General features: G+C 38.4%; 5 protein-coding genes and 2 long non-coding RNA genes across 11 annotated transcripts; 3 read left to right on the forward strand and 4 right to left on the reverse strand.

Moving 5' to 3' along the window:
* Positions 1 to 1013: 1013 nt before the first annotated feature.
* LOC110802686 (40S ribosomal protein S17) lies at positions 1014 to 1699 on the forward strand. The gene has a single exon (XM_022008132.1). The coding sequence runs from the start codon at positions 1112 to 1114 to the stop codon at positions 1544 to 1546; it is 435 nt and encodes a 144-aa protein (XP_021863824.1). The 5' UTR covers positions 1014 to 1111; the 3' UTR covers positions 1547 to 1699.
* A 10050-nt stretch (positions 1700 to 11749) lies between these two features.
* On the reverse strand, positions 11750 to 22624 carry LOC110802685 (uncharacterized). Its single transcript, XM_022008131.2, has 8 exons — positions 22467 to 22624; positions 22262 to 22364; positions 22059 to 22163; positions 21885 to 21970; positions 20951 to 21192; positions 13241 to 13427; positions 12665 to 12848; positions 11750 to 12234 (listed from the first exon to the last, which is right to left on the reverse strand). Exons 1-8 carry the CDS (start codon positions 22517 to 22519, stop codon positions 11929 to 11931), a joined length of 1266 nt encoding a protein of 421 aa, XP_021863823.1. The 5' UTR covers positions 22520 to 22624; the 3' UTR covers positions 11750 to 11928.
* Positions 22625 to 29847: 7223 nt separating this feature from the next.
* LOC110802696 (uncharacterized) lies at positions 29848 to 32293 on the forward strand. Its single transcript, XM_022008148.2, has 2 exons — positions 29848 to 31342; positions 31469 to 32293. Exons 1-2 carry the CDS (start codon positions 31151 to 31153, stop codon positions 31904 to 31906), a joined length of 630 nt encoding a protein of 209 aa, XP_021863840.2. The 5' UTR covers positions 29848 to 31150; the 3' UTR covers positions 31907 to 32293.
* Positions 32294 to 37680: 5387 nt separating this feature from the next.
* On the reverse strand, positions 37681 to 44265 carry LOC110802704 (uncharacterized). Of its 5 annotated transcripts, none has more exons than XR_008922232.1 (4): positions 44105 to 44265; positions 40108 to 42646; positions 38948 to 39025; positions 37681 to 38357 (listed from the first exon to the last, which is right to left on the reverse strand). XR_008922232.1 is itself a non-coding variant. In XM_056830454.1 (2 exons), exon 2 carries the CDS (start codon positions 42644 to 42646, stop codon positions 40232 to 40234), a length of 2415 nt encoding a protein of 804 aa, XP_056686432.1. In that variant the 5' UTR covers positions 44105 to 44265; the 3' UTR covers positions 39850 to 40231. The 5 variants fall into 5 exon arrangements, 1 of the variants encoding a protein (XP_056686432.1); XR_008922233.1 differs by lacking the exon at positions 37681 to 38357 and having other exon boundaries at positions 38380 to 39025; positions 40108 to 41273; positions 41304 to 42646; XR_008922231.1 differs by lacking the exon at positions 37681 to 38357 and adding an exon at positions 38380 to 38596.
* Positions 44266 to 45068: 803 nt separating this feature from the next.
* Positions 45069 to 49583, reverse strand: LOC130462097 (uncharacterized). Its single transcript, XR_008922234.1, has 3 exons — positions 49443 to 49583; positions 45353 to 45631; positions 45069 to 45221 (listed from the first exon to the last, which is right to left on the reverse strand). It is a non-coding gene; the product is annotated as an uncharacterized lncRNA (long non-coding RNA).
* A 761-nt stretch (positions 49584 to 50344) lies between these two features.
* On the reverse strand, positions 50345 to 51126 carry LOC130460760 (uncharacterized). The gene is made up of 3 exons (XR_008920882.1): positions 51014 to 51126; positions 50623 to 50894; positions 50345 to 50446 (listed from the first exon to the last, which is right to left on the reverse strand). It is a non-coding gene; the product is annotated as an uncharacterized lncRNA (long non-coding RNA).
* An 8109-nt stretch (positions 51127 to 59235) lies between these two features.
* LOC130461361 (uncharacterized) lies at positions 59236 to 62610 on the forward strand. Its single transcript, XM_056829440.1, has 4 exons — positions 59236 to 59243; positions 60711 to 60800; positions 60949 to 61642; positions 62596 to 62610. The coding sequence occupies exons 1-4, from the start codon at positions 59236 to 59238 to the stop codon at positions 62608 to 62610; spliced, it is 807 nt and encodes a 268-aa protein (XP_056685418.1).
* Positions 62611 to 72089: the final 9479 nt, after the last annotated feature.

The following is a 72089-nucleotide window of genomic DNA, read 5'->3' on the forward strand; positions in this document are numbered from 1 at the left end:
TTTATATACTAACTATGTGAAACACTAACCATAATTTCAATAAAACAACAAACATTTCAAATCACTCAACAAAATAATAACTATTGTACACATATAGTAACCATTAAAATTACATAGTACCTCTTTAAACCATATAGTTACTGTATTACTCATATAGTTCCTATTTAAAATCGTGAATTCACTTATCGAATTCGCGAAGTGAAAACGATATTTCGGCAAAACACAAACATTAATTTCTCCAAAACAACAAATATTTTCAATTTTAAATAAAAATATACTTAAAATTATTTAAAAAACAACAAACCGAGATGTGATCTCTAAAAATTCTAGCGAAGATTTGTAGACGAGCGCAAATTCTTCGATTCGGTTTTGGCAACGACGAACCTCCTTCTTGATCTACTACTTCCTCCAATTTTTCCTCATATAATAGATCCAATTATAAGAATTATAAGATAATTACGAATAAAATCGAACAAAATCTAGAAATTTGGGCTAAATTTTGAAAAGCATAGAGAGAAAATGAAGAGAGAGAAATGAACAGAATGTAGATCTGAAATGTTGAAAAAATAAAAAAGTTTAAAACGTATATAAAGTGGGCTAGACACAAATCGCATTAAAACTCTACAAAACACATAGTAACTATTTAAAACACATACGGAGTAGTTACTATAATACGCATATAATTACTATTTAAAATCACAAAATAACTGTCACGTGACAGTTACACATGTTGCCCATACAAATTACTCCGTTGCCCTGGTCCACGTAAGTTAGCGTGGACCAAGTTTATATTAGTGTAAATACTTTATTTTAAGGCGTGATCCACAATAAATTTAGTGTGGACCAAGTCCATTTAAGAATTGGTGGTAAAGTATTAGAAGTCGTGATTAGAAGTCGTGTTTTTTGAGTTCGCGACAAGTAAATGGATCGATTTGGGCCTGTATTTTAATCACTACCAAACTCCGATGTTCGGCCCAATTTAACGAAGAACAAAAGGCTAAAACCCTAATAATCTCTACACATTCATATCTCACCCGCAGCAGCTTTCACTCTCTCTCCTTCGTCTCCTTCATCTTCCTCCTCTGTGCGCTCTTTCTCACTCTGAGGAAAAATGGGTCGAGTTCGCACAAAAACTGTGAAGAAATCCTCACGCCAAGTGATCGAGAAGTACTACTCAAAGATGACATTGGATTTCCACACCAACAAGAAGGTTCTAGAAGAGGTGGCCATTATCCCATCAAAGAGGCTGCGCAACAAGATCGCAGGATTCTCCACCCATCTCATGAAACGAATCCAGAAGGGCCCAGTTCGTGGGATCTCGCTGAAGTTGCAGGAAGAAGAGAGAGAAAGACGCATGGACTTCGTACCTGATGAATCCGCCATTAAAATCGATCACATTGAGGTTGATAAGGAAACCATTGATATGCTTGCTTCTCTTGGCATGGCTGATTTGCCCGGTGTTGTTCAGATGGTTGCTGAGCCTGCCCCTGTTGTTGCTGCCGCTGGTGGTTTCGGACGTGGTGCTGGTGGTGCCAGGAGGTACTGATTATTTCGGATTTAGGGTTTTAAATTTGCGAACAATGTCTTTTAATATGTAAGTTTGATAATTTTGAAATTACGGAAATTTTGGGCTTAATTTGTTGATGAAATTATGTCGTACTTTGAGGATTTTCTTTATGATATGCAATTTCTTATCTGACTTTTGTTCCTGTTTATGTCGATGCATTGATGATTGATAGCTTGTTTTGGTTATAGATATGTTGAATTAGGTTTTTTTGTTCGATTGATTTCGAAATCGCTATTCTAGGAAGTATTTAGGTGAGCATACTGGTAGATTAAAAGTGAGAAGAACTGATTTTTGTAGGCAGTATGCAGAAAAATACATACTCGTACAGTCGTATGCCCGGTACTGACTTATAGTGTTTTAAATGCTCTTTTTTTAGTGTCACTGATTGATGATCAAACTAGTTTGTGGGTATGGAATTTCATCAAATGGTTGGGGTAATATTACAAATTTACAACAGAGAGTGCTCGCCTGTTCCTCCATTTGTTTGTTCTAATTTGGAAAATTGTGAATTTGTCACTTTAATGTATGGTTAGGTTAACATACTATTACAATTTTATGGAGAAGTTATGTAGTAGTGTTTAATCTCCCTTGTTTACGATTTACGATCAGTGTGGGATTTGAGTCTTCAATTGATCAGTGTGGGATTTGAGTCTTCAATTGCTGCCCGAGCTGAGTTGGCTTAACTAATTTTCTGTAATTTGACCAGTTTAAATGACCAACTTTCTGTGAAATTACCTACTAATTCCAGGGTTTCAAAAACCTATAAACTCATTGAAGCTTTTGCTGTTGACATGCCTTGTAATTTGGGGGAAGCTTTGATTTGCCAACATAATATTGGTGTAGTTTGTTGGTGTTCTAAAGTTTAATCCTGAAGTTGAATGGTAAAGGTAAGGTTTTGCTTTGCTTAGAGTAGATTTAGGGGTATACTTGTAGGGCTAATGCTTTTCAAGAAGAATTGTTGTTGGTTTGGTACTTTGTTAGTGACTGAATTAGAATTTCATGATTCGCTTAAGCATTGCTGGTCCCTCCTGAACAAAGTGATGTTGGTTATCTTCTTTGCAGCTTACGTATGGCTCAAGAATGAGTTGTTTTTGTGGTGTTTAAGCTGTGTTTCTAAATGATATATGTGTTTCTATAGGATATATGCAGCTCTGTTGAATATTTCATCACCCTTGTTTCACCACTTATGTAGATACCATCTTTATTTAATATATCTAATAATGTGGGCAAAGGTGCGAGCATATGAAGTGTTCACTAACTTTTGAGATGAGAAGTGTAAAGTATTTATTCATAGTGATCTGTGAGTAGGGTTAACAATTTCTTCAGGGTGTTTGTCTTCTTTTAGTCTTTCATATTAGGTGATCCTATGCATATTTCATTGCTTGGAAGAAATTTCAACTTTCGAATGTTAGGATATTTTCCATGAAAATTGGAGCACTTTGATAAGGATTTTCATGGTTCAAGCTTGTCTCGAGCTTTAACCGAGCTTTGCAAATTGTTGTTTGAGCTTTGTTCGCTAAGCATTAGGATTGAGATCAACTCGAGGTTGAACCCGAGAGTTCGAGCTAACGAGCTTTATTCAAATTTCACAAAATATGTATGAATGGAATATTATATGGGATATTATTACATGATAGATTCGTTTCCGTTTTATACATTTCTTGACAAGTGTCATATATTTTTTTTAAAAACTTATATTTTATTTCATTAAATTATTTTTTCGAGCTAGAGCGAATTATAAACGGTCTTATAAACGAGTAATTAATGAGCGATAATCGAGTGCTCGTGAACATTAACGAGCCGAAGTGAAACGTATTGGGTCATTTGCAATCCGTAGGTTCTAGTTTAGTTAGCCAGCGATTTCAATTTTGGTCTAGTGTTTTGGGTCTTCAACAGAGCTTATCCCTAACCCTGCCGCGCCGGGGAATGATTTTAGGGTTGATTAGCTTAGTGTTAAAGTTAGGGTTAGCGTTTCCAATTTTTTGGATTTCGTTTGTATTTCTACATTTTCCATTCACCTTCTCGTTCTCACCCAAAGTCCAGTATTTCTGAATGATCGTTCGAATGATCCATGTTCGAATAACCCGATCTTGTCAAATAATACCAACGCCTAAACAAATCCTAAAACTTTTCAAGTTGATCCGAATACTGTATCTCATCCCAATTGCAAATGTTAATGCAATATTATCGAAATAACCATCAGTTTTCACCCCAATCTTCCAAATTTCCAACTTTCTCAACAAGTTCCTAATATATGTAATAAGGGTGAGTTTCTCCTCAGACTCACTTCTAATCTTTAGATTCTGTCACATCAGCTTTCCACCAACTCACATAAAACTCACCTTATTTTTACACATTATCCCCAGACTCACTTAACTCATAAAATAATATTTTATATATATTTTTTTTGGGGTACATTTTCTAAATAATATTGAAACAATGTTTTCTTATATACAAACAAAGTAGACTTGTTCAACATGTGGGTCGGGCTTGGTTCGGTTCGGGCTGAGGGCATAAAAATCTGTCCATTATGTCGGGCGGGCGGGCGGGCCAAGCTTCGGGCCAATTTTGTATGCCCAAAACTCGATATTTCGGGCCAAAAATAGCGGGCTTTTAGGACCAATTTCGGGCCAGGCCAAATTTATAACTAAAATTTTTGTTTTGCGTTGTCCAAGCTCGCAAAGTTTTTTTTAAAAATCGGGACGGGATCTTCTGCCCAAAACTCGGTAATTTTCAGACAGGGTTGGGCCGGGCTCATGTTGATCAACTCTAAAACAAAGTAATTTATAATTCGAGGAAAAAAATGAAAAAAAAGCAGAAAATGTTATTTTCGAAATTGACATATATTCCGTACAAATTAGAAACAATAATACAACATATTAAATTCAAAAGATCTAGAACATAAATTTAAAGGCAAATGAAACAAAATAAGTAAATAACACATAAACCATCAATAATTTAATTGGGTGAAATAAGATAAATTAAGTTAGATGATGTGGCATGATTTGATTGGAGGAAGAAAAAAGTGGAGTCTTAAGTGAGTATTGAGTGAGTCTTGGATTTTCAAACTCACTTCAAGACTTGGTGTAGTCTTTTACCACATTATCCCAATATTTAGGCTTGAGACTCACCTCAAGACTCACTTCAAGACTAGGGATAAACTCACCCTAAGGGTGAGTTTATCCCCAAACTCACCTCCAATCTTCAGACTCTGCCACATCAGTTTTTCACTAATTTTTTCATTATCCAGACTCACAAAAAACTCACCCTATTTTTACACATTATCCCCAGACTCATCTCAGACTCACATAACTCTTAAAATTATATTTTATGTATATATCTTTTTTTTTTGTACATTTTCTAAATAATATTGAAAATATGTTTTCTTATATACAAACAAAGTAGACCTGATCAACATGCGGCCCGGGCCGGGTTCGGGTCGGCCTGAGGACATAAAAATCCGTCCATTATGTCGGCCGAGGCGGGACGGGCCAAGCTTCGGGCCAATTTTGTATGCCCAAAACCCGCTATTTCGGGCCAAAATAGGGGCTTTTCGGACTAATTTCAGGCCAGGCCAAATTTATAATTAAAATTTTTGTTTTGCATTGTCCAAAGCCCGCAATTTTTTTTTAAAAAAATCGGGTCGAGCTCGAGAATCGGGCCGGAATCTTCTGCCCAAAACTCGGTAATTTTCGGATCGGGTCGGGCCGGGCCCATGTTGAACCGCTCTAAAACAAAGTAATTTATAATTCGAGAAAAAAAAATGAAAAAAACCAGAAAATGTTAATTTCGAAATTGACATATATTTCGTACAAATTAGAAACAATAATACAACATACTAAATTCAAAAGATCTAGAACATAAATTTAAAGGCAAATGAAACAAAATAATACATAAACCATCAATAATTTAGTTGGGTGAAATAAGATAAATTAAGTTTGATGATGTGGCATGATTTGATTGGAGGAAGAAAAAAGTGGAGTCTTAAGTGAGTCTTGAGTGAGTCTTGGATTTTCAAACTCACTTCAAGACTTGGGGTAATCTTTTACCACATTATCCCAAGATTTAGGCTTGAGACTCACCTCAAGACTCACTTCAAGACTAGGGATAAACTCACCCTAATAATACTCCTATTCCTTCATCTCAAAGTGAGGATGGGTGCAATTTCGAAACATCCAACTAAGAATCCGTTGAATTTTAAAACATTATTGGAACAAATCCTATTCCCTCTGTTCCATATTAGTTACAATTTCTTTTTCGTCTGTCCTAAATTACTCGTTATACTTCTAAATTAGGAATATCCCTCAATTATTATATTGTCTTTCTCTTCCCACTAATTTTCTTTTTTTTTTGTTCTCACAACCTCTCATTCAATTAAAAAATATCCCACTAACTCCTATCATATCTACTTTTTCAATAAAAGAACAATTGATAACCAAACAACCACTTATCACCTAAAACTTTGTACAAAGGTAAGTGTAACGAGTAATGTGGGACGGAAAGAGTAACATCAGCCATAAAAGTTAAAAACATGGAAACTGTTAACACTCGTCGGAAGAAAATGAAAGTGTGAAAAATGGGCTGACGTGTATGCATCAGCAGAGAAACATAAAGGGAGTAGCTCAAGTGAAGTTGATATCTAAGTCGAATGTCACGTGCTGACATTTTTCCCTCGTCTAACACTGCCTAGTGCCTACTAGCGTCACATTCCCGTTGGACTAACTAGTCAAGGCACTTCGATACTCGACTAATGCTAAGTGATGCTACTAAAGCTTAAGTGTGAAAAATGCTAAGGCACAAGTGTTTGGCTTTTAAAGAATGCTTTGTATTGGTTGAGAGAGAGAGAGAGAGTTGTACAAGTGTTTGATGGCTGGCTGGCTGTACAAATGAATGTGGTAGCCTATTTAAAAGGCACCCAAGTCCCTAGAGCCTTCTAATCTAGAACACTGGTATTTTATGCACGCGATGCGTGCGGAATTTTACAAATATTAGGCACTAAAAATCATTTGCAAAGTCTATATTTTGCGATATTGAGGTCATACAATACTCGTAGCCTTACATGACGAATGATCGAATCTTATGACCAATTAAAGCTATTAAAAAAGTTAACATTATTTTGTTACAACTAACATATCCCATCGAAAAACCAAAATTGAAGTACTGAAGTAAAGTTATTAAACATACAAATTAGTAATTAAGTATCACTTTCTTCTTTTGCTCGCAATATACTTATTTAACCACATGCACTCCTCCGCCCAATCGATATGCAACACATTACCAACCATATACGAATGTTCAGGATTAAAATCACCAGTTGGTGGATGTAGCACCCATGAAAAATCTCTGTTTCCGAAACATGCAAATACTTTTTCAATCACTCGATTACGTCCATTAGGCTGCATGAACATTAAAAAATATATTAAGATGTAAAAACAACATGAGTTAATTAATTAAAGAAATTATGTTGTCAGAGTATTAGATTGAAACCTGTTGAAGTACTGATTTTATTTCAGTAGCTAAACAACCTAAAAGGTGTTGTGCAAGAACGTGTAATATTGTGACTTTCAAATTACCACTTTTATCAAATATGGTAAGTCGAAGCAGCAACCTATAAAACGAAATTAAAAATAATAATATTAATATAAATATTTACCAATATATAGATATTTGCATACATTGATCTTCGTTCTCGTCCATTACAAAACTCTAAAACTACACGTATCAATTTAGTTTTTATAAGTTAATTATACTATATATTGTTGTAATATTGATATTGCTAATTTTTATGGTAATTAAATTGAAACGATAATGTTTCCAATCACCTGTTCCAATTTGTCTCACTTTCAATATCCTTTTTAAAAATCAGTAACAAACTTGTAAATTAAAAATCACGTGTTGTACGAAGTATATTGGAGAGTGAATAATGTAAGTTATTTACTAAATAATTTGTTTTGGAAAAAAAAAAAAACTTTTAAGTTTTATATAGATTATAATCAAGTTTTCTTTTATGCTAATACAAAGTTTTAATTTAAAATATAATATAAAATAAATTTATTATTTTGATGCCTTTTGTTTTTCTTTTCTACTTAAAAAAATGTTTTAATTTAAATTGAAATATATATTTTATATTGTTTCCTTTTGTTTTTTCTTTTATGCTAAAACAAAAATTTCAATTTAAAATAAAATAAAATATTTTGGTTTGATGCTTTTTAATGTTTTTATTTTCCGAGAAAATGAAAGTCTATTCATTTGCGTTTTAATAAAGTTCGGATAACGGATCTATAATCGAACACAACTTGTCAAGTTAATAAGAGATATATATTCATTTCGTTTTAAGCTTATTTCGGAGAATGGGCCGGCCCATTTCGTTCTCAAAGATTGATAATAGATTAATTGGGTCATTTCTTTCCAAAGTCTAGCCCTATTTCATTTTGTTGCTCTCTTTCTCTCTCCTTAAACCTATTTTTTTTTGTTTTACTTTCTCTCTCCTTCTCACCGCCGCTCACTCCTCTCATCTCTTTTCTTAGAGATTTTTTAGTTTGTTTTCCTTTCTCTCTCTTTTCTCACCACCGCCGATCTCACATCAGCTCTCTTCTATCTTTTCTTCATTCCTCCTCTCTTTAACCCGGTTCTTCTTTTATCTCCTCAAAAAATGGCGAAAATACATATTGTTTCTCTCTCTCTTTTGAAAATCTTTTCAAAAAATGGCGAAAACACTCTGGAATCTGAACATCAGGAAGATCTTTGCAAAAAACGGCGGTAACACTATGAAATCTAAACATCAGGAAGATCTCTCCCCTTTCACAGGTATATTACCCTTCTTTTTCGTTTAAAATTTTCCTTATTTGAACTCGATTTAGAATTTTAGTGTTTTGATTACTTCGTGTTTTTGGGTTTATAATCGAAATTTAATTCATGCAGAATATCGATTTGTAGAATAGATAGGTTACTTTCGGGTTTGCTTAACTAATTTCAGTTGGGGTTCGTTTTCGTAATTATTGCTTAACTGATTTTTTTGGCAATTTTGATTTGCATGTCGTTTTGGAGAGAAAGGCGGAGAGGCGCCGGTCGAGGCCGTTTGCTGGACGAGGTGATGGGCGGCGCATCAAAGTTTCTGGTGAGTTCTTATGATTTTTTTGTTTTGTTTCCTTCTAAATTTCTCGATCTTGTTGTTTTGGTTTTGATTTTTTGTATTTCTGTTGTTTTTGTTTAATCACTAATTATTTATGAAATTTTTGGTTTACTCCTAAAATTATACTGATTGAAGAGGAAGATGCAAAGGCGGCTGGCGAGGCGCTGGTGAGGTTTGCTCTCTTTCTCTCTTCTAATATTCTTTAGTTTCAAATCTTGTATTTTAACCTTTTTTTTTGTTTTTAATCAATTTTGTTCTGCTCCTGCTTGCGTTGATTAAGATTTTAATTAATCAATGTTGTTCAGCTACTGTTTGCTTTGGTTTACTATATGTTTAAACTTTTGGTTGATTTTGTTGTAGATTCGTTTGATGTTCTGGACCTTGATTGATTTTGTGTAATTTTTGTATGATGTATTGTTGAATTTTATCCTGGTTTATTCTGCATGTTTTTGACTTGTGAATTTGAAAGTTTCTTTTTCTGTTGAATTAATCAATTTTGTTGAGAGTTAATAAGATTGGGAGTAGCTCAAGTGAAGTTGATATCTAAGTCGAATGTCACGTGCTGATATTTTTCCCTCGTCTAACACACTGCCTAGTGCCTACTAGCGTCACACTCCCGTCGGACTAACTAGTCAAGACACTTCGATGCTCTGCTAATGCTAAGTGATGCTACGAAAGCTTAAGTGTGAAAAATGCTAAGGCACAAGTGTTTGGCTTTTAAAGAATGTTTTGTATTGGTTGAGAGAGAGAGAGAGAGCTGTACAAGTGTTTGATGACTGGCTGGCTGTACAAATGAATGTGGCAACCTATTTAAAAGGCACCCAAGTCCCTAGAGCCTTCTAATTTAGAATATTATATACTACTCTTTACATACAAGAGCCTTCAAGCATCTAGATTGTTCCCACCTCCAAGGGAACTACCTATACAAGGAGGTATCTAGAAACATCTTCCCTAATATGTACATTAAGGTTCTAAATTCACCCTAGCTAGAACTTTCAAGAAACAACCAAGCTAGAATGCTCAAGACCCATCCGGAGCACTCTAGAACTTTCCGGTGCACAACCGGATTGATCTGCTAGTGCACAACTGGACTGACCTGCTACACAACCAGACCTTTTGGGCCTGAAACCCAAAATCTAGTCCGACCATCATCTTTATTCCAAAATACGTGGGACCTCCAAGTTTCAGCTCATTTGAATATTGTTTGGTCCCAAAACAATCCATTATTACATTACTCTCATGCGGGTGTTCACTAGGAATTTTCCCCCTATTCAAAATAAACCTCTATAGGGGGTTGGTGCTCCACTTGCTGCCAGCGCCCAGGCACACCCACATGGCCCATGATGCTGCCTATGCCCCTAGTGCCAGTGCCCATGACCGTGCACTCAATACACTCCGTTGCCTTGATGACCCACACGACCCAATTTCTGATGGAACACCACGTTGCCCGGTGGTGCCCAACGACCTTGCCTTAACTCTTAGCGGTGCACCGTGATGCCTCGCGATGCTTGATGTTTCGCATCTTGCTACATGCGATGGTGTGGGAGACCATCCGTGACACGAAGCCCACATGTTGTATCAAGGATCATCTGAAAGATGTTAAGGTTAAACGAAAAGGAAAGAAATAGCAAGTTGTTCGCAATCAATTAATAACTTGATTTCTGCGATAGCAGATTTGAAAAATACTCAGGAGAAAGAAGAAGAAGGTGATGTAGAATGTTTGGGAATACAAAGAAACATAGAGCCATCCAAAACTGACCCGATCCAAAAACCCGTCCTGAACCGACTAAACCCGTAACCGACCATGACCCGAAATTTTGGTTAAACAAGTAACCCGAAACCCGACTTGTACCCGACCCAAAAAAAATCGATAGCCGATTTTAACTCGATGTTGTATGACCCGAACACGAACCCGAGACCTGACCAAAAGATGACCGATAACCAAACTGACCCGACCGAACAATGATCCGAACCCGGTACGATACCCGACCCGACAATGACTTTAACCCGATTTTTACCACATAACTTGTTAGTGACTCGACCTGTGTAGTAAATATTTTACGCTTGAATATTTTGAGATGACCAAATCCGTTATTTACTCGATCTTAACCCATGTCCAAGAGTGAACCTTGACTTGAATTTTAACCGACTTGAAAATTATCCGATCCGAATGTTGACCCCAAACCCGAGATTAACTGCTATAGACCCAACTATATAAGACCCATACACGAAATTAAACCCGACTCGAACATGACTCGATCCGAACCCGACTTGTAACCGAAATGGAAAAAAAAACCCCACACGACCTGACCAAAAACCAACCGGATCGACACCTGAGTAATAAAGTGACCCGATCTGATTATGACCCGAAACCTGAAAGGACCCTACCCAATAACATGTTTTGACAGCTCTAAAGAAACATGCTCAATTACATGAAGATGTGAGATGAGAGAAAGGAACAAGATGCAGAAAAGAATAAGAGATTCAACAAGTTTCTAACGGTAATGGGTAAAACATCTAGAACTGCGTGCCGAAGAAACGGAAGTGTATCATAAAATGTGTGATATATGAAAATGTAAGATGCTAATTAATTTTGTGCTGCAATGCAATCTTGGTTTTGAATTAATATCTTCTTGTCAGTAGTACGTGAATTAATATCTTCTTGTCAGTAGTACGTTTTAGCTTGGCTGAGGATGTTCCTTCCACCTCTGGTTAGTGATTGATTGATTTCATTAGGTCAAAGTAACACCTTTACAAGGATTAAAAATAACATTCATCATTATCATTATCATTACCCCATTGCCTCAAAAAGGCTCCCGCAAGAAGCGGAGTAAGAGGGGGTCGGACGTACGCAACCTTAACCCTGCAATTGCAGAGAGGTTGTTTCCAATTGACCCAAAAGCGATAACGGGACAATAACGGGACGACCATCTTCTACTTCATGGAAAGGAAGCGAAGAGGTATTAAGAGTCATTTTGATTTAGTCCATCACATCCCACAGCCAAACGAACAAATGAATCTTTGGCTCCATCGGAAATGGACAATAAGGATTAAAAATAACATTATGCGAACATATATAGTTTCTAGCAAACCAATAAGTTATTCAGCATATTTTATCATACAAAGCAAATAAGCAAATATCATACATTCATACAAGCATTGTCATTCAACACTTTACAGAAATCAAACCCCCAAAAGTAGACATTTTTGTCAAAAAATGCCTGGAATGTTACTGACTGGAATTTGCAAGGCCGATTAAGTTGAGCATATTTCGGTCTTCCTTAAACCTATCGAGTACAGTACCTTGGAGTGCATTGCTCCCTTTTTGTTGCACTTCTTTAGGGAACACACTCCAACATTCTATTACTTCTGGGCATATCCTGTTGGATTTCGACAGGTAAGGACTCCCAAATGTACTACACTCGAAGGTTTGACCAGCGTCAAAATTTGCCGTCAGAAAGAGACCAAAGTGATTAGCCCGCCCTCCAAAGCCAACTCCATTCGGGATAGACTCTGAACTGTAATTAACACCACACTGCAAATGTGCAAGTCCATCAGCTACAGATAGATATCATAGGACACAATACTATCTAAATATCTAATTTAAAGAATTCTCAATAAAATTGAGAGTACATCAGATACTGATAAATGATAATCTACATAAAGGTTTCCAGAAACCGGACTGAAATTCTAAAAAGTTGGCAAAACTACCATATAATGTACTGAGATTACAAAAGGACTCTCAATTACACTTTCGTAATGGGTTCTTAGAGGCCAGGGGATTTCAGGAAAGGGTAAACTAATAATTTCAGGTGTAAAAGTGAGTGGTAGAAACTAGAAAGCAATCCTCATTTAATCATGGGTAGAAAATAGAAAGTGAGGGGAAAAGCAAATGAATCGTTGCAGTAACACCAGTCATGCCCAATAAATCGTGATTTCATAAACATTAAGGTCTCATCTCTTACCCACTGCAAATTGTTATTTGCTCCAGTTGGCCGATAAATAGACACCTTTGGATGCAGCTGAAACAGAAAACACTTTAGATCACCGTAATAATCACTGTGCTTTTGCCATGGCTGGGAAGCATAACCTCCATATATGTAGCCTTCTGCATCCTTAATAATCAACAGGGTTGGCCCTTCATCATTTCTGCACTCAAATTGCAATACCCATTACTACAATTGAATGTTTTAGGCTGTCCCTATCGAACGTGCATTGGCAAACAACGCAACATTTTTTTTCATCAAACCACAGAATTTTCAAATATTGCAGCAGCCATTAGCACTTCTGAATATTTGGTGAAAGGCATGAAGAGTAAAAAAACATAAACTGAAAACTGGGTAAAGCTGATTTGCCCAATCTCAGCCAGACACACAAAAAGACAAGACAATAAGGGACAAGAACTAACCAAAGAGAAGTATCCCTTCCTACAGAAAACATGAGAAACGTGACATTGAAATCTTCTATCATCAAGCATGTTTTAAGCTTCCAAAGACTAGGACAATTTAACACTCATTAGAGGAAGTAGATAGTAAACTCACGCGACATTTCCCAGGAACGTGTTAAAACTCTGGCCATGATATGAACTGTGGTATAGAAGTTTCCACTCCACTAGCTCTAGCTGAGTGAGAAGGCCACCTATCAGCCAAGCATATTCCTTCCTCATTATTAGGTTGGAATCATAAGTTTCAGAGTACAGCAGACGAGGAACTTGACAACCTGCCCTCCCTACATTGTAAAAGGAATCATGCTGTTCATTATAATATCAAGAAACTCCAGCAACAAAAGTTTGCCCATTAACAAAATGGGCTCAAATTGCGGATAACATGCAGCAAGTAGGTTATATAGCTTGTAATCGGGAACAGAAAATTAAATATACTTTACAAAGGTTTAGAATAAATTATAAATTACTGAAATTAGGACTAGAAACCACATAGCATTCAGAAGAAAAAAAATGCATGAAAGGCCTTAAACACTTACTTAATCCTTGCTGGATAAAAAAACTATTGAGCAACTAAGCTAGCGAAGAGGCCAGCGCGCGGCGGCGCCTCCTAATTCGAGGTTTTGGAAAGTACAACCTCTGTAATTGGTTCTCTTTCATCTTATTCAGAATAGTTACAACTCCAACGAACTCCTCGTTTCCTCTCAGCATACACAATATAAACTGCTTCTTATCGTGCTGTCAAGGAAGTGAAAGCTCCAAAGAAAGAAAACCCACCAAAGAAGGCAACTGAAGGTAATGCCTAGTAACTACCAGTACTAGCAAAAGGTTTAAAGCATTGAGAGATGGTAATGGCCTGAGCATGATGAAGAATTCTTAAATTTTAATGATAATAATGATGAAATGGTGGTGAGGCTCCCGGATAACCATGGATAACATTTTATCTTGGAATGTAGGGGGATTGGATAGCAAAGGTAAACAATTTGAAGTGAAGAAATTTCCTTACTCTCATAAAGGTGGGCTATTCTGTGGGTCTGATTCTTACAGTCAAAGGTTAATGCTGCTAAAATGGGAGCCTTGTATCTAATATATGTCCTGGGTGGTGTTTTTCTAATAATAACCCCAGTATTTACTGGATGAATAGTGTTAGTTTGGAAGCCTGTGTGTTTACTGTTTCTTTGTTATACTCAACTGATTTCGAGGTGTTCAACAAGGAGGAGTTCGGTGATATGAAGGTTAAAGACACTCAACCTTTCCAGGCTTTGATTGCTAGTCAGAATGCTTAACAACTTGACTCTAGGAACTCTGATCTGGAAAATGCTGAGAGAAGTATACGCTTAACACTCTAGATATTTGTCCAACTTTAGACAGAAAATTAAGCTGAACAGTCGAAAGAGGGGAGTGAGAATGCTAACAGCTTTCACCAAAGATTAAAGATGAGAAGAGCAGTCAAAAGAAATTCCAAAGCACTGTATTCTCTGACTAATTCCTTGATCTTACAAATTCCTATCTTATTCCAAAGTACCATATTCTCAGAATGCTGATAAGTTTTGGAGTAGTATGTGACTATATGTAGACAATAGCCTATAAACAAGACAATTTGTAGGGTTAAATGGCTACACGCTGTGTGCATTAAAAACCAGAATTGGTGGGACCATGGGATTATCCCCCTGCTGAGATTGCTAGCTGCGTGGAAAATTCCTAACATCAAGAAAACATTGAAAATGAGTTTCATGAGTATGCAGCCCTTTTTCTCAGTAAATAAAGCATAGAAGTGGATGGCTAGGTTGGATCCTGTGCAGGCATTTATGGGCTGTGGATCAGATATGGGCTGCCTAAGCACAAGTTTATTTTGTGGAATTCAGTTAATGGAACTTCAGACTAAGGAAAGACTACATAAGCCGGGGATTCGTGAACAAGAGGATTGCATGATCTATGGCTCTAGCATTGAAATCCCCGATCATCTATTTTTGGCTGCTGCTACAGTCAAGCCTGTCTTATTGCTGTGCTTCAGTGGCTAGGTGCGGGTATTCCTGGAGGTAACCTTATTCACTTGTGCATCTGGTGCAGGAAGAGATTTAAGGGACTAAGGGGTCTCAGTTCAGAACAGGTGATAGCAGATAATAAATGTAACCTTGTGGAATAGCAAAGTGGATGGAGCCGAAAAAGTTGTGCAGCAAATTCACTAGTCAGTGAGAAATAGAGTTACTAGTAATTCTTATCAGTATTTTCATGCCACCAACCTGTAATGGACCAACCCAGCCAACCCACACCTGACACACCTTTTCAGGTCTACAACAGACACAACAGAAATAGGGGGGCCAACAACTACCAACAACACTGCAACTGCACAGGAGGGGGGAGCATTTCACAAGGCCATTGGCACTATCTGACAAAGAAAAGCAGCAGCAGCAGCAATTAATGGTTGTACTTGCAAGAAGGAGAGAGAACAGTAGTATAAGTAAAGAAGGAGAGAAAAGAGAAAGGATGTTGAGAAATTAGTAAAGCTTGGGCTTTGGAGAGTAGTGACCTCAAGTCACTAAATCTGGAGATTTGTGGCCTCAAGTCACTACCTTTTGTATCCCTTTTGTGTTCATCATCTATCAAGCAACTTAATATAATTTCTGCCGTTATTTTTAAGCTCAAAAATATCAGTTCATCTCACAACCTCATTAAATGATTTAAATGTCCCCTGCAACGACAATCAGTAATTCGATATCCTTTAATAAAAAACTTCACTTCCGTATGTTTGTGGTGATGATGATGATGATGATGATGATGATGATGATGATGATGATAGGAACTTGTGATAATTTTTTTTTCTGGAACTAGTATGTTCAAAGTAAAATTTTCCTTCCTTTTTAATACTTTAAGATCCAACATCTTGTAGTCGGACTTTTCGCCGTTGAGGATGGTTTTACTATTTGAAGATGATGATTATGTCTAATGGAAGATTGTAGAGTCTTGGCAAATTTAAACAATACTATTTCACTTATAGTTACAAATTCACCGTTCTTTAGTAAGGTCTTTTTCGGTTTTGTTGTGCTGATTGGTTTTGGACAGAGTAGGTTTTGAAAAGAAAAAAACAGTAGAAGAAGAAATCATCCCAAATTATGGATTATAATGCAGATGCAAGCCTCAAAGTGGAAGGGTAGGGAAGCAAAAGAATGCAATGAAGGATAGAAAGATAACATCAAAAAAATAAAAATCCTAACTTAGGGTCATTTAAAGAAATCTTGAAAAACACCGGGTTCTTTTGAGAAACAGTGCTAAAGCTGAGTGTTACCTTAGATAATTTCCCCTAACGCTATGCAGCTTGGTGCGCTTTGTTAATGATAGGAATAGAAGATCCCTCTTCTGAATTCCTGAAATGCCCTTCTTTAGACGGGTTTACATCTGCCTTTTTCGAAAACTGCTTGAGATGTTTGAGCATTAACACGCGCAAGGCAACTGAGAACAAATTGGTTAATGGCATGTTTTCTGAGGAAATAAATCCCACACTTAGCCTTATCCCTAAAAGAATACTCCCCAAATGTAAGGGTGATTTGAAGCCCATTTCTAGCCCAGTCCTTGCCGGCTAAAACAAAAAGTACAGGTGAGTGTACTGGAGCAAAATGCAGGGCTATTCGGCTGTAGCTTATTAGTTTCCCCTGCACAAAAAAATTCATGAAGCGAAAGCTCTTGCATGCATAGGGGCGCACATTGTTGATCTAGTGGTCTAGCCAAAGAGCTCTATCATTAGAGGCATGTATCTCTCCCTCAATTATCACGAAACTTTAACAGACATTAGAAAAACTTATGATTAAGGAAAGTGGGCTTCAGTGAAAACATTATAGAGTGCATTGTGGATCAAAAGTTCATTATAACTGAGGCTATCTAGGAAATGGTAACTTGCAATAGGGATATTTGCTTACCCCCTACTTTATGTTGTGTATGGAGCTCTTCAGAAGATATCTTAAGATGATGCCTTTCTTCCCCAGAAAAGCCCACAAATGGAAGGGTATTGCCAACGGTAGAGTGCGGGACAACTTCGTCAACCTTTACAGAAAATGTGACCTCATATTAACACAATCAAATGCCACAAGGGATCAGACTGGTTTCATGAGGGATGTTTAATAATTTTCCTGTTACTCAAAAAACAAAAACCAGTTGTCTTTTTTAGAGGGTCCAGAACTTCAGATTCTTAAAAGCTTTCCACTATTCGAGCAATCATATTTCTTGGGGCACATTCAGGTATTTGGTTACTCAGACTCATTATTGGACATCAGTGTTCAAGTGTCAACAGGATAATGCCTGGGTACGCTGTAATTGGGTACAACTTGATACAGGCCTACAGAAGAACCATCCCCAAAAGATCCCAAGGGAAGAGAGCCATATACCTAAGTAAGCCCCACATGGCCACATCAGTGATCAGACGCCCCCCCCCCCCCCTCCCAACCTTGCAATGATTGTATCAGCCCACCACCCTCCGCAGTCCATGTGCTCTCACACGGACGTAGAGGGGCGGTGGTATGCATGTCAGCTATCAGGCCGCAGTCTGCGGACGCAAATACGGGCGGTCTGGCTTTGATACAGTTGATACAGGAGAGCCCATACACCTATTAACCTATATAAGCCCCACATCTTCCTCTCTTATGACCACGCGGGACTCAAGTTGCATACCTTGCAATGGGATTGTATAATAACTCCAATACAACATGCAATGACTAGCATGGAAAGGATTTACAGAGGAGGATATACTATGATTCAAAGTATTACCATAGCCCTAGCCGAAATTATACGAGACGAATAAGGGTTTTGACTTACTAGATCAGTTAACAAACATTTAAAAGAAAGAAGGAGAAAGAGGCAGATTGAGACAAGCATATTGATACCAAGTACGCAGTATGCTCCAGTAAGGGTATGCAATTCGCTACCTAATTATGTTAAAAATTTGTCCAAAGTGTTCCACAATAGTCAATACTAATATGCAGTACGTAATACCGGTGTACTCAGTACATAGTACGCAGAGTAAATGAGCGTATTAGGTAACAGTGTAACACACATGCAATTAGATAAAAATCATAAAACTTATTTACTTGTTTTATTCTTCCCCTAGCAACTGTATACTTCACATAATCACACGAAATAAGCCATTTACCTACTCTTATCTTATTGATCTATCTTCATTTTACCCCTCGTTTTCTTCGATAAAGATAACGAAGTCTCCATCCCAATTTTATCCTTCACAACTAAATTGAAATGTCCCAAATTTATCTTCCAGTTTCAGTTACCTGTAATAGAAAACAACGCCAACCCCCAAATGAAGCGAATCCCACTTTCTCTTACTACTTGTTCTCTCTACATCACATCAATCCTTTTGTCGCACACATCAAATTCCTAAACTTTCTCTTTGTGCTTTTCTCTTTATCCACTTTCAACTTTTAATCACACTTAAAATCTTTTTGGCCAACACCTACCTATTTCCTTTATATGGAAGCCTAAGTGGGACAGAGGGAGAATGTACTCTTTTTTTCTTGATATTAATTTAATTACGGGAATTAAAGAAAAAAGTAGATTACATTTCATTTCATTTCCTCTCAACCAAAAAAAAAAACGTAGGTAACACTTTCTCGAGATATTGCAGGCCACCGTAACGGTGTCTAGAAAAAAGGCCAGGAAATTCGTTCAACTTTATCTTAGTGCATCTAAGTTTAAACTCAAGTGTTTAATCCTCATATTCCTAGTGATGCCTAGGATGGCAGGTGGGTATAGATTTGCGGATTCCGCACCACACCCGGACTAGTTGGGGAGGGTATGGGTACGACTTTGGCGGGTACTAGGCGGGTACGGGTATGAAAAGTCGTACCCGCTATGGGTAGTGGGTACATGGTGGATTTGAAGTCATACCCGTCTGTCCAGCCTGCCCCGCCCCATATCCACCCGCCCACCAGCATTATTTTGCAATCTATTTTATAATTTACTAAGCTTGAATTTTGGCATCTCAATCTCACTTTCAGGCAGCCCAAGCCCATCTTTAGTTGCCAATTACCTAACTCTTAACTTTTCACTGACCCACCTACTCACTTTCACGCACGCCTCCCCTTCTCTCCCAATTCCCAAAGCATTGCGTCAATAAAAGTAAAAACAGAATCATAAATCCAGCGACCACCGCTAGGTTCAACCACCACCCTCACACTCTCCTTACTCTCTCTCGAATTATCTTCAACAACATCCATTAAATTCAAGTAATGTTATGGATTTGTAATTGTTTTATGATTTTGTATTAAATTTGTAAATTAGCGTATTCTTCAAAGGAGACTCTTGGGAATTTAATGAATCTGCATCACTAGATATTTCTAATATGCTTCACTATTTCTTAATTGACTTAGTAATTTAGGGAGGTAGGTTTGTAGGTACATGAATTTCTTGTGTTAATTTTTTTTTTTGTTTTTTTTCCATGTAAAAAGTACGAAGTATACTGTAATTGAATGCCCATGGGATCATAATAGTTCATGTTAATTTATTTTTTTATATTCTTATGTATTAGGAGGTTGAAAAACGTTTATATCGCATAAAAGCCTGGCGGGTATAGGCGTTCAAATGAGGGTATTGGCGGTTAGTGGATATCCACTTACGTGGTGGAGCGGGTGTGGATATAAGAATATACCCGTCACGGGTGGCGAGTAGGTGGCCGGGTACGGGTGCGACGGAGGGGGTACCCGCACCCGCCCTGCCCAATTTCAATCCCCAGTCTGACACTCTTTTAAGTGTGTGCCTAACCATTTTTTGGACTGCTGTATCCTCCACTATAGTAAAAACTATAACTTCCAGCACTTAATGCAACACTAGAGCGAAGAGAAGATCCAATTCTAGTGTGCTAGACTCCTCTCATTACTGGTACACTCAGACATGGAAATTGGTTGATTATGTTTTATTAGGACTCCCTCCGTCCCAGATTAGTTGTTACACTTTCTTTTTTCGTCCGTCCCAGATTAGTTGTTACACTTCTAAATTAGGAATGACGCCACTAATTATTATATTTGTCTCTCTCTTCCCACTAAATATTTTTTTGTCCTCACACCCTCCCTCATTCAATTAAAAAAATACTCCACTAACTCCTATCACATCTACTTTTTCAATAAAATAACAATTGATATCCAAACAACCACTTATCACCTAAACCTTTGTGCAAAGGTAAGTGTAACAACTAATCTGGGACGGAGGGAGTATTGTTTTTCCTCTTCCTAAGAAAGTGATACAAGAAGCAGGTAGGAATGAAAATTTTGTTCCAGCAAAAAGGTATGTGAATTGGGATTATGTGTGCGCAATTGCTTGGGAAGGAGATTTGGGGTTTATAATCCTTAAAGTCAATGAGAAACAACTCAACAAGGTCCCAAATGACCCTATTTAACAAAAAGTCAATCCCTTTAGAAGCTGCAATTTTCAAGTCTTGCATATGCATATTGTAAATACAAGCCAAAAACAAAGAGAAGGTAGTTGACAGCTGAAGTACACCAATCATATGCATATTGTAAATACAAATTCATAGGTAAGACCGTCTTATAGGTTTAATCATCTATTACAACTCTATTGTCTTTGCATCATAATAATAATTTGTCACAACTCTCTGCTTTCTGTTAACTCGATGGAAATTATTTTGCATTCAAAAGTATATAAAACAATGCAAAACATAGCATTATAGCATCCATAGCAGGAGGAGAATCAAACTATCAAAGAGTAATCTAGAGAGCACATAGAAAATTTTATACTATGAATTTCTTTATAGCCTGTATAATGGTAGAAGAAAAAAGTCTAAAAGGTGAGGTACCTGGATCAGGTGGAGACAACAAACTTCCAAGGTACTTCCTAAGAGATGGAATACGGCCACACAGGTCTTTGAAGTCCTCAAATGACATACTTTCCGTGCCACCTTCTCCGTCATCTTTTAAGAATGTTGCAGCACCTAGGATAGCGTCTACAATGCACTGATGTGATCTCATCCCAGATTCATTATCCTTCAGAGGAAACAAGTCATCCAGAATAGCATCTATAACAGCTTGCAGATCAGACCTGTAAACTGAGAGTTGAATCTGAAGGTCATAAAGACACCACACAGTAAAGAAACTAACTAATACATACAGTATTTCTGATAAATCTGATTATCTGAACAATACATGCATACAACATATACACATTACTCTGACCCGGAGGAACCCAATCTCGCTTCATAATTATCACATTGATCTACTCCAACAAAAGGTAAGCATTTAAATATAATGGTGAGCAGAACACCCTTCAAGGCCTTCACAAAGTCTAATTTCTCATGTCAGGTGCCGTAAATTAAACCTACTACATGCATCATGAAAACTAGAGACCAATAATTATCTGACTGTATCAAGCAAGAAACATCTAAGCAGGCAGTGAGCTCTCATTTCTTGTATGTCAAGCTATCATTTGTTGCTTACCAAATTAAAAAGCTAGCAGAAGAACTGAGTAAGCTAAATCAACGCAAGGCACAGGCCACCACTATATTCAAACCCGTCACAAAAGATGTTTCCGGGTTTCAATAGTTATCTCAGGTAAGTGAAAATTTCCCCCAGGACCCAGCAAAATATTACTTAAGAGACAATATTTTAAGTTTCAGATAACTGGAGTAATATCCAATCATTTTCACATGGATTATTTATACAGGAAATTGCAAGAACAAGTCTAAATGGGATAAAAAGTTGTCAAATTTACGAACAAAGATCAGACAACAATACCTGTCAACTTTGCCATCATCATTAACATCTAATAACTGGAAAATAAATTCTTCAATCTCATCTTTGGTCCCTTTCTCGTAAGCTGCCTATAAAAGGGAAATCCGTAGGTCATTTTAATGGAATTTAAGACTACCCCATAGCATTTTGTTAATAACCCAACAACAAAATTATCACCTTTGCAATAACAAGATCTTCAAATGTAAGCTTTTGATCATGGCGTTTCTGGGTGATCAAATCGAACATCCGATCTCCAAGAGAAGCAGGAATTTTGAAATAATCCTAATCAATTAAAATAACAAGGCATTAACTAAATATCATTAAGACCACCAATCGACGCGTGATTTTATCATAACGCGATTAAATAGTAAAAATCTGACCTTAAAAACAGAAGGGGTGATGAATTGGCCATTGCTGTGAGATTGAGTAGCAAGTGACTCAAATAAATATTGAAGCTCTTCCAATTTGTGTTGTGTGAATGATCTATGATTAAAATGAAGAAGAAATCATTAAAATTAATTTATGATAAAATAAAATTAAAAGAATACTGTACGAAAAAAAGTAGTGCGATTGAAGAAAGAGAACCTGGAAGCAGAAGCGAAACGAGGGTTAGTGGAAGATGATTGAGAGTTGCCCATATCTTTGTTCTTGATATTATTTCCAGTTCCAACTCAACCTTCTCTTGGGAATACAGATTGAGCTACAGAGTGGCTTCTCAACAAGGTATAATAACGAATTTACAAAAAAAAAAAATTAAATGCCGCGCTATTTGACGTCCGCATGACACCCTTTTTTAATGGTAAAAATTCGATACTATCCTTATAAATTCACCCCACCCCCCTACCCCCAAACCCACCCAACTCATACATCACTTTCTCTCTCCATAATATCTCCACCCCCTTCCCATCGGCTCCACCCAATGCGGGAACCCACCACCACCACCCACTACCTCCAACTACAACAACCACCCACCACCGACATCCACCACCACCCACCATCTCCAATTACCACAGCCACCTACCACCGTCATCCACCAGCCCATGTAACTAAGCTGTTTTTCGCCACCCATAGCCGGAGAAATCTCCTCATTCACCTCATTACCGTCGGTGTACCACCGTTCACGAAGGATCTAGATGTTCTTTTCCCATCACCAACGTCGGCGCACCACCATGGACGAGTTTGAAAAGGGTCCCAAGAAGAAGTCAAAGGCTAGCTCGTCGGGTCAAGTAGAAGGGATTCCGCCTCCACCATCGTCGACGTCCGGGTTACAGGTTTGATTTTTTTTTTTTTAACGGAATAGGGCCAGAAATCCTATTTTTACCTAGGTATGGAATAGGAATTTCAACCTTATTCCATGTAAATACAGAATAGGGATCTTGACCTTACTCCGTGTTTTACATGGAATAGGGCTAAGAACCCTATTCCATTCCTAGGTAAGAATAGGAATATTGGCCTTATTTCAGCCTAAGAATGGATAGGAATTATGGCCTTATTCCATATTTCTGTTTATTTTTTTGTTTAGCTGGCATCCAACATTTATTTTCTTTGCATCCAACACGCTAACTCATTATTGTTTTGCATGCTTCGTTGCTCTCCATGACATCCAATATTTTACTTGTTTTTCATTTTTTAGTAATGAATAATTAGTAATAATAAACAAATAAATAATAAATAAATAATAAATAATAAATAATAAATAATGAGTAATGAATAATAAATAATAAATAAATAATAATTAATAATGCAAATTTATGAATTAATAACTAGTAATAATTAATACAAAAAATTAGTAATTAATAATGAATAATAAATAATTAAATCATATATAACAAAAAATAAGTAATTAATAATTAGTAATAATAAATATAAATAATAAATAATGTGTTATGAATAATAAATAATTAATAAAGAAAATTTAGTAATTAATAACTAGTGATAATAAATAATGAAAATAAGTAATAAATAATAAAAAAATCAGTAATGAATAATAAATTATTAAATGATATATAACAAAAAAAATAAAGGAATTAATAATTAGTAATATGGTCAGCATTCCTATTCTTATTCCTACCTAGTAATAGGGTCAGTATTCCTATATGTAATAGGGTCAGTAATAAGTTATTTTTAATTTATTTTTTAAGGGAATAGGGTCAGTACTCCTATTACATGTAAAACACGAAATAGGGATCTTGACCTTATTCCGTGTTTTACATGGAATAGGGATATGAATCCTACTCCAACCCCTAGGTGGAAATAGGAATACTATCCCTATTCCAACCTAGGGATGGAATAGGGATCTCAATCCTATTCCATGTATAGGTTGCATGCCCCACAATACGTCGGTTTGTTGTCCGTGATTTTGGGTGAGTGTTATCCATTACTTACTTTTATTTATTTTATTTTAATTTTCTTTAATTGCTTTCCTTCATTATAGCTGGCGTGTGGTTTTGTTTAACAAATTTGTCCATTTGTTGTTTGTATATATTGCATGTTCCATGAGTGGGTCATATATATGACAATTGCTTATTCAACACTTGTTTATCCTATCAGTTTTTAATTTTCCATTTGCTTTTATTATTTGTTTGCCCCACTCTCCCCGTTAGTTGGAACAGTTTAATAATGGCATAATAAATAGACATTTAGTAATCATAAACACCTACTAATTTGTTTTAATTAAGACATGGCAAATGGAACAAATATATACGGAGTACTTGAAATGAATTTATGTCGCCTAATAAGGAAACGAGTATGTCGCCATTTGGATTAGAGTACGATTCTAAACAATTATCTCCTAATAATTAATGATTATTCTATAGTACGATTCGAAACAATTATTGGAGTTTTGAACATAAGTAAACTTAATAATAAATAACTAATAACATAAGTAATAAAAAATAAAAAATAAAACTAGCAATTAATAATGAATAATAAATAATATATAACAAAAAATAAGTAATAATAAATTAGGAAAATAATTAATAATTAACAAATAATGAGTTATGAATTATAAAAAATTAATAAATATATATAACTAATTAACAATAAACAATGAAAACAAGTAATGAATAATAAAAAAAAATAAGTAATTAATAATTAATAATAAATAATATATAACAAAAAAAATTAGAAATTAATAAATTAGTAATAATAAAGATGGTAATTAGAATAAATGATTAAATCGGTTAATGTTCAATAATGCACTACTTATTAAATACCTTTTCAATATTAGATGGCGGGCTTTCGTTATCTAAACGTTGAAGTTATAAAACGTAAACATGTCCCTGACTCTAGACAACGACATACGAGATCGAGAAACGTGACACTTCGCGTAGGCGGGAAAGACAACCTTCGGATGGCAATGTGGAGGCGACCGATGGAGGGAGGGTGTTTATTCCTCTACATAATACTGTGGCGTCGCAGTTTTTGTCCTTTCCTCAGCAGCAGTAGCAGTCTGTGTTTTTCCCTGAGCAGCTACAACATTTTGTGTTATTTCCTCAGCAGTAGCGTCATGTGTCCTTCCTTCAACAGCAACAGTCTGTGTCTTTCCCTCAGCAGCATCAGTTCGATACTACCTCACAGGTTTCACAAACGTTAGGTGTTATACCCTATACATGGGAGAGTGTGAGACAGATGCCCGGATTTACGTTGTCACAGGTTACTCAGCATGTAGATATCCCATATGACCCAGCACATGTCACGCAGTCCTTCAATTCGTCATAGTCCTTGCATTCGTCACATTCGTACCATTCTTCAAAGCGCGTATCTTCGTCTCATCGGTCGGGTGAAGAGGAGGAGGGTGCAGATGATACGTATGATGATCAGTACGACGATCCATTGAACATACTTGTGCTCTTTCGCCAGGTGCAAGAACTGTTGAGCGGGATTTCTTCCTTCATTAGCAACCCGTCTAAGTTTATTTTTGTAGTTGTAAATGTGCCTAACATTAGGATGATCATCTGGATATTTTGTTTGCATGGCGGACATAATCACTTGTGGCTTGGCGTGCGCATTGTTCATCTGACGAATGAGATTCTTAGCTCCTGGACTTAGACCACTATAACTCAATGACCCTCTCAATACACAACCAAACTATGATTGTGCGTGCCATGCCCAAATTTTGCGAGAAATGACCTTACATAAATTTCAACAGTCAGAAGACAAGTTACTCAGAACCTTAGATTGCGCGACTGCACGAGCTCCTCTACCAGTCAACATGGCGGGGACTCGGGGAGAGTGCAGTGGCTACCACCTTAGGACATCGGCACGACTAAACTGGAAAGGTCTGAGCTGTTCGGGTTTGATCAAGATCAAAGGTATGGCTATGGAAAGGTTTGATTGTCTGGTCATAATGACCATCATTGTGAACAATTTTCCACGCAAAATCCATGCGTTGTACACATTTCACTTCAAATTTACAACTGCACGCCTTAGTTTTTCTGTCTAGTCGTTCCGCCGCCTCCATATCTCGAGCACCTTTTCTCCTTCCTCGGTCGCATTTCAAATAACGGTATCCTCGACCTAGGTAAGAATAGGATTTCTGGTCCTATTCCGTGAAAAAAAAAATCAAAAAAAAAACAAAATCAAATCTGTAACTCGAACATCGACGATGGTAGAGGCGACATCCCTTCTACTTGACCCGACGAGTTAGACTTTCACTTCTTCTTGGGACCCTTTTCAAACACGTCCATGGTGGTGCGCCGACGTTGGTGATGGGAAAAGAACAACTAGAGCCTTCGTGGATGGTGGTGCACCGGCGGTAATGAGGTGAATGGGAATGAGTTCTCCGGTTATGGGTAGTACATGGGCTGGTGGATGACGGTGGTAGGTTGTTATGGTAGTCGGAGGTGGTGGGTGGTGGTGGTGGATGTCGGTGGTGGGTGGTTGTGGTAGTTGGAGGTAGTGGGTGGTGGTGGTGGGTGCCGCAATGGGTGGCGCCGGTGGGAAGGGGGTGGAGATATTATGGAAAAAGAAAGTGATGTATGAGTTGGGGTGGGGTTAGGGGGGGTAGGGGGGTGGGGTGAATTAATAAGGGTAATATCGGATTTTCACCAAAAAACGGGTGACATGCGTAAAAGCGGGCGTCAAATAGCGTGGCATAACAACAGTACTATGCTTATAAGAAGTAGTTTCTACCGTTGACTCCTTTGAGTACCTCTTTGGCTCTGTCACTCTTTGTTGGATCATACACTCATACGGAGTTGTTGTTTTTTTTTTGAGGGAACGGAGTATTGACTTCTGTAGTATTGTTATACCAAAAGCTCTTGCACGCATTTATTGTAGATCGACATGACTTTTATTCGATGTTTTATAACTTCTTAACATATTTTAATTAAATTTTATATTATGAGAATTTCACAAATTTGATGGATAAATTTTTAATGTGTTAAATGGTTACCTTTATCCATTATTAATAATTTTGACTGAATAATTTTTATTAAAATAAAAATAATTATAACTAAAAAATAGATAATTTTACATATATTAGGATAACTTTTAAAACATTTTGAATGAACTTTTACTTCGATATACAATATTTTTTGTACGGGCGATGTCCCGGTGACTATATGTAAATTGAGAACTAATCTTGATAAAATTTGAGTTAAATAAAAATAGTTACAATAGTTTGATATTAAATATATACTTACATATAATATGAGATAAAGTTTGTGCATAATTTATTTTTATATTTTATTTATGGAAGGGTGATTCAATATTAAATTTGGTTAAAAATCTTAGTAAACTAAATTTAAATTTAAAAAGGAGTAGTCTTTTGTTATGTGTAATACGTACTCTTTTTTATTGCTCTAGGTAAACTTACATGAACTGGTCTGCTAAAAAAACATAATCATAAATGAACCTAAATGAAAATGTAAATGAAATCCATAAGAAAACTATTAAAATGTATAATTATGGTAGGCATTAAAGTTTATACAGGGTATCAATAAACATAACTTATATGTTTTGAATTGCTTAGATATCATAAGTTGTATTATTGGATTAGTGGTTAAAGTTCTAACTTATAAACATGAGGTTAGGGGTTCAAGCATTTCTTCATATTTTTATAAGAAAATATTATTATGTCAATGAGGCTATGCCATGTGACTTGCAATGATGGCGACATGTGGCGAGATGACATGATTTTTTTTTTTTTTGCAAGGTTAGAAGAAGAGCCCTACCGGGTCGGAACCCCGTACGGGTCAACCCGCCCGGGTTAGCAGGCTAGACACTTTGAGAGTGGGGGGAATGATAAGGGGAAACCCTCCCTCAAAGTGCCCCTAGTGGGGATTGAACCCCCAACCTTTTGGTTGGAAGGTGGAATCCTTTCCACTAGGCCAAGACACACTTGGTTAAGATGACATGAAATGTCATTGAGATTTAATAATAGTATAAATTTGTGTTTGTATTGGTTTGCTAGCTCAAAAGTTGGGCTACGCCTTCTACATTATTGGACATGAAACTGGTTAAAGTATTTTAGTCTGGCCCATATTGATACTTGAGTTGATATGGCCCAAACCATTTAAGTGGTGGCAAACTTCGTTTAGACTGAAAGTAATATATCGAAAAGGCTACATATACACTTTGGGTATGGAATAGTGTTATACCCTGGGTTGTGATTGGTTTAGATTAATAAATAACATGTGGGGTTGTTATTTTAAATTTAAATTTAAATCTCATGTAGCATTGCTTGTGGGAAAACAACCAATGGAAGCTCAGGGTATGAGACTATTCCATACCCAGAGAGTATATGCATCAGCTTCCGTAACATATGCGCAATTGCTCGAGCTAAGTCTTTTAATTGGACGATGCCCTATGTTGTTAATTATATTCTGTAATGATTTTGACGTGATAAAGTTATTAAAAAATTTAGAAATGAAAAAAACAAACTTATATATCAGTAATTTCTAAAAGGAATGGGGGTAAAATCGTAGAAGAAGATCTATTGATGTATAGAAGGGACAATGATAGAGTGACCCTAAGGGTTGGTAAACCTTTTAATATTGAATTTTGATTGGTTACAAATGTATTGAAACTTTACATACAACACATTCTCTCTCCAATTAATTGTGCTTATATATTATTTTATGTTATATGTATCTTAGGGGTTGTCAACCCTTAGGGTCAACCAAACATTTTCCGTATAGAAGCACTTTATGTTTATTAGAATGAAAGGGGTTGAAGTTCGGTCCAACTACTCGTGAAATGTGAAAAACTTTAAAAGAACTACGTCTCGAAATACTCGCACCGTTTTGACTGAATACGTTTATCGATATACAATTTTGACCAACCACCAATATCTTCAACTATAAATTATAAAACTTATAAAATATTAATATTTTGAAAATATATATTAAGATGAAGCCAATAATATATTACTAATATATTACTATATACTAACATTAAGTTGTTTTCATAAACTAGAAATAAAATAGGGTCAAAGTAAATTATGTGATAGTGTAAATGATTAAAACGATGCGAGTATTTCGGGAGAAAGAGAGTACTTATAAGCGTTTATTATCGTTATATATTTTGAAATATTAAACCATGATATTACTCCATATAGGATTGATGTTTAGTTTCCTAATTGTCATTTCAAAGTTAAAAAGTTTCAGTACCTAGTAGATATTATAATGTTTGTTTTATGATTTATGGGTTGACATGGAAACGAAACATTTGCTTAAAAAGTAGAGTGTCACTGACATTTTTCTTTAAGACAATGTTAAATATATTATTCTTGATAAATTTAACCATTACACGAATTTCGTTTGAAGAGATTAAAAGACATTATGTGTATATAGTTCTTTCCTCATTCTAAAATGGAAGGTTAGCTTGTCCGGAGTAATCAAGTACGTAGTATATTGGTTAGATCAAGCATTCGAGTGGATCTTCATCTACGAAGTACAACTTTTTTTTTTTTTTTTTAAGAAGTACGACTTTATAACGATCGACTACTACATTACTCCTAAGATTAATCCACAATTAAGTATTGTTTTTTTTTAAAAATAAAATAAGAAATACAACATGAATTTCTTTTTTTAAAAAAAAAGAAGAAGAAAGGTAATTGACCAATTAGCACGGTAGATCACGTCGTCCACATGACCACATCATTACATATATACGTACACAAAATTAGCGATGAAAATGTTCAGTGAATACATGATCTAATAACTCGGTCACATGGTATAATTAAACGGATGAAATCCCAAATAAATGAATAAAAAAGGGTGATATGTAAAGCGAGTGATAGATGCAAGTCGGATGCGGGTGATATGTTTATGATCCATTACCCAATCTATCACTCGTTTATCACCTGACCCATAACCCATTATTTTATATATATTATTTATATTTATATTTATATTTTAAAGATATATAAAATTTTGTTTTGGTGGATTATTATGCATATTATTAGGTGTTAATATTTTAATGGTCAATATATTTCACCCAAGTATCAGCCTATCCACCCAATCCGATTCACACGTGGACGATGGATAGACTGAAAACTTCAAATATGCATCCCCAGCTCGTGCAACAACAATATAAATTTTGTTAGTAGTTAAAAAAGGAGCACATATTCCAGCTAAACATGAACCCTAAGCAAGCCGAAGATAGGAGTACGTGGATCATAACTCACAAGAGACATAACTACCAAACTTAATACTTCGTATTAGATTGCAAAGGAAGTTAGTACTAATATATAATACTCCACTAATATAAGCTACTCCTAGTTAGATATAAAGGACATAAATGTGTGCTCAAACTATAAGGGAGGTCATTAATATTTTCAGAAGATTGAGACAGAGTCTTTAATTTTTATGGTTGATCTTCATTTAAATTTTTCTCTTTTTATCTCATTTCTTCATTTTTTTTTATAATTACAATTACTATATTTCCTTCTTTTTTTTAATACAAATAAATAAATATAAAAATAGTTAAGATACGGAGTAGTAGTAAAAGTAGTTGTGGTTTTCTAGTACTTGTCAAGTAGTATAAATTAACACCGACCCTCCTAAGCAATAATGAATGGCAATTCAATTTCCATCACTTCCTCCTCTTAATTCTTCTCCTACATACATTTTTTTTTTGCAATTTCATTTTTATTTTTATTCTTATTATTATTATTAATATAAATTAAAATTTGGTTAATTTGTAGTAACAATTAATACATTTCCCTGGTGCCTTCAAGTTCTCATCACTTGAACCCCATTTAATTAAGCTTTAAAGAGAACAATCTTTCTCTCTCTATTGAATTCCCCTTGTTCTATATAATAATGTCATACTTCCAACTTGAAAACTCATATTCTCAACCAAATAAATCTCTTCTTACAACTAATTTTGTACATGGAGGTGTTTCTCACGATGCTGTTCTAGTTTCTAAAGGTGTCCCCGTCACACTTGATCTCTTCCAGATCAATCAATCTCCACCTCCGTCCAAATTCCATCACCCGTGCCCTTCTTTTAAGGTATTTTTGAATTATTTATTTAATTTAATTATCTTTCATTTAGTAATTATGATATAAATTGAAATTAAAGTTGATCATTTGGTTTTGTTTACGTGATTATTTATTTAATTAATTTGGGATTTATAGAGTAAGCAAAAGAAGGGTTTGGAGGATCAAATAAGTGAGTGGGAGATGAGCATGAGCAAAAGAAACGGTGACAACGTGCCAAAGTTGGACTTGAAGTTGAACTTGTCACCACCAAGTTCAAGGATGCAGAACCCGAACCCGAACTTGAACCCGAGGATGGAATCACCTAGCCGATCAGCTTCGGTGTCGCCGCCGAGCTCGTGTGTATCGTCGGATGTATCGATGAGCAGCCCAGAAGCTAGTTCAATGGTTTTGGCAGGGTGTCCAAGGTGCTTAATGTATGTCATGCTATCGGAGGATGATCCCAAATGCCCCAAATGCAAAAGCACTGTCTTGCTCGATTTCGCACGTGACAATAATAATAATAATAATAATAATAATAATAACAATAACAATGGCAATGATAGTAGTAGCTCCAAGAAGATGAAGAAGGGCTAAATTTTGTTTGATATATTAAGCTCTGTTATTAGCAAGTGGGAGTTTAATTAATTAAGGACGTTGTTAACTAATTTACTTATTTTAATTAACCTTTTAAGTTTTAGTACTAGGATAATTCGCGTTTGTGTCTTATTTTAGCCATGCATCATCATCATTAAAAAAAAAAAAAAAAAAAAAAAAAAAAAAAGGGTTACTACTTGGGATTATAAATTATTTGTACTGATGATTTGGTAAATCTATCAGCAATTTCTAATTAATTAATAATAATAATTAGATTATTTATGAATTGTGACCCTACATTTTGATTTGTACATTAAATAATTGATTAAATAGTGTTGTATTTTTCCAAGTTATAAATCGCAATTTAAGCGTGGTAGATGAACTGCATGCATGGGACTTGAATACAAAGTAGGAAAATGGTGTTTTCAAAAGGTTGGTCGTCATTTTCATTTAATTAACCTAAGCTCTCTTTATTTGTCCTTAGACCATGCATGCATGCCACTAATCCATGGACCATCATCAACCATATATGTCTTTTAGATCGATAGACTTGTTTCTTGTTACTATCATATCACTCTCTTTGTGTGATCGAAACAATTCATATATAAATTGTGCATATCATTATGGTGACTGCACGAGTTAACAAAATGTTTAACAAAAATGGTTCAAAACATATAGTATAATTAAAGGTATTTTACATTTTTTTGAGAGGATAAAGATATTCTACATGGTACATACATATCGTAGCAAGGAGCGAGGTGTTGAGGACTTTTCAATAAGTAAGGAGAAGGTTCCCCTGACACTACAAAAAATTGTATCATTAACGACGGGAAATCCCGTCGCTAAAGGCCAATAATAGTTGATTAATGACGGGTTTTCCTGTCGCTAATTAACCCGTCATAAAAGGGGTCATCGTTAATGGAAAATCCCGTCGTTAACCCGTCGTAAAAGACATTTATGACGGTTGTTCCCGTCTTTGTCGTTAAAGATACAAATTCTTGTAGTGTAACCTACCAAGCTAGAATTTCGTTTAAATCAAAGATACAATTCTTACGACCGTAACAATCTAACTCATAATATTTCTCTTATATGTGATAATTATATTTATTTTATTTTAATTAATTTATCCGGTACTTAATTTTTTGTATTATTATTATAATTATTATTATTATTATTATTATTCTACTTAAATTATGTGTCAAGAGGTTGTTTATCAAAAAAAAAAAAAAGTGTCAAGAGGTTGTTGTGTTGCTAGCGTAAAGAAACGGTAAGAATGTCACCAAATGGATAAGAAAAAATCATCAACAATTCGGGTTGACTAGCTTTTGAAATAACTAGTTTCGCTAGGGTTATAATCTAGGCAAACGAGAGTGATTTTGTAATTATGGAGAACACCACGGGACCCTCATTAGATCCATTGAGATTAGTTTAACATAGTCCATATTGGTGAAAGATATTCAACATGCATGTGATAAGAGTTAAAGAAATTTATTTTTGTATATATTGAAATAAAAAAGTATTTTTAATTAAGCGGATCGTAACATTTAAAGCCTTTATTATTATTATTATTTTTATTATGAAGAGTAAAGCTCCAAGATAAGAAAAACAAAACAACCGTATAAAGGAAACTACGTTATAATGGCAACGCGCCAACGCCAAGTCCCTAAATCACTTAAAGCCTAATTAACCAACAACCAAGCTTCGGAATCCCTATGAATATTTTTTACGTAGTATTTAATATTTTTCCGCTATCTCAATGCATGTGGCATTTAAACTTCTTGTATTATTCACATATGGTAGCATCAACTATATGTTTTACTCTGTACTAATTAATCTATAGAAATGTTATGAACTTATGTAAATGATGTACTAGTTTAAAATGATTGACGTTGCGCATTTATTTACAAATATGAAACTTAAAAGTCAAATATCATATATTATGATTATGAACCTGTGAACTTATGAACTTATGTGATGTATTGTGAAATTTAAAAATAATGTTTTGAATTATGAACTTACGGTTTTTTTTTTAAAACTACTTATGAACATACGTTAATGTTGCGCTACTTATAAAGAAAAAAATGGAAAAATATCAACTAATCCGAGCTAGAACACACTAAAAGTACATTCAATTATCCAACTATCCTTGGTGTGCTATCAAAAAACATACACTTTCAAGTTTCAATTATTCAACGTACACATCAAAATCATTCAAACTTGAAAAGAAAAGTAGAAAACAATTCAACTTGTGAAAACAATTAATGAAAACCAAATTAAAAACCACTCCTTGAAAATAATAATTCAATTAATGAAAAATACTGCTAGCTACCACCTTGGACATTGGACAATATACCAACACGTTGACAACAAAATAAAGAATTAAATTAAAAGGGTATTATGTTTTGCAATTTGGGTTATATACAATCGGGTGTGCATCCGATGAATTTGAAGAAAGATTTTAATGCAAGCCTACATAAATGGTTTTGAACTATGTTCTTTTACTTCAGGTTAGTGTTTATATATGCCAGCGATGCGTATATAACATTTAATAATATTGTGATTTTATATTTTGGTTTTTAAAATGATATTTTTTTATAGAAATAAATTATTTCATATTTATTTTCATTTAGACAAGTTTAACACGCTAGTAAAGATATAATAATAGATACGGAGTACTTTACAGGGGAACACCAAAACGTTAAGAAACTCAAGAATTCTCTTATACTTCGTTAATAGAGATTATTAAGGTTTGAACTATATATTCGTTTAGACACGGAATGTACATTGAGTAACGAGCACCCAGGTCATTAACCACATATTGGTTGAGATGTAATAAGTGGGCGCAGCCTAATTTGAGGAAAGACTCTCCCACATTCTATTTCTGAAATACAGAGAATCTGCTCCCAAATTAGCCCTATTTTTAACGAAAATGTAGTCAATTTTTTGGATTAAGGAAAACAAGAATAATTAACAACAAACAATGAATTTTGGGAAATAAATAAATTAATTAAATTGAAAAAAAAAGGTAGCTAGGAGTTGTTCAAAGGCGTTGAAGAACAAAAATTTGATTTAAGAAAATAAAAATGGAATTAAATGCAAAAGTAATTGAGACAGTTGAGACTTGGAGAATAATGAAGAGAGTTGCATCACGTCAGGTGATAAATATTAAATATTAATTATTCTTCCTTTTTCACACTAATCACTAAATGCCATTTTTCCTTCCTTCTCTTGTCAATTTGGGCAACTTCTTCCCTAATTCTTACGGAGTATTTAAAAATGGTATACCATAAATATTATACACCGAAATAAAAGTTAACTAAAAATGTTTAAAATTTACTCACGATACATGTAAATTTATCTAGTTTTTAGTGATAAATTTTTTTAAAAAAATTAATTCTTTCAAAATCACTAAATTTTTTTGGGTTCTACTACGAGGAGTTTCCACCGCCTTCGGCGAGTGGACTAATCTCCCGCGGGAGTTTGCATGGGTAGCTCGATGGGCAGCATCCCTCCCAGTTGAGATTTTTTCCATTCCCAAGGCTCGAACCCGAGACCTTGGTTAAGGAGCAAGAGGCCCTTAACCGCTCATGCCAACCTCAATTGATTTCAAAATCACTAATGATGCATAAAGGTAATCATTTAACCCTTTAAAATGTTTCTCCAACAACTTTTTTTTTCATATTTTTAATTTTGATAATCACTTTTTGTATAATATAAAAGTTAACCAAAACGTATTAAAAATTACAAAAAAAACCTGGGTAAAACTTATCAGTATATAAGACTTTCTGCAACTTTTTTTACCCTTCCCAATTTGCGTCATGACGTAATTATTTAAAAAGACGGGATAATTTCATTAACGTCCATCTAATAACTTCAATAATGATATAGAACTACGTATTAAGTTGTAGAGGTGAAAAAATGGTAAGTCAATTGACATCTCCGTTGGCTTTCGAGATCTTTATTCTTTAATTACTTAACCATCGTACTCGCATTAAATCATTTGAAAAAATATGGAGATGACTTTGTAGTCAAGGTTATGAGATCATCCCTAAGTTCTCTACCATTGATTCCAAATAGTCATACAAAAATCAAAATTGGAATAGTTGACCTTAAGTAAGATTAATTTAGACACAGTTATTAAAGAAAATAAGAAATTTCGTCACTCTTATTAATATGGCGACTCTCATAATTTCATCTTTTAAAATACATTGTAACTTAAAACTTTAAAGGCAATTTTCATTTAAGTTTCTTTTGGCACTTTTCGTTGGACTATTTTTCCTAGCTTTGACTTTTATTTTAAGTTAACCGATATGCCAATCAATATGTGAAATGGTAGAATTAAAGTTAATGATGTCATTAACCGGCAACCAATCACCGGAAACTCCGAAAGTGCCAAAAGGATATCAAATTTAAATGTTACAAGTATTCCTTATATTTAAACTAGTTTAGGCCCCGTGCAACGCACGGCTACTACTAAAATAGTTTATTATTTTAATATATAGTAACTAAAAGACTTGTGATATTAGGAAAACATGAGAGTAAAAATGATATATGAAAAAGTATAAATTCAAAGTTGTGTAAAAAAAATATTCAAATAAACTAAATTTGCATATTACTATGCAAAGTTAAAAATTATAGTCGTTTACTTGTATGTAGAACGATATAACAACGTTAACCAAACCCGAATGACTCAAGACTAATTTTCGAAAAGACCCGAGCATGACCGAGTTAGTCAAATACAACATATTTTGAATTGAGTAAAATCTTGATAAATAAACTTATATGTTAGTCTACTTACCATGTATTATTATTTTAATTAACATTCTTACTTACCAGTTACCTTGTATTATATTATTAATAGTAGACTAACATTAGAAGTTCATTTATCAATATTTTTTATATTTCTTATCAGATTAAAAAGTTATAATAATACATAAATAAAATTGTATCATAAAAAAAAAATATTGATTTAGCTTTCCTCCAATAATATATTACGCAGTACACATCTATGGTAATTAAAATATATTTTTATCTTAGTTTCCTAAAAAAACGTAATGTAATTTATTTATTTTAAAGTAAAAAAATAAAAAAAATATTTTGGCGGAAAAAAATCGCACCAGGAAATGACACGTGTCATTCCTGTGTCTCTTTTAGTATATAGTAATAGATGTTTCATAATATTCCTTATATTTAATATTCATATAGTCAAAATTTTAAAATTTTAACCGTAATTAGTAGTATAAATAATAAAAAAGATATAAACTTTGGGATCTCATTGGATTACTTTTATGTAAATTTTCTAAATATCAAATTTTATAATTTTTACTAATGTAAATTAAAACTATTAATAGTCAAATTATTACACTAAAGACCGCGCAAAATGTAAAAGTAAGGAATATTATGAAACGGAGGGAGTACGTCGCAACACTACAAGAATTTGTATCTTTAATGACAACCTAATTACGACGGGTCAAAAATCCCATCGTAAAAGCCTTTTGTGACGGGGCTAACAACCAAACAATGACGGGAATAACCGTCGCAAATGTCTTTTACGACGGGTTTACGACGGATTTACGACGGGATTTATATTAACGACGGCCCCCTTTTATGACGGGTTCGCGACAGGAAATCCCGTCGTTAATCAACGATTATTGGCCTTTCGCGACGGGATTTCCCGTCGTTAATAGTACAATTTCTTGTAGTGCAAGTAAGTAATTGGGTGAGTGTGGATCACAATACTCATAAGTTGATTAAGATGTTGGAAAGCAATAATAGGTACTCCAAAAACGTAAAACTTGTATTAATGAGAGAGATCAAATAAGCCGAAAAAATGAACCATAAAACCCTGGCCTTGTGTTAAAGAATAAAACTACAAATATGTAGAATTTGTACAAGTAGAAACGAAAATGAAAGGTTAGGGTTAATTCAAATCAACCACTTTGGTGTACGAAATAAATACTGTATACCCCACACGATATTAACAATTGTACGTACACCTAAAAAGTACGGAGTAGTATGCTCAGTTATCCGGAAATCTAAACTCTCAACAGTCAGAAGACAAGTTACTCAGAACCTTAGATTGCGCGACTGCACGAGCTCCTCTACCAGTCAACATGGCGGGGACTCGGGGAGAGTGCAGTGGCTACCACCTTAGGACATCGGCACGACTAAACTGGAAAGGTCTGAGCTGTTCGGGTTTGATCAAGATCAAAGGTATGGCTATGGAAAGGTTTGATTGTCTGGTCATAATGACCATCATTGAACAGGAACTATTCAACTGATTCTCAACTATTTGGATACAGATCATACAGGAACATTAGACATAGGTTCACAAAGAGCTCATCAACTTTTATCTTCAATCAACATTTCAACTTCAAAAACATCCTAAAAAATGTCTCATGGAAACCCATTAATGGGCATTCTTCTTCTGAACTACTTACTTACTTGGTGCCTGAGGAAAATGACGAGATGAATGAAATAAAGACAGATTCTATCTTCAACATGCAAGTTGGATACAAAACCACGAGAGAGAAAGAGCTCTACAAAAATCACAGGCGCTATATTGCATTGTCATTTTCTCTTTCATGCTACAACCTACCTACAAATTCATAAGCAATTGTAATACGCCCAAGTGCCCAACCAATCTTGACACCACCTCTTCTTAGTGATTACAGCGGCCCTACATTATAACTTCATGAAATAACCATACATCACATAAACTAACAGAGACTGGAAACAAATAATCAATCTTCCATTAAGCAAAGTTAGACTCGAAGGTATCCGAGTCAGAAAGTTCCTTTTCCGGTGATAAGTTGTTGCCACCAAGTCCAAATACAAGGGTCACTCTATAGGAGAGGATTGAATGGTGAGATTGGTGGCAGAAGCAAGGAGGTCAACCTCTTTCAGAAAAGGAAAAAAAAAAAACAGATTCTATCTCCAATCAACTTTCAGCAAGTAATATTAATAATTAACAAGAGAAACATATAAAGCTCACCAGAAAATCAGCAGATAAAGGTAAGAACAAAAAGGGAAGAAACTGACCCATAAACTTCGGTTACAGCAAGTGTCATTTTGCCAAACTCATTTCACCTGTTGTTCGCTTGAAAATTTCAGCAACCACTGCAAGAAAATAAGGGCAAAAAAATAGTGACGGATAGCATACAGTTAGAAATATAAATCGGTAGATGTAATCAGGGATTCTGTTTCTGTTCTGCTAATATCAGCGACTCAGCTTATTGATTCAGTGTGTGTGTGTGTGCACATATCACTGTGTCAGTGCTGATGTCAAGGCCTGCAAAGTTTCCGTTCGTCTAGAGGAAATTATGGGACTAAGGGCTATAGTCATAGTTAAAATTGTTAACACCAGAGATAACAATGGTCCAAATTTCCAAGACATTAGAATACCTGTTTTTGACCTATTTACCAATAAGTTTCCAAAAGACAAGAATAACTTGCACACATAATCAGAATTTTGATACATACGGAGTACCTCTTATTTATAGAATTTTCATAAATAAAGCTTCTTAAGAAGCAATTATAAAAATACAAAAAAGAATTCTTAAGAAGCATAGATAACTCTTTTGCTACAAAGTCAAAATATAAGAGAATGGTAATGAGCTTATTATTATTTTTATGTGAAATGTCTACCGTTATGCATCTCCGCCACAAAGTACATGCTCTTCTTCATTGTCAGTTAATATCGCCCATATCCAGACACCCATATATCTAGGAATATCAAGTAATAAGTGACACTGAAAATAAATATAACATTTCACATAAAGCTACACATGAACGTTCTCATTCCTTAAATTAATTACAGTACCAAAATGATCAAGTGGGATAAGCAAAACATAGTAAACTTTGGCAGATGGCACACATGTAAACTTGTGAGGTATAGCAGTCGATAGAAGAACTAGATTGTGAAAAAAAAAGTAGATGCACCCTCAAAGAACAAAATGGACAGAGTGTATAATAAACTTTAAGAGCAAGCAATAAGATCCATACAGGCGTGAAGACAAAATGTTAACTGAGCCAACAGAACATGCTAAGTCAATCAAGTTCACGTTAAAACAGTAAACTGTAACATGTTCCTTAATTACAATGCATTTACTACTTAATGGATGCAACAAAAAGAGTTACCGAACAGCTTGCAAAATCTACTCCTAAACCAAAACCAGATAAAATCAAACAGAAGAGCATACCTCTCAGAAAGAAACACCAAGACGGAAATTCAGTAGTTCTATATAGATATATGTCAAGTGAAAAGGACCACCTCCTCTTATATTCAAGTAAAGCACGAGAAACATCAAAAAGGTATTATGTTTTCTAATGATGTTCTTCAATCGATTCCCCCCATCCACTACTACTTCTAATATATTTGTCGGTGATGCGGAATGCTTCATTTTGAGCTACTCGCCTCGCATAGTTCTCCAATGAGATAGGACCCTTCTTCAGTCTCCTGTAATAAATCATCTCCCAAGGCCATACTCGAGAAGAACCAAAGTAATCTCCAACATCAACATGCTGTTCACTATCTTCTGGATGTTTCAAACCATAGTGTTTTAGTACCCTGGATAATTCCTCTGCAGATATGCTTAGATGGCTGCCAACATGCAATTTAGAAGGAGCTTCCAGATCTGAGTTATTGGCTGGTTCCAAAGATTTGATTGTTTCTAAAGCACTGTCATTTTCAAGTTCCTCGGTTTCTTTTAGCTCCTCAGCTGACATTTTTACAGCAGCATACTCATTGTCATCCTTCTCAAGCAAAGATGAGCTAGGAGCTTCGACTTCACAAAATTCATGACGGGCAGTGGAAGCAATATCAGCGTCATTAAGTTCTTGGTTTAGCTTCAAGTCATCTATCACCTTGCCAGAAGAAGAAACACATTCGTTTGGTGGAGGTTCAAAATTCTGCCCCAGTTCCAACCGCTGCTTCTCCTCAAAAACTGCCTCGTGATATTGTGGAATCTGCTCATCTTCCACAAAGCCATTCAAGCTTATTTCAGTGTGTGTTGTAGAAGCCAGTGTCTCCGGATCATGTTTGGATTGCTTCCTCTCTATTGGAACCTCCGTGATATGGTGACTTGTAAGATTATCCATATGTCCACTCAAACTATGCTCTTCTTTGTTTTCTTTGTTTGCTATGGATAGGTTCTCCTCTTTTACTTCAGGTTCATCATGTTGCCTGACTTCAGTCGGCACTTCTTTGGATAGAGGACTAGGTCCACCTTCAGAAAAGCCATTCAAATTAGCCTCTGCCTTGTTTGGAGAAGAGGGTAAAGACCGGCCAAGAGAGATAGACAAGGAAGAGGATGGTGACCTTGACCTAGACCTAGACCTAGACCTAGACCTTGACTTTGACTTTGACCTTGACTTTGACCTTGACCTTGACCTTGACCTTGACCTTGACCTTGACCTTGACCTTGACCTTGACCTCACCTTGATACTTCTAGACCTGGATCTGCGAAATCTTGAATTGGACCTGGATCTGTGCAATCTCGAATTGGACATGGATCTGCCCGATCTTGAATTGGACCTTGATCTAGCAGAAACGGAATGTGGTCCAGGTGATCCAGTTTTAAAATGAGAATTCAATCCCGCCAAAGGCTTTGATGGTCCTGAACATAAGCCCAACTCAGGAGATGTGCAATCAGAATGTAGACGAGAAAAGGCTGAAACCCTCGACTTCTTATCAGCATGAGACTCTACAATTTGATCGTCCCTCTCCCTTTCTCGGTTGCTATTGTAATACTTTCTTTTGTCGCGCCTAGATTCATTGTCTACTGGAGAACATGTGCTATTTACTCCATCCTTTCCTGAACGAGATAATTTCTTGTCAGTGTCAGGTTGCCTTGCAGATTTTGGATCCCTGATACAAGACTGCAACCCTATCCCAGCCCTAGTTTCTACCCTTCCAACTTCACTCTCAGCTTTTAAATCATGCCTACCCTGTGAGGGGTATGTGCTCTTCTCCTGCAAAGCCTCTGTCAATGGACAATCACGCATCTTATGACCAGGAGCTCCACATTTAAAACAAGTTAAATGGCCTCTCGTTTTATCGGGGCGTACCCTTCGGTTCTTGTCTGGTGATGTCCCTACTGAATGTGAACAAGCAAAGTGTCTCAAACCGTGGTTTTCATATATTTCACCTTTTCCGTCAACTCTATCCGGGTCATATCGATCAAATCCCATCCGTACATCATAACCAGTACCATTTTGAAGATTATCAACTTGCTCTCCCCACCTTCCATTATCTATCTGGTTGGGTTCAACTTCAATACGACAATCTTCCTCCAGCACTGCTTCCCTTTTATCATAGTATACAGGTACTGCATCATTGAGGTTGAAGTTGCGCCTATCATCATGTATCTCAGCAGACTTGTGCCTTTCTCGACCTTTATCAGGTTGTTTTCTGTTGCTCATTGAGTAATCTCCCCGGCCAACGAAATTAGCACCCCGGTCAGAATTTCTTCCATGCCGCGTATCATGGGATCTGGCAGCTCTTGTAAACCTTTGCAATGGCTTAGGCTGATTGTTTGACCATGAAAGATATACTACCTCACCACAAATCTTTTTGCCCTTCAGGGTCCTTAAAGCCTTCTCAGCATCCCCACGGATATCGTACACTGCAAACCCATATCCATCTTTCAGTTGAACAGTGCACCGGCCAAACTTCTTGAAAACACGTTCCAACTCATCTTTGCGCATGCGAGGTGACAGATTAGCAAGATGCAAAGACATCTGCAACAAGAGAAACAAAGAAAAGGTAACAGCAATTAGGTCAAGTTTCTTAACCATCAAAGACAGAGTATTACTCTCAATGCCAGTGTATATCACCACTATAACATAGTTTCAAACTTCCGCTGTAAGATGACATAGGAATTACATGCAAAGTGAACATAAAAAGATGGCAGTCCTTGTCCGGTTGTCCCTAACGTCATCCCAACGTAACAACTTAATCCAGGGTGCTAAAATAATCTTCTTTCAAGCAACTAAAAGAAGGAGATTCAGTGCTTAATACATGCATGCGCATATTGCTGTCACATATCAGAAACATTAAGTTACAACTGATACACCTGCGATCATCCAATAGCGAGACTTTACTTCAGTTTCGTTATCAATCTTTAAAAAAAGCCATTCCCCCGCGGTTATACAAGAGAAAGACTCTAATTTGGCTTCTACAACCCATTCATTGATAAAAAAAATACACAAACAAAAGAAGAAAGCAAATAAGCTAGAATGTAGAGTGATGTCGGAGCAAAAAAAAATTGGCCAATGCATGCAAATTAATCTCCACTTCCCACTTTTTATGACACCAAACCATTATACAAGCTATAAAAGATCAGAATGCTTAGTCCCCCTCCCCTATCTCAAGGCCAAGGGATGGACATTCAGTTCTTTTCCTCAAACTTGTACAAAACATTGGCACATTTCTCAGATATTCTAAGCGAATTAGTCTGTGCCTCTCTGGTGAAAAATTGTCTGAGTACGCTAGTACTATAGTCTCCCAACCCCCTACGTCACTCCAAGTTTTCATTTTACCTCAAGTACTAGTGTCGGAATCTTGACAATCCAACATGGGTAGGGACACTTTGGGTCTTTAATTTAGACCTAAAAAGCATAGAAGCATAGAATTTTTTCACAAAGTAGCCGAGTCAGCCACTTGGATATACACCCATTCCAATACAAGTACCCAAGTCTGAATAACATAGCCAACCCCATCTCTCGCCAAGGGAATCAGCTCTTTCCCTCAAAGTTAACCTAACAATTGCTACTGACATCCTAAACTATTTCACAAATAAATAAATTAAAAAAAAAAACCCTCAACTCACTGATTTGGAACTGTTCGAGGGAACCCTAAACGAAACATATTTTCATTTGCCCATAAATATCAACAATACAAAAAATAAACCCAACAAACTTAGTACCTGTATACAATTGCCCAGAAAACTTGGAACACAAATGATGTCGAAATCATTTTCAGCCAATGAACTCAACAACATGAACTAAGCAAGAAAAAAGTTCAATTCCCCCCCAACCAAAAAAAAAAACACATAAGACAAAGTAGACTAACCATTACGAAAACCTAGTATCAAATTCATACACCGCAAGAAATTAGCCTTTGAAAAATAAAAATAAATAGTATTATGAAATGAAATGGAAATGAAAAGATTGTAAAAGGAGATTAAAGGGTAGTACCTTGCAACGTTGATTGGAAGCAGTGGGTTCCGGCAGAAGATACACAAGCGTTTTTCTCTCTCTTCGAATCCAATTTTGGGGGACTTTGATTCTTTGAAGCGTCGACGAGCTTTTAACACAACGGTTGTAAATGATACCGAGTCATGTTTCTATGACCGTATTATGGAATATGGATTTTGCGAGAAAGGAATTTATTTAATTTTTTTTGTGAAATTTTTTTACAATCCAAAGAAATTTTTTGGGTATTGATTGGGCTTTTTACGTGTGGCTTTATTTTGCTACATTTTTAACAAAACGCATTGTTAAAATAATATTTATGTTGGTAGTGCTCCATTTTGATATATTGTGTCGTATTTAAAAGAAGTTGTTTCATTTCCAATAAACATGCTCCTTTTCACAAGTTAACATGTAAAATGAAGCCACGAGTGTTCATGTGTAAGTCAATGATCGGGAAAGCTCATTCAATGCCAGAAACTTTCCTTTGTTTGTCTTTCGCAAAAAAAAAAGAACTATGTAAGGTCATTTCTCGCAAAATTTGGGCTGTAAAGGTCCTTTTTTGGCAATTTGCTTTTTTTTTTCTTACCGTACTTAGGGAGATGACTTTTGCTATGTTCTTTAGAGTTGAACTGAAATGAATAAACTAAACTGAATTAAACTGAAATGAACCGAACTGAATTAAACTGAAATGAACCGAACTGAATTAAACCGAACTAAACTAAACTAAAAAATCAGCAGCATGAAATCATCGATTTAAGTCAATTTACACAATAACACGACCTTAATCATAGGTTTGCCTGGAAGATCACAATCAACTACAAACATACAGAAATGACAACAAAGAAATATATATGACATCAAACTTCAAGAAACTTGCAAATAAGTTAATACGAAATTGAATTGGAGATAAATCACACACCGGACCAAAAATGGAATCAACATTCACGAAATTGCTGACATTTTCAGGCCTGTTGCATAATACTACATCAAATAATTACCAGAATTACAACTTTCTTGATTTTGAAGTAATTATAATGACTATAAATGTGAGAAAATTTTAGAGAGATAGTAATACCTAAGTAGAGAGTACGAATCATCTCCTCTGCTGCTTGTCTGGAGGCTTTAATTTCGACCGGAGAACAAAATTGCAAAAGTAAGTTCGAAATTGAAAATTGATAGCAAATTCGATTGGATTTGGATATTAATTACAAACGGAATGGATAACAAATGTTTACGAAAGACGTAAATTACCTGGAAATCGTAGAATTTAGTGAGCCGAGGCTTCCCCTGGGTGTCCATCACTATCACTGCCTCAAACACCATGCCATTATCAAGTTGGACCTTAGCGGTAATCTCCTGTGCTTAGCTGCAACATTGTCTGACATTAATAAATCCTTCTTGAGATCCTTCTTGAGTAGACTGGCTATTTTCGGGAACTTTACCACTTGCTTCCTTTGTTACATCTCCACTTCTGATACACTTGAAAGGAGTACGATATTCAGTTTCACTACATCGATATTTGTCATTGTTCTGCGAGAAAAAAAATATCACTCGATTAGCTGCAAGCCTGATAGAATGCACGTTGACACGTCCAAAAAATACGGAGGGAGTATATTTTAATAGAAAAATAGATGTGTACAACAAACTTACATTGCAGCATGACTGATTCAAAAAAATAGAATGATGAATTATATTTTAATATCAAATATGTGATTGGCACAGCTGGATCGGCAGGTTACCGTGCACCTGAGCTTCCCAAGACTAAGAAGGCGACAACAAAAACCGATATCTATAGTCTATGGGTGATCATATTAGAGCTTCTGTCAGGGAAGTCTCCTAATGAGGCAGTAGATGGTTCAGATTTGCCTCAGTGGGTAGCATCAACTGTTAAGGAAGAGTGGACCAATGAGGTCTTTGATTTGGAGTTGATGAGAGATGTTTCAACTACAGGTGATGAAATGCTGAACACATTGAAGTTGGCCTTGCATTTGGTTGATCCTTCGCCTGAAGCGAGGCCGGATGTTCAGCAGGTTCTTCGGGAATTAGAGGAGATTAACCCTGAACTCATTGCTGACTCCTCAGGAATCTACAGAGAAAAGCCATCACTGATCTGAATTCTGAAAGCAGGATTTTTTTTGAATTATATACATACTTGTGATATATTATACACTTGATTCTTTTCTAGTATATGTAATCCCCCGTAAATTTATAAATTTTATTAATATATTTTAACGTATATTATCTATAATTAAATAGAATTTATGATTTTTAGTAATAAATATATAATTAACGTATATTTATTTTATTTTAAGTACGTTCTAAATATTAAACGATTTTTGAACGTTATTATATTTATATATTTAATGCATATTTAATTCTATTTAAATATATTCTAAATATTTTAACGGTTTGGGCAATCAAAAATAATTTTAGAATTTATGTTGAAAAGAATTTGAATTACAAAAACACGTTTGAAATTTGAAAGCAATCTTAATCGATTTTAGATTCAAGTACTAAACTAAATCCTAATCTTGGCCCAAATTGGTGAAGCCCAAATAAATAAACCCATACTTCCCTCTCATTGCTTTTCACGTAAAACAAAAAAAAAAAAAAACAAAACAAAAAAACTCTCATACCCATAACTCACTCCTCTCATGAAACTCCTCTCGTGAAACTCTCACCCTCAGAACCCCAAAACCTCTCACTGAGTTCTTATTGCGCCGTAGCCGTCGAGCCGTCGAGCTCGAGCCGCCGCCGTCGGCATCCCTGTTCCTCCACCGTTCGTCTGGTAAGCCAACCTTCTCTTCTCCTTCGTTCCCTTTCCGTTTATCACTCCTCCTCTCTCCTTAATCGGGTCTTCTATTTTCGCACAGCCACCACCGAGGACCATCATCCACCTTCGTCGTTCCCCTGCACGCTGCGCCGCACCACCCGCATAGCCGCTGCTGCCCTGCCCAGTCGGCCTCCCTCCTTCTCCTCCACGCACGCAAGCAGCCTTGCCTCTCTTCTGTGTTTCTTGCTCGAACACGCAACCACCATTGCTGACCACCGCGTCGCCCAGCCCTGCCGCCGCCAGGCCCGTTGCCGTGTGTTGTTTGCCGCCGGCCAGCACTTCCTCTTCCTCTCTCTTTGGTTATTTCTTAAACCCTAAGTAACTAATTATTTTAATTAATTATAATTGTTAATTTAAATTATGTTCTTGATATTAAATTCATAATCTTTATGGTTTGAACATGATTTTCAGATGTTGGTTGAGTTTATAAACAAATTAATTTCAAGTTTTGGTTGATTGAATTATAAGTTAGGGCTTAATCATGATTTATTAATTTGAATTATGTTTTCTTGAATTAAAGTTATGGGTTTTGTGATTTAAATTATAAATTTAAGATTATATGAATTTCATAATAAAGTTATTAATTTTCAGATTATCTAATTACATTGAAATATTGGTTTTTGATTGTTTAAAGTATGAAATTCAAGGTTTTTATGATTATTAATCATGATAGGTTGAGTATGAATTATTGAATTGGTTTTTTTGAGATACTAGGAACGTAGATTGACCTTGGTGAAGCTTTTAAATGAATTTATATTGCTGAAAAGTTAAAGTACGATGTTTGCAAAAAGTTTTCAACGAATTTCAATCACTAGTTCAATAATTATGATGCTAGGAAAGCAAATGTTTAAGTTTTGATATTGGGGAAAGTTCTAAATATGTTTAGGATGCATTTAGAATGCTTTATTATGGTTGCCAATGATTAGAAATTGATTGAGATTACTTGTTGGTTGTTTAGGCGGAGAATTCCCTTTAGGCGACTTTTGAAAGTGTTAAAGTGGCCTATCAGTTTGTTTACACAAGGTACGTACATACCTGTGTGCTTGGAATGCGTGCTATTTGTTGAAACCATGTTGAAATTGTTGATGAACTTGGTTATGTTGATATTATTGTTGAACTTGGTGATGTTGCTATTATTGACGAACTTGGTTGTGTTGAAATTGCATGTTTAATACTGTTGGACGGACATATTGAACTTATATTGCATTATGAGAATTGTAACATGTTAGTATGGATGATTGATACAAACATGTTGGTTGGGAACACTAGATTATTCTATATGTTGGTTTGGATCGATTGATTATTGTTCCCTTTTTAGCTTTTCACTACTTTATGAGGGCGGTGGACCTTGTTTAGTAAGTTGAAACTTTATACCCATATACAGGGTTAATCATGGTTAAAGGAAAGGTTGGGTAAATTGGAATGAGTCTTGATTGATGCCTTTATGATCACTTACTTAATTCCAAGATAAAAACAGTTGTGAACGAATGTGGATTGTATGCCTTATGTGATTGTTGAGTCATAACAGAGTCTCAATTTGTAAATCATGTAAAGTGAAACTGAGTAGCAATAGCTTTAGACTGTGCACGTCTAAAGTGACGGACAAACAGGAGTTGGGGTTCATGGTGGTAGCCCATGGCCTTTTCTGGAACCGGATTGATCACCGTGTTCTATTTTTATTAAAACGTTCCTCGATATCGCAGGTCACTGAGGTTACGGAGTCGCGCCCGTACCTCGTCTTCCTTAGTGAAGACTTCTGGATGGACAACTCGGTCCATTGTCTATTTCAACTAAAATAATATTATTGCTAAAAGTCTAGCCTAGTCTAGTCTGGTCAAGTATGGTCGTCAAACTATCATGTTTTGTCTGCCCTTGTTTGTGTTCATTAGTATCATGTTAGGGTTGTTCGTTTAATGGAATCATGTTAGGATTATTATTGATTTAGTATGTAGTACTCAGCTTTGCTGATTACGTGCTTTTGCTTGTGCATGTTGATCATGGCTATGCCTTATTGATCCTGTTATGACCCAATCTTTGGTGAGCAGTCTCTAAGGATCAATAAGCATTGTCCATCTGCAGGTTTGAAGATGTTGCATCATTGGGATCGGGAATAGAGAGCTTGTATTGATTTGCTAAGTTGACTTGGGTTTGTTTAATTGGACTTTAAACTTGTCATACAATTTATATTTCCTTATTTTCGTTGGTTGATTTTTGGGACTAAACCTGTAATCGATTATTTATAAACCTAAAGTTAGTTTTATGTTTTCCGCTGCAAAATTCTGAATAAGCCGTTACGTTTTCACACGGGCGATAATGCCTTGATAATTCTCTACGTTTATATTAAAAGGTTATTTTAGAAAAGAGAGAATTGTCGGGGTGTTACAGTATAGGTCTTTTGTTATAGATGTAATTGTTGTATTTGGTAAAGATGTGGCATTTGTTATTCTTTAAACATAAGTTATATACATACTTCTGAACTCAACAAAAAGTCAAGAAAACAGTATATACCAATGGAGGAAGGCATTCATTCGCATGTTTTCGAAGAACCGAAAATCTACCATGAGTGCTAGTGTCGGATGCAGTCAAGACCTTAGAGAAAGACCGAATCGTCGGCCACGGCGGCTCGGGTTGGCAGGCATCAGGCCGGTTTACGCGGTTCAGTTTGCTACACACCCAAATGACAGAAGTCACAAAAGTAAACATAAACTACAATTATCAGGAGACAATTAAATAAATTCAAAAAAACTGACCTCTTTTTCAGGCTCAGAAGATGACAACACTTCCTCAAATTGACAACCCGAATTCTTCCTACACTGCTGCTCATCTGAATCTAAAAACCAACAACAGAATACCACAAAAATTCAAATACTATCAAGAAAAAAATTATATTTTCTGTGTTTGTTGAATTATTAACTACTTAGATGATCACCCAGATTAAGAAAACTACAAATATTAGGTGTACTTTGGACCAAATCAATCAAATTTAATCCGACAAATCTTAAATTTGGAGGAATTAGACAGAAAGGTTAACTCCAAATAAAATTTAATTTAATAAATGGAGATTGAATTTATGTATTGATAATTAATGTAATTTAATCCAAAATCAATTGAAATCGATCAATTCAAGTATTATATGAAAATTTCGAAATCAGATTAACAAAAAAAGAATTTAATAATTACCTGACAATCAGAATCAGAATCACAATCACAATATTATACATTTTAATCAAATTCTAAAAACAACTAAGATCCCAGTTTTGAATAATAACTTGGAATCCTTAGTAAAACAATGAATATTCAACAATTCACATTATGAACAAACAATCCCAATTCACAGAAATGGCCTGGAAATTATATCTTATCAAATATACAATATTAAGCCTGAAAAAAGTAGTAGTGAAAAGGAGCAAAACCTGGGCAAGAACTTGTTTATTCAAGCTAGATCCTTGAAAAAAAAGCGACCGCTTCGGCACCACTAATCCGACCATCATGATCCAAATCAACCCAAATTACTGAAATTTCTCCATTCAATACAATACAAACTTCATCAAAATCAAACAAATTACCAAAAAGAATCAACAAAAACACCCAATTAAATGAGTAATTCAAATACATCAAATAGTTTTCAGTATCATAATTTTAAAAAATAAAAATAAAATAATTCAAATTACAGAGGAGAGAGAACAACCTGGTAACGTCGCGGTAGATGGAATTTGTTTCATTTAGACGCTCCTCTTTCTCTTTTCACCTTCTTCATCATCACCACTCCAACACCCTCCCTTTCTTTATTCTTCTGCACTGAAGTTGTCCCCGCCCTCATCTTCACCGTGGCAACCCCCATTTCCCCTCCGCTGCCGCATCCTGCGCCGACATTGCCGCTTGACGTCGACGCCATACTAAGTAGCCGATGGTGATAGAAACGCGGGTAGTATAGTGACGAAACGAAGGTAATCAATGGAGCTGAAATTGCCAACGACTTTGGTGTATAGTGGGTTCCGATTATCGGAAAATTCAAAACCTTAATAACCAATTCAAACTCAATTCTTCAGCTAAAGACAGAGAGGGAGAAAAAAAACTACCTGGGACGCGATTTAGTGAGGGATGACAGCGAGGAAATGTAACCCTAGAACGATGGGGACGCAAGGAGAGAGAAACTTGAGAGGGGGGAGAGAGGATACAAATCGCCTCTAAAAGGCTAAATGTGAGGAGAGAGAAAAGAGAGGGAGGGTTTAGCGAGAAGCCGAGCAGCGTTATTCAACGAAATTCAAGGGTATTTTGGTCTTTTCGATTGGGGACACAAAAAGTAATGTTACCAAAATGTCCCTCCCCTCTTGGCTTATATAATAGAGATACTGTACTTAATTTTTTCACCACTTTTTTTTTGTCTCATAAGTGTAGTAAGATGTTCCTTTTGGTGATGAAATTTGTGCTACAATTATCATTACAAGTAGTTGTATATTTTTCCCAACTTTTGAGGATAGGAAAGTGTGCAGAATTTGCAAAATCCGACTCCTCTTGAGCTTGGGTGCTGTATGACCTATGTCTAAGTGAGATTCTAAGTATTTGAGACGGAAAAGTTCAATAAACATACTTAGAAAGGAAAAGAAGCCTAAAAATATTTGTAGACTATAAGGAAATAAGGTTTAAATAAGCCACCTTACAATCTTAGCGCAGCTGACAACTTAGGAGCTACCTTTCGAGTTGCAACTTAGGTCTTGCTACTGAAATATCAAACTTTGACCTTTTCCGAAACCAAACTCTTGCTGGTGGGGCTTCAAGATATACGCTGCCAATTCCAAAAGATGAACACACTTGACTCTGTGTCTGAGTGAGAGTGAGGGAGATAGAAAAAATTCAGAAAATAAGCTCTAAATCCAGAAGTATCCAACAACTATCGATTCATCATCTAATTTTAACTTAATTTCATCAATAATTTGTTCTTAGTTCCTACTAATTTACTCAATTAATTCAAGTTTAAATGTTTGATGATGATGAACTATAAGTAAGGTTTGCAACGATTAAACTCTATATTCATAGTCATTCTTATATTCTCTCTCCTCTGGTGCAGGACTTGCGGCTGAATCATCCTTCAAGTTTCACGGCAAACAAGAAATAGGGTAATGAAAGAAAAAGGTGAAACATTTTGGTAGAGTTTTTAAAGGAAATAATGCCCTTGGTCCAAGTATGCATTCTATGTTAAGTCTAATAAATGCGGTTCAGTATTAATTAACAAGTTAATAATTCAGTGAGATCAAGTGAGCTGAATGCATAGCTAGAGGCCGCTTCAGTTCAAGTGGAATTAATGATATTAATCCACAGCTTACTCTTGACTGAACCCGTAGGGTCACACAAATAGTACGTAAACGGATCAAGTATTTAATGGCATTAAATACTCCATCTATGGATATTCGGAATCGACGGATCTTGGTTTCAGTGGGAGCTGAGATCGTCACAGGCAAGAAATGAATACTCCGGAAACGATGATATTGCCGGAAACGGAAATATGGATCGTATCGGAAATATAAATATTATCCAAGTCGTAGATGTTGCCGGAAATGGAAACATGGTACGTATCGGGAAATATTATCGGAAATGGAAATATTGCCGGAATCGGAAATATTGCCGGAAACGGAAATATTGTCAGAATCGGAAATATTATCGGAATCGGAAAATAATTCCGGAAACGGAAATATTAAATATTTGTTCGAAACGGAAATTAATTCCGGAATCGAAAATATTAAATATTGTTCGTATCGGAAATATATTCCGGAATCGGGAATTTAATCGGAAGCGTATCGTACGAATAAGCATCGGACGAGGCCTGCCGGACGAGGGCCCAGCACGAAGCCAGGCCATCGCCCAGCAAGCCAAGCGCGCCACACGAACAGCCAAGGCCACGCCAGGCCCAGCGCAAGGCCAGGCCCAGCAGGCCGTGGCAGCGCGCACAGCGCGCGTAGCGCGCGCAGCTGCGAGCAGTGGGCTGCGAGCATTGCTGCAGCTCGCGTGGGCTTGTAGCTCGCGTGGGCGGTGCGGCCGTGTGGGCTGTGCGCGGGCATGGCCTGCACGCTTGCGGGTCATGCTCGCGTAAGTGTTTGTGTTCGCATACGAAACCTAAAACGTGCAGAATTCGTTTAATGATTAAATTCCTAATTCTATTTGATAAATTAATTAAATAAGAGTTTTATTATAATTCTGATTTAATTAATTCGTATCCTAATAGGATTCCAATTCTCTTTCCATACCCCTATAAATATGTGGCCTGGGTTCACAATTTATAACGAGTTATTCAAGTATTCAAAGTGAGTTTTTGAGAGAAAAATTCAGTCACACATCTTGCTCAAAAGTGCCGAAAATTTATAGTACCTTAGGGGCGATTCTAGTTGGTCAATCTTAAGGCGGATCCGGACGTGCTGTGGACTATCTACGGAGGGACGACACATGGAGTCCTAAAGACTTGTTCTTGTTCGGTTCGGGCGCAACTAGGGAAGGCACGCAACAAAGAGTATGCATCTAAACTATGCTAAATGATTATGTGTAAATAATATGTATTCCTGGCTTAATGGTTGTTTCCGCATGATTTATGAATTGTCATATGTATCATAACCTAACAGTGGTATCACGAGCCTCTTATTATTTTATAATCTAAATTGCATGAACATGGTTAAATATTACAAATTTGCAAGAATTAAAAGGGGTGATTAATTTTCGTAATTGTTAATTAATTGCAAATTGCGTTTATTTAATTGTATGTACGCAGTTTTTCGGCAGTTTCTTTGTTACTCATCCAAATCGAGTGATTTTTGTGTCAATTCGGCATGTAAAAGGCATTCTAAAATTTTGACAAAAAGAGTATTTTTCTGCCGAACCCAGAATTCTCAAATTCGAAGCCTAACTATGACTTTTCGAAGGTTTTAGTTTTTCGAATGCAAAATTTCGTAAATTTAAGATGTTAAATTAAATATTTGCGATTCTTGTTGATAAATCTTGAATTTTTGATTGACCTACTATATATGTTTAACAAGTTTGAATGCCTAGCCTTCTTAATTATGCAATCTAATTTGTAATTATGATTAATTAGTTGAAAATTAGAATAATTTAGAATTAATTTGATTTTCATAATTAATTATAATTTAATTAGAAACCTATGATTAAAAACCACCATAAAAATTGTAAATTTATGATAAATTTAAAATTTTTATGACCTAGGCTTGAATCCATGATAATCGGAAATCAATTGAATAATAAATTTTCGATTTTTCGCCCTAAAATTATGAAATTAATATAAATTTATTAATTTGTCATTGATTTTAAATATAAATTTAAAATTTTATGCGATTCGTTCATATAACTTGCACGCACAAAGCAATGGACGCTTCGTGTTACCCTTAAGGGGTGTTGTATAGTGCGGGCATGCGACGACGAGCAAGGGAGCTCGTCGCCCGTGCGGCACGAATGCAATGAGCAAGGGCATGGTGCACGAGCACAAGGCAGCAGCCCTGCCTTGTGTCGTGGGCCACGAGCTATGGACGAATGGGCATGGGCGAAGGCAAGGCACGACAGTCGCGTGTGGGCAGCAAGCGAGCTGCGCCACAACGCGCACTGCCTCGCGCAAGCGCGCGCAGCCTCGCACGCAGCGAGCGCAAGCTCGCGTGCCACGAGCGCTGCGCCCAGCGTCGATCGCGCGCAGCGAGCAATTGCTCGCGCACAGCGAGCGATGGCTCGCGCACAGCGAGCGATGGCTCGCGTGCATCGAGCGCTGGAGCGCGCGCAGCAAGCGCTGGCGAGCGCGCACAGCGAGCGATGGCTCGCGTGCATCGAGCGCGCACAGCGAGCACCAACTTGTGCGATGGCTTGCGATGGGTAGATGCAGCAGTTATGCGACGAGCGCATGGGCTGCGCGCACATGGCCAGCAATGGCTGTGTGCGTGTGGCCCATGGGCGTGCGATGCGTAGGGTGTTTGCATTACGATTAGATCGTTTTGAATGTTTAATTTGAAATTTTCAGTTTACGTAATTTTAATTAATTTTAAAATTAATAATTTAAATTATTTTCTTGGATTTTAATTTTGAATATTGTAATTATAATAAATTTTATTTATTCTAATTATTTTACTAAAATTAAAATCATGAATTAATTTAAATACGACTGAAATTAAATTAAACTTTTTGGATTCAATTATAAATTTATATGAGCTTTAAATTTTAATTAAATTTGTATGTTTCCGGTTAGACTTGAAATACATTTTTATGTTTAAAATTAGTAAAGCATATGAATTTATTGGTTTAAGTGGGAGCGCTTTTTAGTCATAAACTCTTGATTAGGTCTACGAATCCTTAAGGTTAAAACAACTTGATTAGAATTAATAAGGACTGAATAATTGGTAGATTATTGGTGCCCTTGATTAATTGCTGCAAATGTTTACGTGATGCATAATGTGTTTTACTAACCAGCTATGTGGGCCATTCATGATAATGAATGGGTGAATGGTATATATTGTATATGTACTGTTTTGCAGGTTATGAAGTGACTAGTATGGCCCAAATAGGATAGAAAATATGGTCTGCGTACCATTAATTTGAATGTAATTGGTCTAAAGTACCAAAGTTGTTTTTCAATTCAAATATGGTCTGCGTACCATCAAATAGTTGTAATTAGTTTTAATTATAGCTTATCCTATTTGAAGAAAATGGTGCCTCCCACGGAGATTTTCAGACGGACTTTGAAGTCAAAGCTTCAAGATGAAGTCGGGCCATACTAGATCACATTTATCTTATGCATGCTTTAAGTTATTAATTGCTTTAAATATGTCTTAATTATGCATAAGATTGTGGCTTGATTATGTTGCATGATTAAGGATTTTAGTTCACTTAAAATCTAACCAACATAGTAAGAGCCTTAAGTTCCAAACTTAAAAATTGAGTTAAAAGGTGCCATGCCAAAATATACACTTGCTTGGATATCCTTTACATCAATCTAGTAATAGTTTTCGCTCAGCGAGGTGTTACTTATTGTTCCTAAAGGGGCAAGGTACACAAATAATTGTGAGTACATGTTAGTTTTGGTGAAACTCAACGATATAAGTAAGGAGTCCTTTTATGTCGTGGCAAAATCGATAGGTTTACCTAATAAGTTCTTAGACGTACCTATCAACCAAGAATAGTTTCTAGACTATTAGCAAAAGGCTTTTGCTTACCTAAGATGTTTTAGGATTAAGTCGACAAACTGTGCTTAGTTCTTCAATGATTTTAGGATCTTGGAATCATTTTATTCACACCTGCCGGAACACATAACTTGAATAAAATGCTTAATAAACATTGAATTATGCATGTATGCTAGAATTTAAGTTTATTAAGAGAAACTGTGAATGGTTATTTATTTGTTTATTCTTTTCAATTGTAGTTTTTAATATGGCAAACAACAATTCATTCAACATTCGATCAATTCTCGAAAAGGAGAAGTTGAACGGGAAAAACTTCCTTGACTGGCAAAGGAACTTGCAAATAGTTCTTATGCAGGAAGAAAAGGAGTATGTCCTAGATGAGGCGATGCCCGAAGCCGCAGGCGACGGGGTCACTCAGGCAGCCCTCAATCGTTGGATTGATGCCAACAAGGATGTGAAATGTCTAATGCTCGCCACCATGAGTGCGGAACTGCAGAAAACGTTCATCAACTCAGATGCTTTCACAATCATCAGTGAGTTGAAGAACATGTTCCAAGATCTGGCTCGAGTCGAAAGATTCGAGACTCATAGGCAAATTCTTGAGACCAAGCTTAAGAAAGGCGAGCCCGTAAGTCCACATGTTCTCAAAATGATTGGACTCATTGAGAATATGAGTCGGCTGGATCAGCAATTTTCTCAGGAAATGGCTATAGACACCATCCTCCATTCTCTTCATAGCGGGTATGATCAGTTCAAACTGAACTACAGTATGAATAGTCTGGACAAAACGCTCACTGAGCTTCACGGTATGCTGAAGACCGCTGAAAAGACGCTCAAAAGTGATAAGCAGGATGTGCTTATGGTGCGTGGGGGCAAGTTCAAGAAATCTGGAAAGAAGAGGAATGCTAAGAAAGGTGGCAACAAGGCCAGCCCAACTAAGCAAACTGGCGCCAAATCTGTAAAGAGGAAGGTTAGTCAACCCACTTCTGAATCCGAATGCTTCTACTGCAAGAAGAAGGGGCATTGGAAGAGAGATTGCTTGAAGCTAAAGGAAGATCAGAAGAACGGAACAGTCGTTCCATCTTCAGGTATTTTCGTTATAGACTGTATACTTGCTAATTCAACTTCTTGGGTATTAGATACAGGTTGTGGCTCACACTTATGTTCCAATCCACAGGGACTAAGAAGAAGTAGAAAGTTAAGCAAGGGTGAAGTCGACCTACGAGTGGGAAATGGAGCACGGATTGCTGCATTAGCTGTAGGAACTTACTATTTGTCGTTGCCCTCCGGGCTAGTTTTGGAACTGGAAGAATGTTTCCATGTTCCAAGTCTTACTAAAAACATCATTTCAGTTTCTTGCTTAGATGCTAAGGGATTTTCCTTTTTAATAAAAGACAATAGTTGTTCGTTTTATTTTAAAGAGATGTTTTATGGATCTGCTAGATTAGTCAATGGACTTTATTTATTAGATCACGACAAACAAGTATATAACATAAATACCAAAAAGGCCAAAAAGAATGATTCTGATCTCACCTATCTGTGGCATTGTCGATTAGGCCATATAAACTTGAAACGCTTAGAAAGACTTCAAAAGGAAGGAATTCTAGAACCATTTGACTTAGAGGATTATGGTAAATGCGAATCATGTTTACTTGGCAAAATGACAAAGCAACCTTTCTCTAAAGTTGGAGAAAGAGCAAATGAACTATTGGGTTTAATCCATACAGATGTATGTGGACCAATGAGTACAAATGCTAGAGGTGGTTTCAGCTACTTTATCACTTTCACTGATGACTTCAGTAGATATGGTTATGTCTACCTAATGAAGCATAAGTCTGAATCCTTTGACAAATTCAAGGAATTTCAGAGTGAAGTAGAGAATCAATTAGGCAAGAAGATTAAGGCACTGCGGTCTGATAGAGGCGGTGAATATCTGAGCTATGAATTTGATGACCATCTGAAAGAATGTGGAATTCTATCAGAATTGACTCCTCCTGGAACACCACAATGGAACGGTGTGTCGGAACGGAGGAACAGAACCTTGCTAGACATGGTCAGGTCAATGATGGGTCAGGCCGAACTTCCATTAGAATTTTGGGGACATGCACTAAATACAGCTGCACTCACTATAAATAGAGCTCCGTCTAAAGCTGTCGAAAAGACTCCATACGAATTATGGTTTGGAAAGCCTCCAAATGTGTCTTTTCTTAAGATTTGGGGATGTGAAGTATACGTCAAACGATTAATTTCAGACAAACTTCATCCAAAATCTGACAAATGTATCCTTGTGGGCTATCCAAAGGAAACAAAGGGGTATTACTTCTACAATACATCTGAGAACAAGGTGTTTGTTGCTCGAGATGGTGTCTTTTTGGAGAAAGATCACATTTCCAAAATGACAAAGTGGGAGAAAAGTAGACCTCGAAGAAATTCGAGTCGAACAACAAACTCTAGAGAATGCTCAAGATGACATCAAGATGACATTCAGGATGAAGCTCAGAGATCTTTAGAAGAATCTGGTGAGAATCATGGTCAATCTAGAAATGTTACCCCGCGTAGATCGCAAAGATATAGATCTCAACCGGAAAGGTACTTAGGTATTTTGACGAACGAGAGCTATGACGTTCTATTACTTGAAAGTGATGAACCTGCGAGTTACAAACAAGCTATGACGAGCCCTAGCTCCAAGCAGTGGCAAGAAGCCATGCAATCTGAATTAGACTCCATGTCTGAAAACCAAGTATGGGATTTGGTCGATTTGCCAGATGGCTACCAAGCCATTGGAAGCAAATGGGTTTTCACACTGAAAAAGGACAAGGATGGGAAACTTGAAGTTTTCAAAGCTAGATTGGTTGCAAAAGGTTACAGGCAAGTCCACGGTGTGGATTACGATGAAACCTTTTCACCAATTGCAATGCTAAAGTCTATTCGGATAATGTTAGCAATCGCTGCATATTACAATTACGAAATATGGCAGATGGATGTCAAAACTGCTTTCTTAAACGGCGTTTTAACAGAAACTGTGTTTATGACACAGCCTGAAGGTTTTGAGGATCCAAAGAATGCTAAAAAGGTATGCAAGCTAAAGAAGTCAATCTACGGATTGAAGCAGGCATCCAAGAGCTGGAATATAAGTTTTGATGAAGCAGTCAGTGACTTTGGTTTCATCAAAAACGCGGACGAATCTTGTGTATACAAGAAGGTCAGTGGGAGCAAAATTGCTTTCCTAGTATTATATGTCGACGACATATTACTTATCGGAAATGACATTCCTATGTTGAACTCTGTCAAGATTTGGCTTGGGAAATGTTTTTCGATGAAAGATCTAGGAGAAGCACAGTACATATTGGGCATCAAGATTTACAGAGATAGATCTAAAAAGATGATTGGACTTAGTCAAAGCACTTATATCAATAAGGTGATTGATAGGTTCAAGATGGCGGACTCCAAGCGAGGCTACCTACCCATGTCTCATGGAATGACTCTAAGCAAGACTCAGTGCCCAAAAACACTTGATGAGCGTAGACGAATGAATGGGATTCCATATGCATCATTGATTGGTTCAATAATGTATGCTATGATATGTACACGCCCGGATGTTGCGTACGCACTCAGTGCTACGAGCAGATACCAGTCAGACCCAGGAGAGGCGCATTGGACTGCTGCCAAGAACATTCTGAAGTACCTGAAAAGGCACAAAGATGACTTCCTGGTCTATGGTGGAGATGATGAATTAATTGTTAAAGGCTATACGGACGCAAGTTTCCAAACCGACAAAGATGATTTCAGATCATAGTCTGGGTTTGTCTTCTGCCTCAACGGAGGAGCAGTAAGCTGGAAAAGTGCTAAGCAAAGCACCATTGCGGATTCTACAACTGAAGCGGAGTACATTGCTGCACATAAAGCAGCAAAGGAAGCTATATGGCTAAGGAAGTTCATAGGTGAACTCGGTGTAGTCCCCTCCATTAAAGGACCAATAGCCCTGTATTGTGATAATAACGGAGCTATTGCACAGGCAAAGGAGCCTAGACACCACCAGAGAGTCAAGCATGTACTTCGTAGATTTCACCTTCTACGAGAGTTCGTTGAAAGAAAAGAAGTCGAGATAAGCAAAATTGGTACTGATGACAACATATCAGATCTGTTGTGGGGTTTTTCCGGTGAGATACCTTGGAGGTTTCTTGGTAACTTTTAAAGATTAAACAAGATTGTATTTTTATAGAGAGAGAAAGTAGAGAGAAGGCAGAGCAGCAATTGCCCTAGAATGTATTGATTGTGACCCCTTTTTCTAGGGAAGTGGGAATATTTATAGTACTAGGTTTTTGTGGGAATGACCTAATATTCCCCTTACATGATTGGCTGGGGAATGGGAGAAGGACACGTGTCCTTTCTCCTTACAATTCTCTGATCCCTTGTAGCAATAGTGGGCTATTTGGGCCTATTGTGCTTAGTAATTCACTTGGGATACATACTAATTAAGCCCTTTTCCAGGTATAAGTTTTATACGTACATTTATACATACTTAAATACATACATTGTAGATACCTAGATTAATACTCATGCCCCGGAGTAGACTTTGCATGATTTCTGCTTTAGGGGGCGCAATACGTGCCAGGTGTCACATCTTCATTGGTGCACGAAGGCATGGTAATTTTGCCCACAACATTTGCCCCTCAAGAAGGGCATTTCTGGAAACACTTTCCGGGTATCGCTTCTTGATCTTTGATTTGCATCTTCATCTTTGGGTCAGGTGTTGAGGGGGTGACACGTGTCACCTTTCTCTATTTTGCCCCTCCCTATATATAGAGGGGGGGGGGGGGTAAATTTCATTTTTTTACATTTCGTTTTCACAGAGCTCTCATAGGCGATTTCCGGCGTGTTCCTACCACCATCAGGCGATTTCCGGCCACCACGAGACTCATCCTTTTCCTCGTCAAACTCATCCTGTTCTTCGCGAAATTCATCCCGTTCTTCGCGAAACTCATCCTGTTCTTCACCAAGTACTTCGCGGATCTTTCAAGGTTAGTTTTCGCCTTTCTTGTTTTTGTTATCCTCTCGTCATTTTTCTCTTTGTTAGCGGCCGACCTCTTAGTACTAGGTAAGGGTTTAAAGGTTTTATTTAAGATTTTTCCGCCGTTCATCTTTTGTCGGGGCGGACGTCCAATCGCGTCTTTTTCTTCATTGTTGGTCACCCCTAAGCCGTGCTTCGTTCACTATGCAGAAGGCATGGCTAGAACCAAGCAAACGGCAGATCCTACGCGCCTGCGCTTGCGGGAAGGAGCATCGACACCTCCTAGGGAGAGATATTCTTCCACCGCCTCGGCAGTCGACGAAGAATTTGCCGAACTCTTTCAAGAGATCGACGAGTACGTCGAGGCGGGGGAGCAGGCGGCAAGCTCGTCGGAGGGTACAGCGAGCCAGGCAGTGGGGGAGCCAAGCGTCGCTCCATTGTCATCGGCCGCCGAGGAGCAAGAAGCTGCTCCCCAGCTTATTAGGCCCAGAGGACGGGAGGAGGCCCAATTGCTTCCGTCAGAAATTCATCCAGACGTGGGCTGGATGCGGTGGCTAGACAGGCACGGAGCCAAGATGAGGGATGACCTCTGCGTGGGGGAAGGGTACCAAATGCGCGTGCCGGCCGGTCTGGACTCGACCGTCAGCCTGCTTGCCGAGGGAGAATTCCCTGTGTATGCCGCGTCAATCAAACTCGGCATGAGATTCCCTCCACACCCCTTCGTTGTGGAGGTGTTAGATGGTTTTAATATTGGGGTGGCCCAGCTGACCCCCCACTCATGGGCGGATATCTTTGGCTACATTGCCAAATGTGCGCTGAACGACGTGGAGTCGTCCTTCAACGCCTTTCTGCATCTGGTCTCCCTCTCTCGTTCCCCCAGTGCCGCCAAAGGGTGGTTTAATCTGAGCAGCCGTGGTACCTACCAGACAGTGGTCGGCAAGCTCAGCAAGTGGCATATGTGGAGGAAGAGGTGGGTCGTGTTTTACACGGACGACCAGGAGATGTATGAGCGAATGAGCCGTTGGAACTGCAACGCCAACTTCATGGATCGTGACGAGCCCCTTCCACCCCTTACTGCCGAAGAGTGGGATCAGATAATGGTCCTGTTCAGGGCCAACACTTACCACTTAACAGTGGATAAGAGTTTCCATGTGCCGGCCGAGTGGTTGCCGCACATTAGCCAGTTTCGGAACGAGGCTTTTCTAGCGGCCGTAGGCTTAGGATATTCCATGACTCGAGGTTGTATGCCAATTTATGTGCCGCTCTGCCTTGGTCTTATTCATTTTTCTAACTTTGGATTTCTTTTGTTCTCAGAGGAAGGAATGAGCAAGTTGTCGGCGGCGGATACCGGGAAAGGCGATATGACCGATTGGATGGCGGACATCTATGAGGCCAAGATGCAAAAAGCCAAGGCCGAGTTGGAGTACAAGGTGAGTATTCTCTTAGGTTGTTTTTTGCAAGTTAAGCTTCCTCCGTCCATTGTCTATAGTGGACGTCTATTTAGTGACGAGCCGATATCCTGACATGTGACCCATGTTTGCTAATGTTGGCCTCGTCACTTTTTAATGACGGGCCCCTTTGTGAGTGTTTTTCCTGTGGTTGCCAAGGTGCGCCTCGTCACCTTTTAAGACGGGCCACCCCCACCCCTTTTTTACAAGTGACTCGTGGTTGATAGGGTACGCCTCGTCATTTTCGAGACGGGCGTCCTTTTTTATGACGAGCCATTTTTATATGAGTGTTGCACTTGATAAGGTACGCCTCGTCATTTTTAAGACGGGCGTCCTTTTTTAATGACGAGCCACTATTTAATGACTTGTGATTGATAAGGTACGCCCCGTCATTTTTAAGACGGGCGTCCTTTTTCAATGACGAGCCACTGTTCTGTGAGTGACTTGTGATTGAAAAGGTACGCCTCGTCATTTTTGAGACGGGCGTCCTTTTTAATGACGAGCCACTGTTCTGTGAGTGACTTGTGATTGATGAGGTACGCCTCGTCAATTTTAAGACGGGCGTCCTTTTTTAATGACGAGCCACTATTTAATGACTTGTTATTGATAAGGTACGCCCCGTCATTTTTAAGACGGGCGTCCTTTTTCAATGACGAGCCACTGTTCTGTGAGTGACTTGTGATTGAAAAGGTACGCCTCGTCATTTTTGAGACGGGCGTCCTTTTTAATGACGAGCCACTGTTCTGTGAGTGACTTGTGATTGATGAGGTACGCCTCGTCATTTTTGAGATGGGCGTCCTTTTTAATGACGAGCCACTACATGGTGAGTGACTTGTGATTGATCAGGTACGCCGTCATTTTTAAGATGGGCGTCCTTTTTAATGACGAGCCACTATATGGTGAGTGACTTGCGATAGATGACGAGGCCTAATATTTGACTGTCCTTTCTTTTTTAGCAAGCTAAGGACGCGGCTAGGGCGTCAGGGAAGAAGAAGGGGACGACTCTGTCCCAGCTGAAGAAGAGAGCTGTGCCGGCTGGCTCGGAGACTCCGAGTACCTTCAAGAAGCCAAAACCCCTACCTCGCCGTCTCGTGAAGAAATACGAGTCGAAGGTTGCTGAGGGGGGATGCCCTGATGACGAAGAGATGGGCGTGGACAAGCCGTCTCTGGTGGTGGACTTGGTGTCCAAATCGAGGTCCGGTGGGCATCCGGACGAGCTGGAGGACCCTCTTTCGGGAATCCCGGCCGACGTCCGCTCTCAGATACCGGCGGAGGTGGCCCGCCGAGCTAGGTCTTCGGGCGGTAAGTATTATTCGAACGTCGTTCAGACGTATCGAGCCTCCTCTGGCAGTTCTTCTTACTCTCCGCGTCATCCTAAGGCCGTTGTTTTTCCTATAGCCAAAGACAAAGGGAAGGATGCAGCTGCTGCCGAGGACGAGAACGTACCTGCTACTCCCCACTATTCGTCAAAGGATAGGGTGGCTATATGCCGCAAGGTTTTTAAAGCCGTCCCCGCAGAGTATGTTGCTTCTCTTCCTGGCCGCAAGACTGACGCCCAGTTTGGTGCGATCCAGGCCACTCTTCTCGACGTAAGTCTATTTCCAACTTGCTTGTACTTGTCTTCTCTTTTAGAGTCATTTACTAATATGTAGCTTCTTTTGCAGTTGTTCTGCCGCATGGAATTCTGCAAGAGTTGGAAGACCCGCACTGCTGAGGAGCTCAAAGCTCAGGTGGCTGAGTCCACCCACCATGGCGACTATGCGTTCAAGTCCATTGAAGAGGTCCGCCTGCAGATGCAGACGACCATAGACCTTCAAGCGAAGGAGGTAGCTGCGTTGAGATCTGACAAGGCCGAGCTGCTTAAGAAGATCTTGGCGCAGGACAAGGACATGGTGGCAATGGTCGAGGAGGCCAAGACAGCGGCGACGGAAATACGGGCGCTTCAGGACCAGTTGCGGGAGTACCCTCAGGTCAAAGAGGCGGCTGAGGAAGCCGAGCATCTTCGTGGGGAGCTGGAGACGGCCAGATCGCAAGTTCGCACCTTGCGTGAGCGTCTTCTGGAATCCTATGATCAGGGGGAACAAGCGACCAAGGACGCTGTTAAGCACGCCTGGGAGAGCCACATGTCAGAGTATGATCTTGGGTGGTTCCAGCGGCGAATGGAGCACAGTGCCGCTGTGTTGGCTGCTGAACGTCTTGGTCAGCCGCCCCCTGAGTTTGTATCATCTGATGACGAGGACGATGCGGCCGCTCCCTGATTTGCTTCCTTTCCTGCTTTTTTAAAATTTTATTCAAGCGTTCCCGTGCCTAAGGGCAAAAACAATTATGTTGTAAAGTTTTGGCGCTGATGGCGTCTGTATCATTGTGCCTGCTGAGCACACAACAATTTTCTTTCTTTTTTCTGGTCAAGAATTCTGAGCTACTTTTACACGCCTTTCTACGGGCGTTGTTTTATAAGTAAATAGGTTTTTTGATGCTTCTCTTATCTCGCATTTACTTGCTATTCATAATTTGATTATTCCTTAATCAATAGGCTTAATCAATAGGTATGATTGCCAAGGTGCAACCGAGTGTACACTAAGCACGTTGATGCCGCAGGCAACTGAGTATGCGCTAGGCCCTACTTTGGTCGTCACTTTCTTTGGCGAGCGTGTCTATAACGATATTGATTGACGCAAGTCAATCAATAGGTATGATTGCCGCTAGACATGCTCGTCAAATGGACTGTACGGCCAAACGTTCGTGCCGCCTAACTTTGAGCAAACAACCTTTGTTTCGAAGTTAATCGTGCCGCTGAACTTTTGAGCGGACAACCTTTGTTTCCAAGTGGTTGGTGCCGCTGGCAACTGAGCATGTGCTAGGCCCCACTGTGGTCGTCGCCTTCTTTGGCGAGCATGTCTATAACGATATTGATTGGCGCAAGTCAATCAATAGGTATGATTGCCGCTAGACATGCTCGTCAAATGGACTGGCCGGCCAAACATGCGTGCCGCCGCGCATTTTAGCAAACAACCTTAGTCTCTTTGATATTGGTGCCGCAGGCAACTGAGCATCCGCTAGGCACTACTGTGATAGTCGCTTTCTTTGGCGAGCGTGTCTATAACGATATTGATTGACGTAAGTCAATCAATAGGTATGATTGCCGCTAGACATGCTCGTCAAATGGGCTGGACGGCCATATTTTCGTGCCGCCGCACTTTTGAGCAAACAACCTATGTTTCAAAGTTGTTCATGCCGCTGGGCTTTTGAGCGAACAACCTATGTTTCAAAGTTGTTCATGCCGCTGGGCTTTTGAACAAATAACTTACGATTTAAGTTTATTTGTGCCGCTGGCACTTATTATGCTGTACTGGTCGGCCAGCGGCTTGCTTATATTGGGAGGGGAGTTGGATAGGTGATCAGCCTACAACTTGGTGCTAATCTGGGCCACTTCTTAGGCTTCAAACAATTAGTCTTGCTGAGTTTTTGCTAATCTGGGCCACTTCTCAGGCCGTCATACAATTAGGCTTTGGTTATGCATTGGAGTGTATATTTTTATATTCATTGTGCGAGCAATAAATATTACGAGACAAATAGAGTAGTATTATTTATAACTTTGCAAGGCGAATTTAGCCGGTTACAAAAGTAATTACTACCCTACTATGACCATTAGAGGCCGCCCCTTGGGCACCGGATCGTGGTAAGTAAGACAAGGCTTAGCACATATCTAGAAGAAATATTTCTTGAGATTGTCGGCATTCCAAGTGCGCGAAATAGGGCGGCCTTGCATGTCTTGAATGCGGTAGGTTCCATCTCTAACTTCATCATAGATCTCGTAAGGTCCCTCCCAAGTGGGCGTCAGCTTACCTTGTTCATTTGCTCGTCCTGTGGACTCCATTTTTCTGAGGACAAAATCTCCCACTTTGAGCACTCTATTAGAGACTCTCTTGTTGTATTCTCTTGCCATCCTTATCTTGTACAGCTGTTGTCTGAGCGCTGCATTTCCTCTAACCTCGGGCAGAAAGTCCAAGGCTGCTTTCATTGTCTCCCAGTTAGCATTTTTGTCATACAGCATGACTCTCAACGTTGGCTCACACATTTCTATGGGTAGGACAGCCTCGGCGCCATAGGCTAGCAAGAAGGGTGTTTCACCGGTTGAATTCTTAGCCGTGGTGCGGATGGACCATAAGACATTTGGCAGCTCATCAGCCCATAGACCTTTGGCTTCGTCAAGCTTCTTTTTCATTCCTTCAGAGATAATTTTGTTGAACGCCTCAACCTGACCATTGGCTTGGGGTCGTCCGACTGATGCAAAACAGGTGTGTATACCGTGATCTGCCAGCCACTCTTTCAGCTTAGGCGTCTCAAACTGGGGCCCATTATCGAAGACGATAGCCTGTGGAATCCCAAAGCGAGTCATGATGTTCTTCCAAATGAATGCTCTCACATCAGCAGTTTTTATGTTTTTGAGCGCTTCTGCCTCCACCCATTTGGTGAAGTAATCTACAACAACGATGACATAACGCCTTCCTCCTGGTGCGGTCGTGAATGGGCCTAGGAGATCCATCCCCCATTTAGCAAATGGAATTGGGCTTGTAATGGGCGCCAGAACTCGTGCCGGTTGATGTATTAGGTGAGAAAAGCGCTGACATTTGTCACACTTCTTGACCAGTGAGATTGCGTCCTCCTTAAGGGTCGGCCAGTAATAGCCGGTTCGAAGTGCCTTTTCAGCCAAAGCCCTTCCACCAATATGCGAGCTGCACAACCCCTGATGAAGGTCTTCTAGAATTTCCTGCCCCTTCTCAGGTGTTACACATCTTAACAAAGGACGGGAGTAGGCCTTTTTGTAGAGGGTGCCGTTCCACATTTCAAACCAAGAACATTTCTTTTGAAGTTTTGCCGCTTCCCTTGAGTCTTCGGGCAAGACTCCATTCATTTTGAAGTGTACTATGTCATCCATCCATGTGGACGTTCTGTCAAGAGTTTCCACCTCCATTTGCTCAACACTTTTGTGCTCTTTTACCTCCCAAAACACGTGCCGAGGGGTATCACAAGACGCGGAACTTGCCAACTTTGACAGGGCATCAGCTTGGTTATTTTCCGAGCGAGGGACTTGCCTTACTTCAAAACTTTTTAGTGGCTCTACTTCCTGATGGACGGCCTGCATGTATTTGACCATAGTCGGATCCCTAGCTTCGTAGGTCCCATTAACTTGGCTCACAATCAGTTGGGAGTCAGATAGTGCTACAATCTCCTCGGCGCCTGCCGCCTTACACATTTTAATGCCACAAAGCAGGGCTTCATATTCGGCTTCATTATTTGACGCCTGGAAGTTAAATCGCATAGCATATTCAAAAGTATCTCCTTCTGGGGAGTGACAGATTATCCCTGCTCCACATCCATTCTGTGTGGATGAGCCGTCTACATACACTGTCCACACTGTGCTTGTATTCTTGGCAAAGTCTGGCCTCGTCATTTCAACAATGAAGTCGGCACATGCCTGCCCCTTGACAGCTTTCCTCGGCTCATAGGTGATATCAAAGGCGTTCAGCTCTATTGCCCAATTCAGCATTCGTCCTGACGCCTCCAGCTTTGTGAAGGGCAGTTTGAGCGGCTGATCGGTGTAAATCACTATTTTGTGAGCTAAGAAATAAGGACGGAGCTTTTTGCTGGCCATGAACAGAGCTAAGCCAAACTTTTCCACTGTAGGATATCTAACTTCAGCATTTTGAAGAACATGACTGACAAAGTATACCGGCATCTGTATTCCCTCCCTCTCTGTCAGTAGAACGGCACTCAACGAGTGCTCGGACACGGCGAGATACATGTACAAAGTCTCTCCTAGCAAGGGACTAATAAGACGAGGCAAGGTGTGTAAGTGCTCCTTTAATCTGACCAATGCCGCCTCGGCCTCGTCCGACCATTCAAACTTGGCCTTCTTTCTGACAGACCTAAAAAAGTAGTGGCACTTGTCTCCAGCCCTGGAAAGGAATCTGCCCAGGGCGGCCAAGCAACCTGTGAGCCGCTGGACCTCCTTCACTGTCTTTGGTGAGCTCATATCAATTACTGCCTGGATTTTGTCTGGGTTGGCTTCAATTCCTCTTTCATCAATCAAGAAACCTAAGAATTTGCCTGCCGTCACCCCGAACACACACTTCTTAGGATTCAACCTCATGTTGTAAGCTCGAATAGTCTCAAATGTCTCCCTGAGATCAGTTATGTGCGCCGCCCTCAGCTTACTTTTTACGATCATATCGTCAATGTAAGCTTCAATATTCCTGCCGAGCTGCTTAATGAACACAGTGTTAATAAGACGCTGAAAGGTGGCCGGTGCATTTTTTAACCCAAACGGCATCACCTTGTAGCAGTAAAGGCCTTGTTCAGTAACAAATGACGTTTTTTCCTGGTCGTCAGGCCACAACGGAATCTGGTGAAACCCTGAGTAGGCATCCATAAAGCTCATCATGGCATGCCCCGCTGTAGAGTCGACGAGCCGGTCAATCTTGGGCAATGGGAAACTGTCCTTTGGACATGCCTTATTGAGGTTGGTGTAATCAACACACATTCTCCAGGTACCATTAGGTTTTTTGACGAGGACCACGTTAGCAACCCAGTCGGGGTACTGACTAGGCCTGACGAACCCAGCCTCCATCAACTTCTGTATTTCCGCGGCTGCCGCCTGATTTCTATCTTCCCCATGGTTCCTTTTCTTCTGACGAACCGATTTAAAGTTTGGGTCCACATTCAGCTTATGGACGGCCACAGCAGGGTCAATACCCGGCATTTCGTCCACCGTGAAAGCAAAGATATCTTCAAATTCTCTCAAAAGGTGGACCAACTCTGCCGCCAGCGGGTCGTCAGGAGAAATCCCGATGGGCACTACTCTGTCAGGTTTGTCTGTGTTTAAAACCACATTGAAATGGGCCCCAACAGGCTCTGGGCGTCTCTCTTCCATGTGCCCTGCTGAGATAGTTAATGTTTCTTTGACGACCTTGGGTTGCGTGTCGCCACATTTTCGTTTGTTGCTCGACGTCCCTTTCTCTTCACCCGTCCCCCATGCTTCTGGACTCAAGGTGGTTAGGTAGCAATCTCTAGCTTGTTGCTGGTCACCATGTATAGTGCTGACGCTCCCATCGTCACAAATGAACTTAAGAAGCATCAGATGAGTCACAATGACAGCCTTTGCCCTGTTCAACGTGGGACGCCCCAAGATGATGTTATATGCCGTCAGATCTTTCACTATGAGAAAACGGACATCCATTTGCCGAGATTCCTTTTTATTTCCCATCCTCAGAGGAAGGGTAATTATGCCGACTGGGTGGATGACACTACCTCCGAAGCCTATAATGGGATAGTGGATTTTCTCAATTTTTGAGGGATCATGTTGCAGCCGATTCAAGCACTCTAGACTAATTATGTCCGACGAACTTCCTGTATCAACCAAAATACGCCTAACCCTTAGGTTAGCAACTTTTAACTCAATTACCAAAGGATCGTCATGCGGGGTGGAGATTTTCCCACGGTCGGCCTCGCCGATTTCAACTTTTGGAAACGGGTCAACTGTGGCCTTGCCGGACAGCATCACTTGCCCCAATCGCTTGGCATAATCCTTCTGGCCCCTCATGGTCGGCCCTCCGGCGGCCAATCCTCCTGAGATGACTGCCACGCACTCTGGGTCGGTACGATTCCCATCTTCCTCCGAGGGAGGGGATTTGTTTTTCTTGTAGAAGGGTTTGCCAGAACCTCCCGTGTTCCTGCTGATATAACTTTTTAAGAACCCCTTGGTGGCTAGGCCGTCCAATGCCCTTTTCAAGCTCTTACATTCATTGGTGTCATGCCCAATGTCACTGTGAAAGTGACAGTACAGTTTGGGGTCCCTACTTTCTGGTGGTGACTTCATGGGAAATGGACGATCAATGTCATATTTGGACCCGACGTCCATCAGGATTGTGTACATGTCTGTGTTATACTCGAATCGCTCCCGATCATAAGTTCTGGGCCGTTTCTGACCTGCCGCTCCGGGGGCCCTGTCTGATTCTTTTGCAATAGCCCACGTCCCGTTAGGCCGGTTCTTCTTTTCAAATTTCTCCTTTTTTGCTGCTAGCTCGGCGGTATCACTTCCTCTGGGGTCTTTCGGGACGCTGCAAATCTCTGTTGCATGAATGAAGGCCTCCGCCTCATCCAACACTTCTGCCATTGTTCGGACGCTTTTCTTTACCAGATCAAACTTGAAAGAGCCCTTTTTAAGCCCTCGAATGAAGTTATCGAATGCAACACCATCTGGCAAATCCGGAATTTGCCCTGCCTCTAGATTGAATCTCTTCACATAACTCCTCAGGGACTCGTCCTTCCCTTGCTGAATCCTACTCAGATGCATGCTCGTCTTCTTCTCTTCCTTGTGAGCCATGAACCGAGTAGAGAACAATAGCTCGAGCTCCGAAAAAGAGCGAATAGTTCCGGCTGGAAGTCTCTCGAACCACTTAGAGGCTACTCCTTTGAGTGTGCCCGGAAAATACTTACACCAGGTTGAGTCAGTTGTTCCTTGGACATACATGTGATGCCGGTAAACCAAGAGGTGCATGTCCGGATCTGTGGTACCATCGTAAGCATCAATGTTGGGCGGCTTGACTTTGGGTTCCCTCGGGGCTCTCATGATGGAGTCTGCAAAAGGGGTGGTGTGCCCTAGGGCCATGTTGGACACCCCCTCCTGAATGTGATATACAGGGTCTTGACGCCTGGAGTAGGGTAGCCGCTGGGAGGACTCGCGTCCGCGAGTTTGACGGGTTAGACGGGTGGCCCCTGGACGTGCCTGGCTCAGATGCGTATAAGTTGGATGAGGGAGAGGTCTATCCGGCATGACGGGGGTTGACCCAGTGTCAGAAAGTTCAGACTCAGAGTCGGGCAACTGCTCTGCGCGTGGCTGCTCACGTCCTCGGGACGTTTCTCCGATCAGCCGCCGTGGCATTCGGCGTGGTAGGTAAGACATTGCCTGATTGGGCTGACTTGTTGGCGGCTGTCTCCTTAGGTCCTCGCCTGTCAGCCTGGTCCATACATTTGGGGGGCGCAAAGAAAGTGTTGGCCTATTGCTTGCCGGCCTCTCATGATTTGCAGCCACAGCAGTGGTGTAAATCAGCATACTCTTCTGTACCTCAGCATTAACTGTCTTCCCCACATCAGCTTGGAACTCAGCCAAAATAGCCCGAAGAGCACCCACAGAGACAGGCATATCAGGGTTCTCCTCTATTACCGTATCCACCCGAGGATCCAGGTGTCCTCCAGGAGGGGTACGATTGGCCTGGTCGTCCTCCTCGCTGAGCACCTCTACCTCGGCAGTGTGACGAGGGGTGTGCCCGGCCGCAAATGTACGCGCGGCATCTTCAGTGATTCTTGTGGCCGGCGTATGATGTTCAGTCGGCATTTCTCTTTCGAGGGGTGGTCGCTCTACGCGCGTAGGCCGCCCAGCATCGTTGTCCTGTCGTTGATCTTCCATGTTACCGTACCTCCCCACAGACGGCGCCAAATGTTGTGGGGTTTTTCCGGTGAGATACCTTGGAGG

Source organism: Spinacia oleracea, chromosome 5, assembly GCF_020520425.1.
Source record: "Spinacia oleracea cultivar Varoflay chromosome 5, BTI_SOV_V1, whole genome shotgun sequence".
Classification (NCBI taxonomy): domain Eukaryota; kingdom Viridiplantae; phylum Streptophyta; class Magnoliopsida; order Caryophyllales; family Amaranthaceae; genus Spinacia; species Spinacia oleracea.

Coding starts and splice junctions, on each gene's coding strand:
- LOC110802686 (XM_022008132.1), top strand. CDS start 1,112: ATGGGTCGAGTTCGCACAAAAACTGTGAAGAAATCCTCACGCCAAGTG.
- LOC110802685 (XM_022008131.2), bottom strand. CDS start 22,519: ATGGGCAACTCTCAATCATCTTCCACTAACCCTCGTTTCGCTTCTGCT. Junction 22,365..22,466: donor CGTTTCGCTTCTGCTTCCAG/GTTCTCTTTCTT, acceptor TTTTAATCATAG/ATCATTCACACAACACAAAT. Junction 12,235..12,664: donor CAAATAACAATTTGCAGTGG/GTAAGAGATGAG, acceptor GCACATTTGCAG/TGTGGTGTTAATTACAGTTC.
- LOC110802696 (XM_022008148.2), top strand. CDS start 31,151: ATGTCATACTTCCAACTTGAAAACTCATATTCTCAACCAAATAAATCT. Junction 31,343..31,468: donor ACCCGTGCCCTTCTTTTAAG/GTATTTTTGAAT, acceptor TGGGATTTATAG/AGTAAGCAAAAGAAGGGTTT.
- LOC110802704 (XM_056830454.1), bottom strand. CDS start 42,646: ATGTCTTTGCATCTTGCTAATCTGTCACCTCGCATGCGCAAAGATGAG.
- LOC130461361 (XM_056829440.1), top strand. Junction 60,801..60,948: donor TTTCTGGAAACACTTTCCGG/GTATCGCTTCTT, acceptor TCGTTTTCACAG/AGCTCTCATAGGCGATTTCC.